The sequence below is a fragment of the Saccostrea echinata genome, unplaced genomic scaffold, assembly GCF_033153115.1.
Source record: "Saccostrea echinata isolate AGI-Se365-2 ecotype Australia unplaced genomic scaffold, CSIRO_AGI_Sech_v1 ptg000033l, whole genome shotgun sequence".
Classification (NCBI taxonomy): Eukaryota; Metazoa; Mollusca; class Bivalvia; order Ostreida; family Ostreidae; genus Saccostrea; species Saccostrea echinata.
The window spans coordinates 24,434,743-24,506,831 of record NW_026889782.1 but is presented as its reverse complement, the minus strand read 5'-3'; the positions used below and the strand labels follow the sequence as shown (position 1 = coordinate 24,506,831).

Genomic DNA, 72,089 nt, shown 5'->3' with positions numbered 1-72,089 from the left:
GAGCATTACGAAATCGCTCGTTATTTATTGTTCATTTTATTTACAACTCTCCAAAATTCTCCTGAATTTGCCGATGTATATACGGTTAGCAAATGAATATGATTTGGAACGGATTATTATTTAATTAATGCACAGTGTCAGCTAAATTCTTTGAGCTTCATAATAAAGATAAACGTGTGATTGAATTGGGGTAAACACACGCTAATTATAGACGCTATTGTTTGTAGGTCACAGGTAACCGCCTTCAAATTGACTGCATGGCCAATGTTTTTACAACAATTAACACGAATGCAAGATAAGTGTGAAAATGTCGTTTTTGAAAATTTACCGTCCGGATAAACGAGTCATTTTTCAATGAACTATTATGTTTTGTAGTAGAAATTGACCGTCCGGATACGGAACGCGAATTTCCGGATTAAAGAGACAAAATAACGTGGAAAAAATCGGTTCCCAAAAAATATCGTCCGGATGGTGAAGCGTCCGGATAAATGGCGTCCGGATAAACGCGGCGCCACTGTATAAAATTTTATTAAAGAAAGAGGGGATGAATATTTTATTTGAAGGTTAAAATAAAATCTTTTATTTTCTATGAAGAAAAGGAGAATCATTCATCTTATAAATTGTAAATATAAATAGTTTTCAAAAAATTTCAGTATCAGATACTTTAAATTTAAATTGTATCTGAAGATTAAAATAAATATATTATGTATGAAAAAAAAGGAGAATGATTCTTGTTAATGAAATGCTTAGACATGTATAAATTCTTTTCTGGGGGAAATTTCAGTTAACAGATGCTTATGGCTTGCGTCCCTTTCTCTATGCCTCCTGTTTGCGCTAGTTGAATAGCTCGCTATATCATGCAGCGTCTTGGCTTCCAAAGCAGACCTCCCGTGGGGAGGCAGCCAAACCGCAGACGTCGTGATCATGACCCGGAGGCAGGGATAGAAGAAGTGTTGGAGGAGATGGAGGAGCGCCGCTACGAGTTAAGACCCAGAGACAAGTAAATGGTATGTAGTGATTAACATTTATGCTAACAGATTTCACAAAACCGTTTCAAATTTGTAACTTTATGACGATGGTTAATTTTTGTTTATACTCTTACATGCGGGAGTATAAAAACATAAAATGTAGCACTGATTTTATTGCCATTAATAAGATGGTAAATGTATTTATTTTTTTTTATTTGACAGCCCCTTTGATCAGCTGAGTAATCGCGATCGGTCAGGAAGACCCAATAGCTGTACGTTGATTTCCAAGTCGACTGTGACCCAGAAAGGACACCCGTCGCATAATTACTAAATTGTGATTTTTAATTTTTTTTCCAATGTGTATTGTTTAATCGGAACATTACGGACAAAATTTTCATGCCATTATAATTATGTAATTTAGACATTTTAAAACAGAAAAATAAATACAATATGAATCTTTTCTTTCATTTATTGGGAGTTAAAAATAAGATGACAGGATTGTAAATAGACCAAAGAGAACTTGAATGTATTTAAATTTCTTATACTTGTAAATCTACCAACATTTGATTACCTGTTATCAGCTTCGGACCACTGAGTCGTAAAGGTTATTATCAGTGTCAAATTATACCCAGTTGATGATCTATGTACTTTAAACTATCACAGATACGTGATACAGAACCATATTTTATTGCTTTCTTTTATAAATCACAGGACAAAATCTGATAAAGGAGTAAAAAAAAAACAGCGGAATGATCCTCGGTGCGTCTTTCCTCATAATAATGTAATTTAATTTCTTAGGAGTGAAGGGATCCGTAACAGCCCTTTTTATTACTTTTCAGTATCTTCATTTTTATGTAAACCCCTGTATTGACGTCATCCCATTTCCCCCTTCCATTGTGTCTGTTTCCTATGAGGAGACTGTAGCATAAAGTCGGTTAGAGTCGCGGAGATACCCCATTATTATCCCCATTCATATTTGAAATCGCTGTTGCAGAACATAGGTCATGGTCTAAGATTAACAAAAAACCCATTGTTTACCCCCGGTGTATATATGAGAGCCTTGTTGCATTAAGTCGGTCAAGGTCATCGTTTACTACATATACACTGAATGATAAAATCGGTCAAGGTCATTCTAACAAAAGACCCATTGTTCATTCTAACAAAAGACCCATTGTTTACCTCCGGTGTATAGTCACTAATATACTTTTAGTAAATTGGGCGGATCTTATTATATAACTATAAAGTGTGTTGTAGAACACCATATATACCACTACTCCTAGGCATCTCGTCCCTCATACAACGATGACGTAATAGAAGTAAATAATCTCCTGCGGACTGATATTAATAAGCTCAAGGGAATCAACTTCTGGTCGCACCAATGTTTTCGGCGGACCTGTCCCATTTGGGGAAAGAGTTAAATATCGACGCTAGATCAGACGCACATGAAAAAATATATGCACTGTATTAGGATTGATGTCCTTCAACACTCCAGATAAACGTCACTTTCTTCAACTTCTATAAATAATGCAGTCAGTTTGTTAATTATGAACTTAGTATGCTGCATCTATGCTGAAAATTCCAATTTTCTTGTTTAGGAATTATTTTAGGCATTCTCACTATCTTGGCATATTCATGCAGATTGAACATAAACTTGCATATCATATTTATCAATAGATGATATACCGATAGTATGGACATGATAACCATATAATTCATGTCAAAAAGATGATGGTACGGTATATCAATGTTCACAAGCAATGTATTCAAATTGAGGTCGTCACTCGTGAATTTTATAACATTTGTTTGTGTGCTTTTATCCACTCGCTGAGCAGTGTGCTTTCAATTCGCATGCAGAGTAGTGTGTTTGACACAGAGTAGTGTTTCCCTGTTTTTTTTTTTTTATTCTCTCAGAACTGTGTGTTCACAGAGACGGCCAGACTCGAAGGACCCGCATGGGACATCAAACAACACAGAGACAGAACAAAATCTATTACTGCAGAGGTCATTGACTACACAAGACTGGCTCAAGAAATAGTGAAAACCCAATAAGCAAGTTAACTTCTGTGTCACTTTTTAGTATTTTTACTCCCCTGTTGCAGAACTATTAACACACTGGTCAGACATTTACTACTGTGTATACATGATAAACTTTTTACAAAGGTCATCAGTCCACTGCTGTGTGAAATGTTGCTCAATATACTTCAATGTGTAGTTATGAACAATACATTACAATAAATATTGGTGAAATCTAATTTAAATACATGTTAAGTAAGCCTCTTATGCCTATGACATGTACCCAACATTAAGGCATCAGCAGTGATTCCATGTAGTTTGTTTATTATGTTCTTGCGCTTAGTGCTAGGTGCACAAAGAAATTCTCCAAAAGAGTTTCAAAAGATCCTTCAAATTCAAGCGGACACCATTGAAATTACCAGACATGATTAATCGATCAGATCAGTAATCGATCACTAATCGATTGTAATCGAACACTAATCGATTGATTACTTATAGTCATCGATCAGACTCCTCAGGAAGTTTGATCGATTAGTGATCGATTACTTTTTTGATCGATAAATCTTTAAATACTATGTAGTTTAGTTATGACCAAACATAAGGAACACAAGATTTACAGTTGTTGACTTGTATTATCTTGTATTCATATTTGATTTAAAAAATACATTTTACTCATATCTATTGATAATATCATTGTTGTCTTACAATGCAAAAAAAAAATTAAATGAATATGCATTTAACATATCCATATGGGTTTAACATCAGCTATACTGTGCAGATTTCTGTTTGCTACCAATGTAACATGACATTTAATTACTATATTCCAAAGCATTAAAATTACAAATTGCAAAAATAAAGATAAGACAAGGATCACACCAAAAAGCTGAATATCAAAAACCACCAATAAAATATGCAGCATGTGCATAAACAATGTGTACAATGCAAGAAGTGTTTGCTTAAATCAAATGGAAGGGAATAATAACTGTAAAATATTCTTCTTTTTAAGAAAATTTTCACAGGTTTCTTTGTTTTCCTTATGTGTCCCTGGCTGATGTAAATGGAATCGGTACTTCCACCTATTAGAACAGAAAAGTGCAGTAATACTGGTATTAAACATTTTCAAATGTCAGATATATACCGGTAGTACAAAGAAAATATCGTGCATTCAGAGAAGAAAAAATCATTCAGTTCCTTTAATTTTATTTTATATGCATGTAATTAAAAAATAGTTTAAAAATTAGTTTGTACCTCTTCTTTTCATAACCTTTTCCTTGATAAGTCTCACCAGGTCTGCTTTCTTGTCTTTACTTGAGTATTTAACCCCATGCTCCTTCAGAACAGTTTTTAAGATCTCCACTGCAATAAATGTGAGTTCTTTGTTAATCTTACATGCATTTTTCTGGGAGTTGGGGGGATGGGGGGGGGGTGTTAATCATGCTAAAAATTAAATCTGAGTTAGTTAATAAAAAGTTTAATTAATTTCTGTGTATCATAGTATTACTGATCATATAGATCTGAATGCAATAAGCAAATAAAGACTTATAATGACTGTAAAGCAGATTAATTTCAGGAAAACTGTGATAGGCCTAATCATTATAGAATTACACGTACATGTATACCTGTCATTTTTTAAGGAGGGCCAGACTTTTTCTCCTCAATTCTCCTCTTCTTAATTTCTCTTTTCTTTGATTCCTCTTCTTCATCATTTTTTTGCAAAAATAAATGATAAAGACATGCTCAAATAATGAAGTTGTTATGAAAAAAAAACACACATCGGGTTTGGATTTCATAAAATCCAAAAACGCAAGTATGTCGAAGACAGAAGTCATGCGAAGATATTTTGGCAGGATTTTTCAATGGCTTATCATCAAACATAGGTAATCAAAGATTACGAAGCTCACCTCGACGAATGTTATCTACATGTAAGGCAAATTTCACATCATATTTTTTTTCTAGTTAGGGTACATCCCAAGATCAATATCCATGCAAGTTTGATTTAATTATAGACCTGCTCAAAAAACTTTTGACCTGTTTAGTAATCAAGAAAATTTTGGTCAGTTCCAACATCCAAAGCAAGTCTGGAAGTTTTCATCCTTAGATGCACCATCGATGCAAGTTTAATCATAACAGGCCATAATATTATATAGCTACTCCAAAAAATTACCCTGGTCACTCTTCTGGAAAATGTACATCAGATTCAGAATCCAAGGCAAGTCTGGAAGTGTCCATCCCTAGATACATCATCCATGCTAATTTGGTTAAAATATGGCTAAAATTCACTCATGTGGAAAATCTAGGTCAGATCCAGCATTCGAAGCAGGTTGGTTAGTGTACATCCCTAGATGCATCATCCATGAAAGTTTGGTCCAGGTAGGGCTTATAGTTACTTGGGAATGAGACTACTCCTAAATCTAAACCTGGTCTCACATGTGGAAAATCTAGATCAGATTCAGCATCTGAACAAGTGTGGTAGTGTCCATCCCTGGATGCATCATCCATGCAAGTTTGGTCCGGGTAGGGTTTATAGTAACTTGGGAATGGACCTGCTCCTAAAACTTTAACCTGGTCACTCATCTGGAAAATCTAGGTCAGATCCAGCATCCGAAGCAAGTTTGGTCAAGGTAGGGCTTATAGTTACTTGGGGATGGACCTGCTCCTAAAACTTCAACCTGGTCACTCATCTGGAAAATCTAGGTCAGATCCAGCATCCGAAGTAAGTGTGGCCATGTCCATCCCTAGATGCATCATCCATGCAAGTTTGGTCAAGGTAGGGCTTATAGTTACTTGGGAATGGACCTGCTCCTAAAACTTTAACCTGGTCACTCATCTGGAAAATCTAGGTCAGATCCAGCATCCGAAGTAAGTGTGGTAGTGTCCATCCCTAGATGCATCATCCATGCAAGTTTGGTCAAGGTAGGGCTTATAGTTACTTGGGAATGGACCTGCTCCTAAATCTTTAACCTGGTCACTCATCTGGAAAATCTAGGTTAGATCCAGCATCCGAAGCAAGTTTAGTAGTGTCCATCCCTAGATGCATCATCCATGCAAGTTTGGTCAAGGTAGGGCTTATAGTTACTTGGGAATGGACCTGCTCCTAAAACTTTAACCTGGTCACTCATCTGGAAAATCTAGGTCAGATCCAGCATCCGAAGTAAGTGTGGTAGTGTCCATCCCTAGATGCATCATCCATGCAAGTTTGGTCAAGGTAGGGCTTATAGTTACTTGGGAATGGACCTGCTCCTAAAACTTTAACCTGGTCACTCATCTGGAAAATCTAGGTCAGATCCAGCATCCGAAGTAAGTGTGGCCATGTCCATCCCTAGATGCATCATCCATACAAGTTTGGTCAAGGTAGGGCTTATAGTTACTTGGGAATGGACCTGCTCCTAAAACTTTAACCTGGTCACTCATCCGGAAAATCTAGGTCAGATCCAGCATCCGAAGCAAGTGTGGTAGTGTCCATCCCTAGATGCATCATCAATGCAAGTTTGATCCAGGTAGGGCTTATAGTTACTAAGGAATGGACCTGCTCCTAAAACTTTAACCTGGTCACTCATCTGGAAAATCTAGGTCAGATCCAGCATCCGAAGCAAGTTTGGTAGTGTCCATCCCTAGATGCATCATCCATGCAAGTTTGGTCCAGGTAGGGCTTATAGTTACTTGGGAATGGGACTTGCTCCTAAAACTTTAACCTGGGACGCCGACGCTAACGTCGACGCCGGGGGTATAGCATAAGCTCATCTCGACTTCGTCGAGGTGAGCTAAAAATGAAATGGTGAGTTATTTTTCATGTTGTTACTTATATTAATATCACACGTATTATCATTTAAATATTCTTGAGAAAAAAATCATCCTATTCCAAAAATGTGCTATAACAGCTCAGAGTTTTAACTACATAATTTTCAGTTCAGCAGCTGAATGTTTAAATAGAATATTAGACAATCTAATTATATATGCTATATGTATAATTACCTTCAAGAAGTTGTTGTCTGCATGTTGGATCAATGATGTATCTCCCCTGGCTTTCTTCAAGTTTTAACTTCTTTACAAATTCTTTAGATGATACCCATTTAAAGATATTGGTGTTCTGCTAAGTCTCTGGAACAATTTCTAAAGAATCAGAGGCAGTAAGCATATATGAGCTGCCCAATATTTTTAAAACATTTTTATACCAGTGCTATCGTTAAGATGGTTTATTTTTCATATAACGAGATGTCCAGTTTGATGTAAATAGCAATAAAATTTTCAACATTTGATTTGTAGTTGAGTTATCACTATGTGAAGTTGTGTGATTTTTTTTTAATTGAGAAATTTCCATCAAATTCTCACATTCCAAACAAGATTTAGATACGGCCGCACGCGAACAACACAGTAAAAATTTAATAGATTGTTTAAAATGACACAATAAATTATATCCCAAGATATCATTCTGTTGTTTGCATGCGGCCACCATGAAAAATATATAAAACGATGTTTTTCGAGGCGCGATTTTCATCGCTTCCGGTTTCGGTTTTTATATTCAAATCACAGCAGCAGACGTAAACAAAGTTGAGTTGGATGAGTCAAAAACAGACAATGTGACAGTAGATTTATCGAAGTTCTAACCATTTAGCAGGTAGGGATGAATTGATAATTTGGATATTACTCAAAAAATATTTTTCAAAATCACATGCTTGTTTCTTTCTTTTTACATTAATAAATTATTTTCTTCTTTCAGATATAAAGAAAATCTTATGCAAATGTATATACACTGTACAAGTAAACCCCCCTCCTTCCATAATTAAAGACAAAATGTGCATACATAATATATATAGTAATTTAATTTTGATATTTAAATTTTAATTGTAGAATGCCTGGAGATGTTCCAAAACAATATCCTTGTATATCTTGTGGGAAAAGAACCAAAGCTGATCAAAGACGTTTCATAAAGCCTGGATCTTCTGAATCGTACAAACTATACCTTCAACATTTGGGACTTTCTGTTAATTGTGAAAACTACTTGTATGTATATGTTACATGCCTGAACCGTTATACGAAATTCTACAAGTCCATAAAGAAAACTTCAAAAGAAACAGAGCAAGATTATGAACCACCGGCAAAGTCTCTGAAATCAGATGCCAAAAGTCCGAACATTATTCCATTGCCCATAGTTTCATCAGGAGAAAGTCACTCATCCTGTGTCATATGTAAGAAGAGGACATCAAGGCTCCTCACCCTGTCTGCAGAGAGACGGCATCATATATTCATTTTATCAGGACACATTCTGCTGTCGGGTGCACGGTGCTGCCGATCCCACTTAGCACCATTTTTTTCTCTGAAAGATGATGCTATCAGATGTCTGGAGACCTCGTCTTCTGGCTCCAGGTCGGTACATGACACCACCTACTTCAACAAAACAGACATTTTTTCTTTGATTTCGACAATAAGAGCAGCAGCAATTAGAAATAAGAAAAACAGATTAGACTTTGACAGCAGCAATGGCCTTTCTGACGCAGATTATGTGAATTTAACAGGAATTTCCAGAGCAGATTTGACGATGTAGTGTCGCATGTGCAGTCGATTAGAGCTACGAAGAATCGCAGCATCAGAGCCTGTATTGCTCTTCTACTGGTGAAACTAAGGACTGGTCTTTCCCATCGAATGCACTGCACGAAAAGTCACCTTTTATAATATTGAATAGTTTACAAAATGTTAACAAAAGATGAACCTTTATCTTTGATCACCTTTTTCACATCAAAAGGTTGACTTTCACCTTTAAAGTTTGGTAAGGTGAACAAAATTTCATCTTTTTTAATCTTCTGTAATATTAAAAGTTGATCATTCACCTTTTTCTCTAAAAAGTTGACTACATATCATCTTTCCATCTTTTACAAATTGTTAAATTTCATCTTTTTTTTTATCTTTTGAAATATTAAAGTTGATCATTCGCCTTTTATCACTGAAAAGTTAAATATTTATCATCTTTCATCTTTAATAATTATTTTACTTTCCATATCAAAATATCATAAAAAGACTTCTTTTTTTTTTAATTGAATATATAAAAAATAAAAAGATTTGTTGTAATTTTTTTGTCAGACAAATTTATATATAGATATCAAGGTATACTACAAGATATTTACATCAAATAATCATTTAAACATATGACTTAATGGACACAAAAGCACTTTAAACTCTACAACTCACTTTTCCATAAGACAAAACACTGAGAAATAAATATGTACCGGTATCTGAATTAAAAAACTAGGATTCTACATTTACAATTGTCTACACCATGTATCTTTCTCTTGGACAAACAATTATGACATCTTTTCCCCTGATGCAATCTGTAGCATATACAAATTTACTTTTAATTCTTTGCACAGGTATAAACATTGATGAACGCTCCTGCTCATATTGTGATTTATACCAGACTTCAACTGGTTTACCATAGAAATACCGTATTGAATCCTCAAGACGCGTAAACCAAGTAACTTGAGCTAAAAAATGACTTTTTACATTGCCACCCATAATGATGGAATGCTCTAAGAACCTGATAATCTGTCCTGGGTGAGGAGTAAGGTCTTCATATGTATGTACAAGTTCACCATCATCTCCACACCAAAAAGCCAAAACATATGAGGACCGAACACTGCGACTATGCTTTGAGCCTAAAACTGATCCATTTAAATACACTTCATTTCCTACCTTCACAGATGTACATATTTTAAATTGATTACAACCATACAAAAATGAATACATATTTTGGAGTCTATCCACCTCTATTTCAGTCAATGTTATAAATCTGAATTTTTTTTACAAAAACACCATCATTATTACTCCAGTCAACTGAAAAAACAGATGTTTGAATTGATGCTTTTTCTATAACACCAATATTTCCAAATGACTTTGACTGCTGGTATAATGTTCCACGGATATTCTCAGTTTGAAAATTGGACAATTCATTGTACAATAAAGACAAATTTTTAATCAAAAAACATATGTTTGTTTTTCTCTAGGCCAACTTTCTTTCAAATATTTCCTCATAATTTGAACTTCAATTTGCTTCCTGTTTGTTGGATAAGATCCTAGAATGCCATTCTCTCTTTCAAAACTGAACAACCAAAATGAGTAAATTGGGCCAAAGTCAAACAAACAGTCCAATAAATGACCATGCAAATGCATGTTTGGTGTAACAAACTCATCACCATAAAGCTGCTCAAACTTTTTACAAAAATCAACTAATAAAAAATCTGCTACTTTAACATTTCCTAAAGAAATATTTCTGGAGCACAGTCTTCTGCAAGCCAATACAAATTTCTTCCAGCATTCTAAATGACTGTTTGGTATAACATCTTTTAAAGCATATATTGAAAACAATAATGTCCAGTTCTTCCACTGGTCAGCATTAAACGATCCATATGAGGATGAAAATGTCTGTGGTAACTTCCCCACATCAGAGGGACAAGTAAAAATTTCAATCTTTTGCTGAATTTCTAAAAAATCAATTTCACTCAAAACCATTTTAGTTTTCCAAACATTTAACATATGTTTTGCTGTACCTAGAAATAGATTGTGCATGGGATAATTTATTGTCATTCTTACTGGATCAAAATAATCTAAATCTAAAAGACATGATATTCTGACTCCATGTTTTTTTCCAATGCCTCTCTCTCACCCTTTGAAGAACATTTTGAAAATTTTCCACATATCTTCCTATGACAATCATTAGTTCTAGGAGGCCATAAGCTTCTTTCAAATCCTCCAAACTTTTTTTTCACCTAACACACCTGGGAATTGCTTTTCACATTTATTGCAATCTAAATTTGCCATATGACCATAAAATCCACATAATTTCCTGCTTGCAGGAACATCACATCCTACACACAGGAGAGCTAATTGAAATTTCTTTAACTGATTTTTAGATTTTCTGGATATGAGGAAAAAGCCATTATGCCAAGCCTCATTCAGTTCGTCAATTAGTGGCTGAAGAAATGTATTTGTAGGTGGCTCTTTCTTCATGTCAGGAATAATACCTATTAAGATTATGTTTTCTCTTTTAAACCTATCTTCTCTGGGTAAATTCAAAATTGAAATATAAATAGCCCCAACTGAGTAATTTGTATGCTTAAATGGTTGGAACCAGTCAACATTTAACATCAGACCATAATTACCCTCCTCTATGAAAAAAATCAAATTTTGAACCATTAAACTCTTTCCATATATTTCCATCATATATATCATACATCATACCATTTTCAGTATGTCTAGCTCTCCACATTTCACACTTATCCTCAAAATCCTCACGCATTACAAAAACTTGTAAGGAGGACTTAATCGTTTTGTAACAGTACATTTTAAATGGTACAAAATTTGGAGAACCAGTTTCTCCAATATCTCTAAGCAATGGTTCTCTACATGCTCTACGCATATATGCAAGGTTGTGATTAGGGAAGCAGATATGGTTACATAGTTTTGATTGCTTTTTACCCTCAATAATGCAAAAACAATTTTCATAATCATACAAAGTAAAACATTTTCGACACACAACATATCGTAAAAATTTGGACCATTTGTCATCTAAAATCTTTGTCATCCTGTACATGTTTTGTGGAAAAACACTTGCTAAAGTTCTAAGTGCAGAAGAATATCTACTTAAAAATAGAAAAATAGTTGACAACAGTTTTAACAATGTTTCAACAGCTGAATCTGATATGTAATATACTGATTGCCAAAGCACCAAAATAGTACATATAAACCGTGTCAATAAATCCATGGATTTTTCATCAGAGAGATGTATCCCTGTGTCTTTTTCCTCATCTGACTGCAGAGAACAGTCAGACAGATCTGATTCATAATCACTGCTTTCTGAAGCTTCATCAACCATAAAAAGGTCAGCATCAAAAAATGTTTCAACATCCTCCTCACTAATATTCGGAAATGTTTTTCTAGGTCTATATTTTTGTTTTGAAACATATTTTTCATAGTTGATAGCCTCATCTTCACTAGAAAAGAGCAAATTTTCATTGTTTTCTTGACTATTGTTGTGAATTTCTTCATGTACGGAAGGAGAGACACTGGTGCACTGTGAAACATGTCGCCGAAAATGCCTGTCTGAAAGTTCCAATTTACACTCTTTGCAGACCTTACAAGGACGCTTTGCTGCAGAAGCCATAATCAATTATCTCACTTAAATAATCAGTAAAATATACACTTAAAATACTTTCAACCATTGTTTCTTTAAAAAAAAACCACTAGTAATGTCAGTTTGAAAGCGACATACTTTCAATAAATAATTTTAAGAAAAAATTATACAAAGGCTAAAAAAAAGAAAGCTGTGTCACCTTTGCTTAAAGAAGTGTTAAATACATTTAACAAGACTTTCTCTGTTAGACATAATGAATCTTAACATTACAAAATGCCAAGAAGACAAAAATTTTTGCTGGTCTAATTGTTAAAGATTGTCTCTGCAAAAGCACTTCATCTGCATTCCAGGGTGTTATACTGTTCTGTAAGACAAAATTAAAATGAGAATTTATTTATTTACTCATGAATTGAAACAAAATATTCTTAACCATGACAAATTGAGAATATTTCAGTCAAAGTATTTTAAGGGATGAAGGACACATGGTCACATGACTCTGTTTAAATACATCACAGTCTCCGTTTATATAAGTGCAAAACGTGTAAAATATCAGTTCTTGTATTAATTTTTGACAATTTGTTTTACTTTAATTTCTATATTATATAAAAATAATAAAAAGTTTTAACATTCTTGTATACATTAACAAATTGCAGAATATGTTGTTCCACTCGTCTGTTTCCCTACACTGCACATCCAGCAAGTCGATGACGTCATACACGACCTGTTAGAGAAGTTATATCATTATACTCGATAAATACACTGGCAGTATTATTGTGTAAAAACAGGTCATAATCAGAATATGATGAGATATATTGAGAAACGGGGAACACAAAAATTGTTTTTGCATGGCTGATGACAGGAATCTTTATGGGTACATGTATATTTAGCTTACTTGTGAGGTCATAGTTGGTTTTTCCCGTACTCGATAAATGTAAACATGACATGTTTTTGTCACGCTTATGCATTGTTTAACGGTGTCCTGTGCAATATTGAGGTCAGCTTCACCATTCGAATTTTTACAGTTAAACAATAAAATGAAGAACTTGCATTTCAACGTAAATTTACAAATATTGAATGATAAAATTTTTTTGCAAATTAAGTTTTTTTGCTGTTGAATTTGCATTCAAAAGGATGTAATTTTCCCCACCCAGATGCAGTGTAAAGAAGAAACTTGCTTTTTCGAATTTTAAACTCTATTCATACTCTGAAATATTTTAAAGGAGACATGTCCACTGAATTATTTTTGACCTATGCTTAAAAAATACCATTATGGACAGAGTAATTGGCCCGGAAACGCCACTTAGACACTGTAGGACATATTATTTGTCAATCAATATCTCTAAAATGAGGTAATTATATAGAAACCTAATGATATATGTGGGACAAACTAATTTAGAATTATACAAAATATAAAAGAAATTGAATGACAAGTATTTTTTTCAGCTCAAGGTCCTTCTTCCCCTTGATACTGGAGTTAGGATTCTACTTCAAGTTCATAAATGGATATCAAATAATAGAGGTAAATTAAAGAAATTCTTGGAGCATTTTTGGTTAAATACTGTTGGTCACCTCTCCAAAACTGCCTAGCTAGAGGATTATTTCAACTGAAAACACCTCTCCACAGCAAACTGGCAAGAGGATCACGTTGTTTTACAAAGTAGTCATTATTGAGTTTTCACATTATAAAAAGTAATTTCTTAACAAATAAAAAATCTTTTCTTGGTCACCTCTCCATATCTGCCTGGCAAGAGGATCATTTCAACTGAAAACACCTCTCCATGGCAAATTAGCATGAGGATTCCATCTTTGTATGTAAATCCCTACGTTTAAGACGTTTTTATTTATATATCATAGATACTTATTAAAAGTAACTTCTTAACAAATAAAAAATCTTTCCTTGGTCACCTCTCCATATCTGCCCGGCAAAAGGATCATTTCAACTGAAAACACCCCTCCATGGCAAATTAGCATGAGGATTCCATCTTTGTATGTAAATCCCTACGTTTAAGACGTTTTTATTTATATATCATAGATACTTCTTTTTAATTTAAAAAAAAAATATTATTATACCATTCATGACTTTCACTTTGCTCTATGGCAGCTATTCTTTTTTTTAACATGGTGTATTCCTTGAAGCGGACATAGAGAGGATCCGATGTGAATGTTATCAAGTTTTTGTTTTTCAAAGTAATTCCTGCAGTAGATGTTGTTCCTGATGGTGTTGGTGATGGTGGTTCAGATAGGAATATAATGTAGTGTTGTCAGGACATGATGATGCAGTGCAAAGACATATGTGATTTTTTGTACTTGGATTTTTCAACTGTTTTCTTTTTTCTCTCTTTTCATCACGTTTCCTATGGCGGTATTTCTTTCTTGCTTCAATTCCGTGATTGCCAATTACTCTATAATAACAAACTGTTATATGCTTATGTGCTTCATAAAAGTCAATACTTACATGTATGTCTGTATAATCTGAATATTTCCTTCTAAAATCATTTAATACTTTCTTCAATTGAAATGTATATGTACAGCTGAAATTCACAAAGACTATGACTCACTTCTGTCCCTTAATACAATTTTTCTGTCATCATTTATATGTGTAGAAGGAAAACATATATACTTTATGACTGGACCAGGAATTTAGCCCAGGACCCCTGTATAACTAGTCAGATGCTGCATTTACTGAGCTAGCCTACCTAGACCTATATCCAGGGTCATGATATTCCAACAAATAGACAAGCAATAATAGAAGTACGCACTGACCCTACTCTGTCTTTATAATCGATCATATACATCTTTCTGTTATTGCCTTGCTAAAGGAATATTTCTACGGCCTTGAAATTGCCAAGCTTCAAAATGGATGCATGCACACACGTATATACAAAAGCAATTAGCCCTTTCACGATAACTGCGGTACTACTCTTTTGCAGGGCAAAATAACTACATTTGGCGAAGTTTTTGATGACAGATAATTAAATGACGTATAATGAACAATTACTTTTTCGTCATATTTCACCAAAAATATATCATTTTGCCCTGCAAAAGAGGAGTACCGCAGTTATCATGAAACAGTCTATACAAATTCAAACTGATTATTAATATTTTGATCCAGGCTAACAATGTTTTAGAATTTAAGTCTAGAAAAAAAAAACATTTTCAAAAATTACACTCTACTTTTTTTTTTTGATGCTTAATCAAAATCTTAAATTACCCTTGTTCCCTGACAAACAAATTTTACTCTCTCCTCCACTTGCAAAGCACATGGGTGATGTGATGCCCTGGGATGGGGTTTCAGGAGTTCCTGCAAGATGCATAGATGCCTAATTAAATTTCCGGTTTATATTGCCGCGCGGGATTTCCAATCGTTTCAATATTTTGCCATCAGCAAGATAAAAATCAATCAATATACATCAGTATGAGTCAATTTTTCGATTCCGATAGCATTGAATTTAGTGATGATGGATCTAAAAGTGGAAACGAACATTCTGAAAACCCACCTACCTCAAAGCAAGGACAGGAGTATGTCTCAAAATCAAAAAGGCGCCGATTTTCATGTCTGCCACCAATCTTTGAATCTTCAGAGGAGGAAAGTGATGCAGGAGAGTGTCAGGTAATTTGAACGTCTTCACATTATAAATGTTTTTAAAAATATACAGCTGTAGTACATTTACTTTGCTTACAAATATATGATTCACTAGAAACTTCTGTATTTTGTTTTTACGATGAATCATGGCACTGATGATGATGCTCTTCCAACATCAAAGACTGTTGTTATACTTGTAGAGGATTCTCGAGTTGAATATCAGCTAAATAGTTTCGAAATTTTAAATGTTCAAAACAAATGCTAAGAAGGAATCAATTTTTAACTTATTACACTAATAATTAAATTTACCTTCGAACCGTTTCACCTTTTTCAAACCTAACTTCACCTTTTGTTTTCCAAAATGCGAAAACAACGTGCAATGCAGACTTTCGGAACATGCAGTGCGATGGGTTCCGAAAATTGTTGATTTAATCTACTTTCATTTTTAGGACGCTGTAGCTACGGTAACAACTCCGCCACAAGGCAGATCTGCTAATTTTGATGAAAGCCCTCGAAATCACTCAAGTGCATCAACATCAGGAGGGACGGTTCGGGGAGGAAAGGGAAAGACCGACACTCCTGTGCATGGAGAGAGTAAATGCAAGTAGATCAATGTGATCCGAAATTTCTCTAACCCGCACTTATATATTTATAACGTGCGGAGTGCGCACATGTTACAATCATAAAAGGGTCAGAAGAACTTCTGCACTTTAAGAAATGTTCAGAAGATATGCAGAATTTACTTAAGATTTATGTTAAAAGCTATTTTACCTGATATTTCTATATCACTTTGATTAATAGGAATTCATATAAGATTAAAATACTTCCAGAAAAAAAATTCAATATTGGCTTCATCTAGCCAATATTGCTTCATTTAAGGATTTTTTTAAAGGGATAGCTGCAGTAAAAATATTTTATAATATTTTTTTTAAACATAAAGTTTCTAATGAAGTCTGTAATAAAAATTAATACATTTAATCCTTGAGTCTAGAAATTGATTGCGGATTTCTCAGAAAGAAAAGACATAGTCAATACAAATTAAAAGTTAAACTTATATAAAAAATTAACACCATACCTGTATTATTACGTATGGGGTCAATTTTCTTTTTACATAGGAAAAATAGGTATTGTCAGGGGCCTATGTAAATAGATGATATTTTTGCTCACAATAAAGTACTGACAAGGTTTTTTGACATTTTTTTCACAATGTATCAGAGTACAACTCATCAAGTTACATTCGGATTTAATATTCGAACCATCGAACAAAGAAAATTTAACAGAATTTGATGTAAGGTACATGTAGAGAAGTGTAATATTTCATCATCCATGATGGGTTGATAAATTTTTTTAAATTATTTATTTTAGCATTAAGAAGTGTCCTTGACACACTTCTCAAGCAGCAAAATGAAATACTCGAGAGGATCAAAGTCCTGGAGCAGAAAGAGCAAGAAAGAGAGGGTTCTAGGGAGGAAAAAATTCATGTTCCCCCAAGTGTACGGGTAAATGATTTAATTTCATGGCCATACATGCCTCAATATTTAAGACATTTATTTTTATTTAGAAAGTCCTCTTCATGTTTTTATAAAATGTGTACACATGTTTCTAGCTATTACCAAGTATATTATCTGCTATGTTTTTCTTTCCCTTAAATTGTACTGTCAGAATGCTGTAAGAGATGGATACAGTGATGGCTTAAAGAGAGGTTTCACATGGAATTTTGAGAAGAAAAGGTTAGTTTCTCATGTCACTTACCAGTACTCTTATTGAATTCTCAATAAAATAAATATATGTATCTGTCACCTTCATCTTTTATATATACGGTCACATTTCTTAATGACGTGGTTTAATTAGCTTAAATTTGAATAAAACTTGTCCCAGAAAAGAGGAAAGACACAAACAGCCCAAAATTATTTTATGTTACCTATTTTTAAGATTTTAATTAAAATCTTTATTAATAAACTTTATGTGTACATCAAGTAACCGTTATTTGTTAATGGTATTAGGTTATTGAGCAATTAAAGAAAGAATAGTCATTAGTTAAATGTTTTGCATTTATCATGAAAACTATTTATGATATGGATTTTATACAAAATAGACCACAGGATGATGAAAACCAGGAGATCCACTTTCGTCAAAGGCTGGAATGCCAGTGTAGAAGAGAAGATAATTCAATGTAAGTTTAAATGGAAGAAAGATTTAAACATGTATTTTGCTGACATATATGTAGCTGTGTTTATTATCATATTTCCATGTTTTGATTTATTCCTAGATGTAATAAGTAATAAATATTTTCTTTTATTAAGGTGGTCTGCGAAGATATTTCCTGTCCAAAAAACAGAAAGATGTTTTAACAAAGAAGAACAAGCTCCAAGATCAAAAGCAGAAGAGAGTCCTGTATGAAAGGAAGAAGGAGGTAATAATACCTGTTATACAGGAGTACCTTTAAAAAAAGATCTAATGATTTGATCAGCACATATTCTTTTTAATTTTTTTAATAGACGATAAACATTCAAAATTACTGGTAATGCAGATAAGTGTATTGTGTATACATCTGTGTGTGTCTCTTAATTATTACTGTATGTATGAGCTGTTATCTTGCTAACTTGTACTTAATATTAATTATCTTATCTTTTTCAGAAAGCAAAGCGCAGGACTCGGGCCCTAGAACATCTTAAAAACAGAGGGTGGCAAACGGAACAGAGGAGGGCCCAAATACAAAAAATCCTCAAAGTTGATTTCACATCCAGTGATGAGGAGTGTGAGGAGGGGTTTGTCACTCATCCCCCATCTTGGCAGAGTGACACCTATGCCAAGGTTAAGAGTACCTTGGATAAGGTTTATCTTGAGACCTGCTCCTTGAAGAGCAAACGCTTACTTTAAAAGCGACGTATTGGAGCTAGTCACGTTAAGGAGCCCCCTACTATTCCAGAAGAATGTTTGTGGATGCTAAAAAAAGATTAAATTAGAAAATAAGAAAAACATATCATCATTTGGTTTATTTCTTTTGGCATTTTTGTTAATGAAAAATTCCATCCTAATACGTGACTACCTCCACTACTCTTTTACATTATTCTGCTGTTGAAGAAACCTTACATGTCTGCATACATATCATTCATTTCCTCAATGTACATTTTTTAAAATGGAAATTCACTATAATGTAAAATAATTTTCCTAATTTTTTTCCATTTATTTTCCTCCTTTTGAATAATTTTTCACAAAATCTTTATTCATTTGTTAATTTGGTTTAATTAACAAGATCTTTATTTGTTAGTTTAATTACAGATGAATATGTATAATGTTTTTTTTTTTAATAAGGCACTATCAGAATATATATGTGAGAAATCTAGAAAATACAAGCACGTGTGCCGAGATCTGATTGGCTAAGGTTGTTAGTATTTATAACTTTCTTGATAGTTATAGAAAGAAGATGAAATTCAGAGTATGTATAGATAATACAAGTTCCTACATTATTCAATCATCAGAAATAAATACGAGGACATCCATGCACGCGTGTGGATTTTTGATTGATTGATATTCATGTTACTGTAACTTTCTACATTTTCAGTGAAATTCTTTGAAATCTAATTTTTATTATGGCATTCTATGAGTTGATGTACATGTATATGGTAATTTCTAAAATCATACGCATGCACATGTACTTAAATCTGATTTGCTTATGCTCATTGTGCTTTATATGTTCGTTGTTATTTCCCCAAAATACTTTGGAAAACAAGCATTCTGAGAGTATTGCATTAGCAATACTAGTCCCCTACCGGCAAGTGTAATCTGGTTCCCGTAAAAATTGAAAATGCCATAATTCAGACAAAAATTAATGAAACGGGACGAAATGCAAACTATCTATAAGTAATCAAGGTAAAGCCACATACCAAAATTCAGCTCTATATCTACAAGCGTTTAGAAGAAAATTGCGGAAAACCCGTAAAAATTGAAAAGACCGTAATTCCGTCAAAAATCAATGAAGCGGAACGAAATGCAAACTTGATCTGTAACTCATCAAGATACACTCACATACCAAAAATCAGCTCAATATCTGCAAGCGTTTAGGAAAAAAGTGCGGAAAACCAAGTGGGACAGACTGACAGAGGGACAGACAGACAGACGGACGGACAGACTCAGAGGAAACCTATAGTCCCCTCCGGTTTCACCGGTAGGGGACTAATAAGTAGTAAAGTCTAGAATACAACAATTTTGCTTAATTTAATTAAGCTTATAGTGAATGGGGCCCCAAAGGGAGTAGGGGGAGTATTTGGGGAACATCTGTAATGGTGTCCGTTACAATTAGAACTATGTATACACATGTAGTTAAAATTTGCTTGATTTTTTTTATGCAGTAAATGTAACTCAATAATATGCCTTCTCTAACAGTGTCATTGAATTTAGAGATCTGATTTTAGTAAAGATGGTAAAACCTCATTAGGACAAAGGCATCAACATACAAGTTTTATATATTCCTTTAAGTCCAGCGCTTGATAGTTATGCCTTATTTTTATTTTTGTTTTTTTATATGTTTTTTGTTTATTTGTACGAAAAATGAAAGATTGTTATTTCATACTACATGTGTATTTGTATGATCCTTTCAAACTGATGGATTGCAGTTCTTTACTTATACATGTACCATTAAACTGCTGAAAAAGGTGGCCAAGTGTTTTTGTTTTTGGTTTTTGGGGTTTTTTTTTTTTTGCACATGTGAAAGGATATTAAAGAGCATTGTTTCCTTACTCTGAACACCATGTTAAAGTGGAGATTTAAGGGTTAAAAAGGTTTTGTTGGCCTTAAAAATGCTGCATAAAAGTTGAAATTAAATGCAGAAATTTGTGAAAAAGTTGAAAATTTGTATAATCAAAAGATCTGCAAAAGTTGCAAAAGATAAACTTTATGTTCGAAAAGGTCCAAAAAGAAGATGTATCAAAATCTGAAAGGTATATAAAAGTAGATATTTTTAATGACAAAGTTACAAAAAGGGTCAAATTTTGTAACATGAAAAGGTGCAAAAATACAGCATTTTTCTCAAAAAGATGGAAAAAATATAATATTTTGATGCAAAAAAGGTGTATAAAATGGGCCATTTGGATATCTTTTTTGTATCCAAAAGCTGTTCAAAATTTGATCTTTTGTACCTTTCATAAAAAAATTAAAGGAGTATGAAAGGTGTCAAAAGGTGATTGAAATGTGGCCTTTTGTTTATCTTTTGGATATACAAAAGGTGGTTTCTCGTGCAGTGATGCTATCAACACTCTTCAACATTGAAAAATGTGGTGTCAGACGGGCAATAACAACAGCCAGGAGAGAACTTTCTGAGACTTTTACTCCAAAATATGTGGGATTTGACCATATCTCAAGGGAAGAGATTATCCAGGAGCACACAACACCACTTGCTAAGGAGCTGTTTGGCAGTGACTTACACAATCCAGCTACTTTAGTCGTGGATGGAACCTACATTTTTATCCAGAAAAGTAGCAACTTCAGGTTCCAGCGCATACTAAAACTTCAATAAATATTACATAAATATTACATAAAATTGATTGAATGTTTGAACTTTTTGAATTTTGGTCTAGATGTGGCATTGACATGCAAATAATTCCTTCAACTTTTCTAATTATCTGGTAGAATAAGACTTACAATGCATTTTGAGCATGAATCCATCAATGCTATTTATTTTAATCTGGTTTAATTCACATTATGTTAATTATAATTTTAAAAATAATAAAATGGGAATGAAATAAACGTTGGAACTCACATTGAAATATATTGTACAAGTGTCAGATCAGATAGATTTTACTGTATTTATGTTCTGTTAAAGAGTTTATCGATCAATTATCGATCAAAAACTACTTCCTGAGGAGTTCGATCGATTACTGATCGTTGACCATAAGTAATCAATCAATTAGTGATCGATTACTGATCTGATCGATTAATCATGTCTGGAAATTAGAATTCCTTCAAATAAAGAAAACATCAAACTCGTTGTGATAGAGATTCCAAATGCTATCGAGATGGCCTTTGTTAGGGTAATTGATGCATTATCTGATAAAATTTTACATAGGGGCATTCTCTACTGCACTTCCATTAAGGATGCTTTCAACTTGTATTCCTACATTATGCCATTCCAATTTTTTTCTGTTTAGCGTCCTTAAAAATCTTCTTCTCAAGAACAGCAAAACCATGATTGGACATATTTATACGGAAGCATCCTCCGGTAGTGTATATTTAAGTTTGTTCAATTTATATTGAAGCATCCTCAGGTAGTCGTTTTTCAAGTTTGTTCAAATCATGACCCCCGAGAGTAGGGTGGTGTCACATTTTTGTATTTAATTTTTCAATACTTAATGACTTCTACTTTTTCTTAGCCAAAGTGTTCAGATGAGCGATGTGACCCATGGGCCTCTTGCTTCTTTTCCAAATGATCAAAAAATAGGGCTCACTGAGGGTGTGACTGGTCAACAGGGGACAACGTTAATCTTCCACTATTTGTAATTAAAGACATCGATTCTGCTGTAATCTTCTCCTGAATCTTTATAAAAAATACTACTCATGGACAAAGAAATGATTGACAACTATGATAAATATTTTATTCGATGTTGTTGAAACAAAATTCAAATCAGTTAACATGATTTCATAAATATCTTATTCCTTTCTTCAGAGGAAGATAACGAGTAGGTAATGATACAAGATTTAGAAATCTGCGTGAAACAGATAACGGACGAAATTCAAAAAGGCTTGGTCCAAATAAAGAATGTTGTGGGGAGATTGATGAATTGAAGGGTAAACTTCAATCTTGCAACAACGAGATATCAGCTATTAAAAAAGGGGACGCAGAACTGAAAGCAAAAATACGAGTTCTGCAACAGGAAAATCTCGACGGTACAAATCTCGACAGTGCCCTTAACAAAACCCTCAGAAGGATGCAATTCTCATTAAATCCCTAACCCTTAAATTAAATTAAATTGGTAGACATCCATGTAAACCAACATGATGAGGATTTTGACGAATAGAAATGTGATTTCCCCAGCCGTTGCACTACGCCCAAACTGTCAACCTCAAGAAGGCAAAAAATTCTACTGGAAATGGAACAAAGACGCTGAGGCCTGACTTTTCAATCAATGTTTTGCAAAACCATTTCTCCCAAAGTAAACAAGCAAAAATAGACATTTTTCAAAAAAGGGCTACATGAGAACATGTGGGCAGACAAAACTACTTGGCGGGTAAGAGTGTTCAATAAAATCGACACCGTGTAAATCAAACACCTTAGTTACTATGTCGATTTTATGTTTTCTGCTGTTTCAATATATCAAACACATGTTGATATTATTTAGTACAAAGTTTAATAACATACGTACAAGATATGTATATATGTGTATTTGTATTCACTTCATTTCTAAAACAACATTGATCAATCATGATTTTATCAGATGTCTATAAAGGTTTTGATCACTAATCACAAGTTTTGTATTTTCAGCAACAATTTTTTAAGGTTGATACCATTCTATTATTGATAAGAATATTTAAAACTTCACAAATTCTTGCAGGTTCCTTTTCGACAATTGCACATGAGAACTCATTAAAATGTACACTTTATTTATTTTTTCTTAATAAAAATCAATATTATTCGGTAAATCAGTATCATTTAGTGTTATCCTTTTCTCAATTACAATATTGCACGGAAAATTTATCTTAGAATATGGAAAAATAAGTTTTATTACATATTATATTTCTTTTCCTTACTTTTTAATTATGTTAATTAATAAGCAACTACAATTTCTTATATCCTGTACAATAAGAAGAATTCTTGAATTACAGTTAAGTATTTACGGATTTGGATAAAGATTATGGTTAAGTGTTGCGCCTCAGTTGTGGGATAATTAAGAAAAATGCTTAGGTTCCAAGTGTGGAATTGTCATATGACATGATAATCTTACTTATATTATGACCTACTGATGTGAAAATACACTTTATATTTTAACTCGAAATTTTTTTGTTTTTGAAAGCAGCAAATGTATTACCTGGTATCTTTCGTTCTAAGCAAATTGTTTAATAAAACTCGTAAGCTTCTTGAATATTTTTCAGATTACGTTGAATGACCTCATGAAGACATTCAATTTCTTGTGCACTCCATCGACTGTAAAAACCTTTGTGTTTTCCTCTTCTCTCTGTATAGTGCACTACTTCTCGTTCAGAGGAGAAATTGATTTGTACATCTACAAAATGATCATTAAGTTCATCTGTGAGCTCTGTTGCTTCTTAATCAGTAGAAATTATTTCCTCTTCTTCTTGGATATTACAGGGTTCCGAAAAGGCTGCAGGTATACCTTCATGTAGTCTGTACCCTTTAAATGTAACAACGGAGGATAGTGTATGCTCGGTTAAATTTTTTTCCTCTTTAAAAGCTGTTGATAACTTTTGCATTGGGTCTGTATGGATGTATGTAGAGAGTGGAATTTTCTGAAATTGACGAACCAATAATTCTGCAATAAACCCATGCAGGAAACGCAAGTTGCAATTTGTATCAGGAAAGGTCGATTTAAGTTACTGTCTACCAAACGTAATGCAATTTCCGGAATCCATGGAAACACTAAGCAACCTAGCTCGTCTTTAAAAGCGTTAAACTTAGAAGAATGAACTAGATCGTATTCTTCCGTGTAGTTTATGATCTCTAGTGTCATAACGAAATAATCTTCATGTAGTAATTCAACTTCTTCGATAATCTTTAATACGAAGTTAGAGTTCCACGCCAACCGCTTATTATGAGATTTGTTTCTTGTTCGGCAATCTGGGGGAGGGGGGGGGAATAAGTTTCAGACCCTGTACACCTAAACGCAAAACAGTCGGTACATCTCTGCCCATCTCTTCCATCAAAGCTAAGCCTCTTTTAAATGTATAAGGTTCTTTAAAGACGTCTTTAACTAAATATGTACATAAAGTTTGCACAGTTATTCTACCAGATAATGTGGTACAGTTATTCTACCAGATAATGTGGTCCATCGAGGACATGTCTTTTCTTTTAATGAAGCCAGAAATTACCTGTCTGCTTTTAAAGTGGTTTTAGGATCCTCCTGAATATCGTGCAAAAGAAGTATCAATGATCGCATTCCAAGCTGCAGGTCTGTTGCATGAAGGAAATCAGAAAAATTGAAAAAAAAAAACGTTTTATCCGCATTACATTACATGGCCCATGTCATATGTAATGATGCCAAATAGAGGAGGTGTTGATGTCTCATCCAAGCACAGGTAGTGCAATCATCGAAGCACAAGAATCTATTTTCCCATGTCAAACTTCTATTTGGACTTGGTAGTCCTGGTCCCAAATTCACTGAATATGATCAAGACTTAAATGCATTTAACCGTCCCCTCCACAATTTTTCATTTGCACATTCTAGCTGAAACACTCTCCATGCTGAAAAAAAAAAACGCTTTACCACCATTGTCTCTAAAATACAGTCCATTTCCTCCGACAGAAAATATCCAATTGATCTGATTATTTCCACAAATGATTTAGGTTTATCCAATGTTAGTCGAACTGGTATAAGAAAAGGGTACTGTAAAATTAATTTTGTTAATTGATCTTCATTAGACAGATGCCAGAGATATAACAGATAAGTAATTTCCCTCACATACCGTACATTTTCTACTCGAGATTTTACTGTTCCTACCTGTTCCAGCCTGTATCTTACACTGGACCATGATGTGGATGGCATAGTTCTTGGCTTGTCCTCCCTCATAGCTATGCAGTTTCAAGTCCGATAGTTGAATGTTCTTCCTTAAAGTTTATGGCCACTGAAGCCAGTGATTTCCATTGTGAAGAAGCATCTAGATCTGGATAGGTTTTTTGTGGTCTCAACAGGGAGTTCACCGACTTAATGGAAAGAGGTATTCTTTCCAGGTGCCTGTTCATTAGACAGTCCGCCTATTTACCGCCATTTTACAGTCTAATTTGGATAGCAGACATGGATGTGAAGCAACTTCTAAGACAGATACTGTTGGAAGATTTATCTGTGCGCTTATTGCAACTCTGTGGAGATACACATCACATTAAGCCACAGACTAATCTACACACTGTGTCAGGAGCCATTGTCAATTGTGGAATGTTCCACTAGTCCACCATGGAGCGCTAGCCACAGACTAACCTACACACTGTGTCAGGAGCCATTGTCAATTGTGGAATGTTCCACCATGGAGCGCTAGCCACAGACTAACCTACACACTGTGTCAGGAGCCATTGTCAATTGTGGAATGTTCCACTAGTCCACCATGGAGCGCTTCAACAGGGAGACCGATAAGTATATGTCTGACTGCAGATATAACATCAACATCCTGCGCAGACTGAGCTGTTGACTAGAATATGTGTTCGCTCCTAGTAACTTATTGTCGGAGATTGATTCAATTTCCATTATCCGATCCTCAGAGTTACAGAAATTGTTACAAGAACATTATCTACTTGTACCCTTTGACATGAAGAATGATGCTCTTTGTGTTGCCCTGAGGAAAGAAGGTAACTTCTTGATAAAGGATCTATCAGAAGGAGTTGAGCCTTACCTTTAAGGCTTACCAATGCGAATTTGCAATAGAGAAATTCTGTGAGGTCACTCATTCTCAGTCTTGACAACTTCCATAAATTTGGGACCACACACAGAGAGAGAGAGAGAGAGGGAGAGTCACGTGACTGAGCTAGAATAAGGTCGTGTTTCGACTTTACTCCTTCTTTTTGACAATGTTTGGCCTTTCTGAAGGCCCTGTCTGTCGCTTAATACAGTGAGTTACAGACACAAATTGTTTACCTGGCAGTATATACATGTTTTTGTGCATTTTAATTCTTTGGATTTATGTTAAGTTAGCATTTAGTGTATTTACTACACGTTGTGTTGTACCTGTATTGTTTTACCTGTGTTTTGCGTCCTGTAGACTCCTGAACGTTTATATTATCGTGTAAATTATTTCAACATGAAAGGTGTAACAAACCAGTGTTTAATAAAAGATACACAAACAAAAATAAATTCCAAAATTACAGAATATGTTTCATTGCAAGCTGTGCAGGCTTTTGTCGGTTGAAATATTTATGTTTGTCCAGCTGGACCGGAGCCTATGGCATGTATACCCGTGCGACGAATCAAGCAGACAACAGCTAGGTATTACAAGGCATTGCTCTGAACAATCAGAAATTCAACGTCTATGGAATAAAACGTTAAGTTAGCTAAAAGAAATGCCGTACCTGCTGGGGTGATCAGCACTTCACATACAAGTGCAAAAAAAGGGTTCCAAATGCAAGGTTTATCCACAAGCTGGGAATGAAGATTGTCCCAAATACATGTATCCTAAACAACATCCTCATTCAGTTTCAATATTTTGTAGAAATGATAACGTTTTGTCAAACTTCTTCTCCGTTCTTTTAAAGTGTTTGGAGAAAATTTTCAGTCGACAGAACATGCATTCCAATGTGCTAAAGCGATACAATCTGGTGATTAGCTGGCAGCCGATAAAATAAGAGAATCTGAAACAAGGTTGGACGCTAAACATATTGGAAACCTTATTACTCTAATAGACGCCTGGGCCTCAGACAAAGAAAAGACACAGGAAGAAATTATATGTTGTAAAGAGGGTCAGGTGGAGGAATTCAGAAGCGTCCTTGAATCATCTAAAATTCTACGACCTTGTAGAAGCTACATACGACGACTTTTAGGGAACTGGCTTGAATCTCTCTCAAACTATGCACACCAAAGCCAATGCGTAGCCCGGCAAAAATACACTAAGATCATGGCTGGCTATAGGAATACACATAAAAACAAACAGCGGTCTGGTTCAACGCCTGCATCTACCTCCAACATGCGTCAAAACGACACTGATGCGTTGTTAGATGCAGCTAAAGAATAAGGCATTAACCCAGTAACTGGTGGTAAATTCGTTAAAGATCTCTTCGACCTCGAAGGGAAATTCTATTATAATGTTTGTTTGTTTATTGTTTAACGTCCCTCTCGAGAATTTTTAATTCATGTGGAGACGCCACCACTCGCCGGTGGAGAGCTGAAAATTTTGACTTAAACTCGGCATTCAGGACCATTGAGCAGTGAGGGATCTTTTTCGTGCCAGCACTTACTGCGACACGGGACCTCAGTTTATCCGGTCTCATCCAAAGGACAGGTGTCTACGCCCCACAGTGGGATTCGAACCCGCGACGTAAGGATCAACTCCTTACCCCGAGACTCTAGAGCAAACGCTCTAACCACTGCGCCACGCGGGCGGCTCTATGATCATTTCCTTAGTGTACTAAATACAAGTCCAATTATATCTGTGAAAACTATTTGCTGAAAAGAACATTTAAACCTTTAGAAAAGATCGTAGATACCAGTAAAAGCTCATATATTAACATAACAAATATTAAATGTCTACTTTATGCGACACAAAGAAAAAACCATCTCTTGATAAGCTAAAGTGTAAAACGTTATATAACGCTTTCATTACTCAAAATTTTATTTAATTGCACTCTGAAAATACATGGACTAAACTTTTGAATGTTAATTTTGAAAAACACAGTGCAAATTTATGCATCAAAAATTACAAAAGTTAAAGATAAGACAGGATCATCGGATTATCCTTTTGGTCAGAATCTCATCTACTCATCTTAAGGAATACATTTTTATTTCTGGCTTTTATTAAAAGATCATCCTAAGCCACTAAGATTAATTAGCAGCTGGAATCTGATCACTAACTTATTCTGCCTTCACTGACCGATCCAAAACATCCCTAGGTAGTTAAATAGGATCAGTGATATATGACCAGTAGTTTGCTTTAACACAGGTGTTGCAATACACCAGTAACTGGAGACTGGACATAAGTATAAAAGGGTGAACTTTTGTGAACTTTATCCTGTTGTTTGATTTGTGATCACTAACTTATTCTGCCTTTCACTGACCGATCCAAAACATCCCTAGGTAGTTAAATAGGATCAGTGATATATGACCAGTAGTTTGCTTTAACACAGGTGTGGCAATACACCAGTAACTGGAGACTGGACATAAGTATAAAAGTGTAACGTGTGTCCAGCCGAGCGGTCTAAATATTCAAGTGGACACGTACCCGGTTACACCCGGAATTTCTGCAGTGCAATAACCTAAATAAATGATCTGTATCTGGTCCACTAGGACACAAACTTAATCAATATATTTACGATGATTATTTAAACAATTTACTCAATCAATATATTTACTATGATTCGCATAACTAATCTTAAAGAAATCAAGGGACAATTTGACTCTGGACCACCTGTCCTACACTAAACCAATGTCCCCGGACAACTGGCCCAACCAAGGGCCCTGGTTACGAACAAGAGGTCTCTAGTCAACTGGCGTCTCCAGCTCACTTTGGCACTAGAGTACAGACTTATTCAGCCTTTATTTCCAATGCTAAAGCTACGGTGGTCGACCAGTTGATGCAACCTATACTATAAGGCTTATTCAGCCCTGTAGTAACCTTTATTGCGATTCTGCTAATTCAACGTCCTCACTTATTTCTTTACCCTTACCTGGTAACTACTCTGCAGCTACAGCGAACAAACTCGCAAACAGACTCCAAGGAGACTTCAAATAGACTGACTGAAGCTGCCAACACCCGCTATATATATAGTATTGGACTAGTCTATTTCATGGTAGGGGAGACAGGTTATTCCATGTCCAAAAAAAACCTTAACTACCCTATTAACATAGATTGGTACAACCCTGATTCATCACATCACCCACCCCTTTAAGTCATACGTCCCGTATGAAAACAACAACAATTTAAAGTATTAAATATTTATGATGTTTTGCTTCTTTAAATGAACAGAATATCTTTCTGAATGTCAAAATGATTTTTTTTTTTTTACAGCAATTTCTTCTTTTCAATCTTCTTGATTCGTCTTCCCTCTTCGACCCATTTGGTGATTATTTTTACGCTTTCCGTGAAATACACTGGATCAGTCTGACACTCTTTGTGTTCACATGGTTGTTTCTCAGGTGCTGGATTAGAAGGTCTGTTATCTATTAAGGGTGCAACCCTAGCGGGAGCGAAAACTGGTAAAGGTCGAGTGGGTTTCCGGTAGAGTCTACCTTCTTCTCTCTTTGATTCATCACTACACGGGAGTTCCTTCCCACTCTTCTCTTTACTGACTTCATCCTCACTCTCACTTTCACTTATATCCCCTAGAAGCACCGCTCGAAGATCTCCAGGATCCTGTGTGACCCACGATTCAGCATCCGAGACGCAACTTTCACTGGGGCCTTCCTTTTGAAGTACTGAATCTACCTCACCGCAAGTTTCTTCACCAATGTCATGTTGTCTCTTGAGATGCCTTCTCAAATTTTTGGAGGTGGTGGAATTGAAATCACAAAAATTGCAGAACAACAGTTCCTTACTGCATTCGCCAATGTGCTTTGACAATTCTTCATCTTTCATGAAACGGTAAGGACAGAATGGGCACTTCCTGCCTTTGTTGACAGTTATCTTTGTCTTTGGCATTGTAATCTATGAAAGACAAAATATAAACAAAACGTTAAACTATCTGTTTAAAATATCAAAACTCGACACTAACTATATATATTTCTAACACATTATTTAATCTCTGACATAGTCTGACATCCATTTTGGTGGACGTCTTCTCCTTCTTGTGGGATCTGGCGACCACATATCATTTTGATCGTCTGACTCTATCATTGTTGATGACCAAGTATCCCCCACCTGATCACCTGTATCCCCTATGTCATCTTTTTCATCAGAGACTTTATTCTCATCTTCTAGACGTCTCTGATCACCTAGTTTATCAACTTCACTGGAACTTGATTCTCCCCTCAGTAACTGGGGATGTCTTATTCTAATTCTATCTACGTGGACAACTTGCTCTCTACCTTTTGGCCCACAGTTAACCTTGTAGGTCAGATCAGAGCATTTTCCTAAGATTGTATATGGACCATGCCAATATGAGGTCAATTTCGCTGACCTACCTATTTTGCGAACCGGAAAGTACACAAGAACACTATCACCAGGGTCAAATTTTTCATAGCTAAGCTTCCGGTCATGATATGTCTTTTGTCGACACATAGCTTGCTTAGTATTTTCTCGTACTACCCTGTGAGCTTCTTCTAAGCGTTCCTGTAATTCCCAAACCCACTGGTTTCTAGGAGTAACTTTTACCTCTCCTGGCAATTCGTACATGAGATCTAGGGGTGTAGATGTCTCTCTACCTAACATTAAAAAGTTGGGTGTATAGCCTGTAGTTTCGTGAACTGCAGAAGGATAGGCCTGCATAACATATGGGAGAGATTCATCCCAGTTAGTCTGGTGCTCGTTCACATATGCACTAAGCATGGTTGCAAGGGTTTTATTAAAACGTTCAACCATCCCATCACTTTGTGGGTGATAGGGAGTTGTTCTAGTCTTTTCAATATGAAGTAAGGCACAGAGCTCTTGAAACAAAAGACTTTCATATTGCCTGCCCTGGTCCGAATGAAGTATTCTAGGCACTCCGAATTTAGCAAAGACCTCCTCTACCAATATACGAGCAACCGTTTGTGCTTCCATGTTGGGCATGGCAAAACTCTCGGTCCACTTGGTAAAGTAGTCAGCAACTACCAAAATATATCGGTTACCTCTCTCCGTCTTTGGCAATTCTCCTAGAATATCCGTGGCCACTCTCTCCATAGGGATTCCAGATTCCACTACCTTCATGGGAGCTTTCTTTGTAATATTCGGACTTTTTCTCTTTGAACATTTTTCACATCCTGCAACGTATGCTCTTACATCCTTTCGGCTACCTGGCCAATAGTACTTACTTCGCACTCTTTCGAGTGTCTTCTTGTGACCCAGGTGTCCAGCCCCTTTAAAGTCATGACAGAAATATAGTACCTTGCGCCTCTCGCTCCATGGTATTATAGCTTGTAAGATAGGACTTCCCTTTCCAGTAATCCACTTTCTGCACAGCAACCCATCTTTTACCAATAACAAATCCCATTGTCCTACAATATCTCGAACATAAATACTTTTCCCTGCTAGTTCTTCGGATTTTGGTTTTGTCCCATCTTTTAACCATTTGACAATCAGTGCAACATCTTCATCGTTTTCTTGAATACTTTTAAGGGACAAATCGCCTGACAATTTGGCATCATCCTCATTGTTCTTAATTGCATGTAGGGACCTTGATTCCTCTTCTTGATCCCAAGCAGTAAAGAAACCACATTGTTTGCAAGGTATTCTACTAAGGGCGTCAGCATTTTGATGTTGCGCTCCTGGGCGGTGTTCAATCAACATATCATATGTACTCAATACTTCTAGCCATCTTGCTAGTTGGCCCTCTGGGTTCTTGAATCTCAATAACCACTTTAGTGAACTATGGTCCGTTCTAATACGAAATTTTCGTCCCTGAAGGAAATGTCTGAAAACTTTAACAAAATGAACAACTGCAAGTAGCTCCTTCCTAGTGACGCAGTAGCTTCGTTCACTCTTGGACAAGGTACGACTGGCATAGGCAATAACTTTCTCATGACCCTCTTGTTCCTGAGAAAGTATAGCCCCAATAGCATCTCTGCTAGCATCTGTGTCCAGTATAAACTCTTTAGTGAAGTCGGGGTGTCCTAATACTGGGGTAGTTATAAGCTTTTGTTTCAACAGATCAAAAGCAATCTGGCAATCATCATTCCAGACAAATGGTCTCCCTTTTTCAGTCAACTTATGTAGACACTTGGCAATCGTTGCAAAGTCCTTTATAAACTTCCTATAGTATCCACACAGTCCAAGGAAAAACCTGACCTCGGTTGCATTTGTTGGTACTGGCCAGTGTTTCACACTTTCTATCTTTTCAGGATCTGTCATTATACCTTCTTCAGAAATAATGTGGCCTAAGAATTTCACAGATCTGTGGAACAAATGGCATTTCTTGGCCTTTAATCGCAACCCAGCTGATTGAAGTCTGTCAAACACTCTCTCTAAATTAGCCATCATTTCATTGAATGTTTTACCCATGATGATTATATCATCAAGGTAAACCAGGCAAACCTCCCATTGTAATCCTGCCAATACCATTTCCATTAATCTTTCGAACGTGGCAGGTGCACAACAAAGCCCGAAAGGCATCACTCGAAACTGAAACAAACCCCTTCGTGTGGCGAAAGCCGTTTTATGTTTGTCCTTGGGATCAAGTTCCACCTGCCAATATCCGGAAAACATATCTAAGGTGGAAAACCAGCTGTATCCAGACAATTGTTCTAAGGATTCATCAATCCTGGGCAAAGGATATGCGTCCTTAACTGTGCAAGCATTAAGACGCCTGTAATCTACACAAAATCGATAGGAATTATCCTTCTTTTTCACCAGTACAATAGGTGATGCCCAGGGACTTGTCGAAGGTTCTATAATATTGCAGTCTAGCATCTCATCAATATTTCTTTCTATTTCTTTTGCCAAGTGTGCAGGAGAACGGCGAACAGGTTGTTTTATAGGTCTCGCGTCTCCAGTGTCAATCTTGTGTTTGACTATATTAGTTTTTCCAAGATCATTATTACTCTTGGCAAACAATGATTTGTACTTCCAAAGAAAAGATTTTACTTCCTTAGCTTGTTTCTTTGTTAGATGCATCACCGAGTCATTATACAAGTTTTCTATGTCAGGCCGCTCTGCTGGTTCACTGGCATAATTTGAAGTAACTTGTTCCGTTTCCTGAAATTGCCCAATCTCTGTGTTCTTGTACACCACCTTTGGTTCAGACTCCACGTTCAACAACCTCACTGGCACAATATTATTCTTCATTGGTTGAACACAAGTTCTAGCAGTCAATGGCCTATTAGTATCTTCTTTTTCTTTAGGTTCTACAATGCCCTGTGTTTGTAGTTGCTCCTCGTCAAGAGTACAAATTTTCCCTGGTATAATAAGTTCACTCCGGGGTGGTATACTGACCGTTTCTTCTGCTGCAACTCTAAAGCATCCAAATTTACCTTCATACATCATAGGAATACTTTCGTCCTCAAATAACAAAACATGTCGTTTCGCATCTATGACCATATCAAAACGTTTGATCATGTCTAATCCAAGAATACCCTCTACCTGAAGATTAGCTACCAAAGCTAATGTCTTTATGGGATGTCTTCCAATTGCCATCTCAATATTGACTTTACCTTCCAACTTTAATTCATCACCATCTGCAGTGTAAACTTTCATTCCAGGTTCTTGGATTTCAAATGCCCAATGGTCTTTCACTTTGTCGAATAAAGTTGTTGACAGCATCGTAACCGTAGCCCCTGTGTCTACTAACATTTTCACCCTAACACCATTTATCATTACATAAATGAACATTCCAGCTTCGTTTGAGCAAGAGCCAAGCTTGCCAGTTAACTGTCCATTTGAACCCTTATCACTATATTTCCTTCCGGTATCGCTTCCCCCTGAAGTCTTCTTGCTACCGGAAGTGTCTCTCTTATTTTTCTCTGGACAATTTCTCTTATAATGTCCCTTTTTATGACAACCATAACATTCTATCATATCCATGCTTTTTCTGGATAGAGATGACTCTTTGTAAGACTTTTTGTCCAAATGGCCTCTGCCTTGTCTGAGCTCTTTAATTTCCTTATTTATGGCTGCCATATTCTTTTCCATTGATGACATCCAATTTTTCATTTCCATTTTGAAAGTCCCGTCATTAGTAGTTACCTCTTCCCTCAACTGGTGTTGATAACCTTTGTACCCCCTCTTGTCTTCTGCCCTTAGATATGCCTCTAGTTCTACCGCATGTTTAATGGCATCATTTAAATCCTTAGGACGCGCCTGCTTAATCCTTATTCGCATGTCCGAGTCAGGCAAGCCATCTAAAAATTGTTCCATGGCCAAGGTTTCCCTTACCTCAGATGGGGCTTTTGGATAGGCCAAATTTGCCAATCTTCTGACAGCCTGTCCTAACTCAGGTATGGTCTCTGTTGTTCTCTTACGCCTCTCCCTTAGCTGAACTCTGTATAACTCGGTTTGATTGGGTGGCGCAAAGCGTTCTTCAAGGGCCTGTACAAGGTAATGATAATCAGTGTTGTCTCCTGGCAAGTTTCCAAGGACTGCTTGAGCCTGACCCCGAAGAGATGCTGCGAGAAATAAGCCTTTCTCCTCTTCTGTCCACTCATTAAGTTTGCTGACTGTGTTAAAATGAGTCTTATAATCCAACCACGATCCACTGCCATCGTAGGTTGCGGCTTTTACTTCCCTTCTACTCATTTTCTTAGTTGCATTACCTGATACAACTGGTCTTCGGTGACGCCTGTCTGTGATATTACCAATATCTACTCTATCTGCTATAGCATTTCTGTTGGTTTCATCATTTCTAGATTCCATTTCCTCATGAAACCTTACCCTTGGATGACAGCTAGTACTCGGTCTATTTGACTCAACATCCGGAGAATGATCGGCCAAAGAACTCCTGGGAATAACTGACGATGGACCACTGGAAATACCAGAGTCATATCTACCCCGGGCCTCATATCCTCGAGGCCTTGGTGTTGAGTGTATAAGACTCTCATGCTGCCGAATACTTGACTCTAGTTCTCTTATTTCTTCCTTGAGAACTGTCAGTTCCCGATCTAGCTGATCAGTTGACATTATATACAACAAGATAATATTACTCAAATTTTATTATTGTATCAATGATGAACACATACAAAAAAAAAGAAAATTTCCTTACACTGCAAAAATCCCACCGCTGCCACCAAAATTTCTGTAACGTGTGTCCAGCCGAGCGGTCTAAATATTCAAGTGGACACGTACCCGGTTACACCCGGAATTTCTGCAGTGCAATAACCTAAATAAATGATCTGTATCTGGTCCACTAGGACACAAACTTAATCAATATATTTACGATGATTATTTAAACAATTTACTCAATCAATATATTTACTATGATTCGCATAACTAATCTTAAAGAAATCAAGGGACAATTTGACTCTGGACCACCTGTCCTACACTAAACCAATGTCCCCGGACAACTGGCCCAACCAAGGGCCCTGGTTACGAACAAGAGGTCTCTAGTCAACTGGCGTCTCCAGCTCACTTTGGCACTAGAGTACAGACTTATTCAGCCTTTATTTCCAATGCTAAAGCTACGGTGGTCGACCAGTTGATGCAACCTATACTATAAGGCTTATTCAGCCCTGTAGTAACCTTTATTGCGATTCTGCTAATTCAACGTCCTCACTTATTTCTTTACCCTTACCTGGTAACTACTCTGCAGCTACAGCGAACAAACTCGCAAACAGACTCCAAGGAGACTTCAAATAGACTGACTGAAGCTGCCAACACCCGCTATATATATAGTATTGGACTAGTCTATTTCATGGTAGGGGAGACAGGTTATTCCATGTCCAAAAAAAAACCTTAACTACCCTATTAACATAGATTGGTACAACCCTGATTCATCACAAAAGGGTAAACTTTTGTGAACTTTATCCTGTTGTTTGATTTGTGACTTTGTCGCCCGCGTGGCGCAGTGGTTAGAGTGTTCGCTCTAGAGTCGCGGCGTAAGGAGTTGATCCTTACGTCGCGAGTTCGAATCCCACTGTGGGGCGTGGAGACCGGTCCTTCGGATGAGACCGTATAAACCGAGGTCTCGTGTCGCAGTAGGTGCTGGCACGAAAAAGATCCCTCACTGCCCAATGGCCGTAAGTGCCGAGTATAGGACAAAATTTGCAGCTCTCCACCGGCAAGTGGTGGCGTCTCCATATGAGTGAAAAATTCTCGAGAGGGACGTTAAACAACACACAATCAATCAATCAATGATTTGTGACTTTATGTAACAAAATTAAAAATCTCTTTGAAATTGTATAATCTTGTCTTTATTCTAGCCTTGCTCTGTTACACATGAAATCTAAGGAAAAATATATTTAATATGAGAGATTTCTATGAATTGTCTTTTTTTTGACAGACACCTATGTTATACAATTATTACATTATTTAGTATTATTTTTACTACAGAAGGGGCGATGTCCTCCTTTAGTACTGCCATAGGGTGTTGTGTATGAGTAGTATGACCGACACCTGAGGGGGGTATACAATGGGGGTATTGTGTAAGCGAACAATGGAGGGGACAATAGAGACCCAGATGACCTTGTCCGACTTATGGTTGAGTGCCCTTGAACAATGGTGTACCCTTGACCTAGAAAGGGTAGAGTACAACTGAACAATGGGGTATAGAAAAAAGGGAACAATGGAGAGTGGGGAAAACCCAGTGACGTCAATAAAATGAACAATGGGGTTGTATCTAATGTCAACAAGGGAATTTCCATGGACGACTGTAAATAGTAAGTCATTGTAATGGTAAATGAAAGGAGATAATGGGGCGTGAGGATTCAAGAGAAAAAAAAAGAGACAAATACATTGGAATTCTTTTGTTTAACTCCGGACTGATTTTCCTGTTGTGACCATGACCTACTTATTCATTTCTCAACAAAAGGAGATGAGAAAAAGAAATGATGATCATACTTTCGTCGAGAACACATCTGAGCACAAGTATTTTCGTAACACAATGTCAACGATAAAATACGAAATTAAGATTGCAGGAGAATACACGGGTTTTGAGACTTTCTTGAGAAGGGGAGCGGCTGTCAAAAAACTCGTCGATGGTTATATTGCAATTAACATGAATTCTACCTCCTGTGACTACTGTAAGAAACATTACGTTTTGAGAAGCAAACTCGTACACGAGAAACACTGTCTCGTCAGACTGGCTATGGAAGCTAAAACGGATGTCAGGAAGATGACGACATTCTGTCTGCGTGCAAACGACATCGAAGACGATTCGTTTAAGGAGGAAATCTTAAGTATCCCAGAAGTTCTGAAAATAACCATGGCTGATCGTATTCCCTTCGATGATATGGAACAAGCTTACTACGAATCACTTTGGGAAGATTACTATTATGGCAGAATGGAATTTTTGTGGCCGGACGGAGTTTGGCGGAAAGAAGAACCTATGTGAATTCAAGCTGTAGGGACAGTCATAACAAAAACATTTTTTAATAGGTTAAATCATGTCATCATTTTGTTCATTATATTTCAAACACTTGTCAATAAATGTCATTTGAAAACGTTACGAATGTTTTGTTTTATATTCTTAAAAAAGGATAGGGGCATCTGTACATGGAATCGTGTGTTGTTACAAGGAACAACTATGATGACATTCTTGTCAGAGGTCTTTGCAAAGTACTTGAGGAGAAAAAAAATAAACACTCCAATCTCCTCCGAATTTGTCGTGAAAATCCATGGAGACTTGACTGTCAAACAATTCACTTGGTGACAAATGGCATCTACATCAGTAAGAGTTAAGATGTTTTCCAGACACGTGACAAACACTCGTGATGAATATTTTGAAGTCCCCAGTCAGTTTCCGACTGTACAAATTCCTTTACAAACTGTTCTTATATCAGACACGTTTTTTCATCACGTGACCAAAAAAAAAAAAAGAAAAGACAAAAACAAAATGAAATATAATACAGATTTTATTCCTTCACGGTCTATGGTAACTAACATTTTCTCTTAAAAAATATCAATGACATTGAAAAAAAAATGTCCGAGAAATGATATGTATACTTTTTTTTAAGTGTTCATAAATATATTAACAGTCTTTCACAGTTTTTGTACAGTTCTCACGGTTTTTTCACCACTTAAAGAATTCATCGGGATTACAGGCTTCACATTGTAACATTCCCAATTGATTATGATCATCGTCCCGTTCATGACAAGGGATGACCTGCTCCAGCTCTGGTAAGATCTTTTCGATGTCGCCTATATGTTTTTTCAAGTTTTGGTATTCCAGTGGTCTAAGACAGAGCCCCTTTTTAGTAGGGACGAGACCGGATTCACAGGAGGGTTTCCAATACTGTCGAACGTCGATGCAGGGATTGTCCTTCTTGACTGTGACGTAGACATTAAATCCAAGGTGCCATTTTCCATCGACATTTTCTTTTAAAGTTGCTTCAATCAGATCCAAGGTGTCGATCAGTGTTTTAAATGAGAGCAGTTTCAAACTGATGCCCTTTTTGGTGGGTTTCAGAAATGGCTGATGAATTTCCCATTCCCTCAAATCAACTCTGAGTTCTTCTTTCCACGTTTGGACTTTGACATAACGTCCATTTTCCAGTGCCACGGAAAAGCGAGGAGTAGACATGTTTTTCGTTTGGTGATCAAAATTAAAAATGAGAAAATGTCGATGGTGAGATTTTTATACTGGAAGTGAGAGCTACGTCATGGAAAATTCCTCGACGTCAATGGACATTTATTTGATAACAATGAAAGAAGAATGAGGGTAATGAGGCGGGGAAATGGAAAAATACAGAGAATACCAAAGAATACAACGGAAAACCCATGACGTCATACACATTGTCATTGAGACACAGAAATGGAAAAGTACAGAGTTATTGAATAACGAATAATAAAATGGAAAAAACCATGACGTCAAACTCCTTTGTCATTAAGAAACACACGGATAATGAAAATGACAAAAATAGACATGACCTCGATTTTCTTTAGAAAGATTACAATAGGAGAGAAACAATAAAGAAACGCACGAATAAGTTGTAGACGTATAAGTTCTTTTTTCGAATCGTCATTTCACGTCTGCTACTCGACTGATCAAGATGACTTCCACGTTAGATGGAATTCCCAACCTGATAGAAACGGACTCTGCTGCCAATTTTGCTTGGGGCAACACGTCCTCTTTAGAATGTGAACCCTCTGACTCTTGGGAGGCAGATAGCAATGCTAATTTTGCCTGGGGTTATCCAGATTCCTCCTCATCCAAGAAGAAATCAGATGAGTACGTCACGGTACAAATGCCAGTGAAAAACATCCCTCCACCACCTCTACCTAAAAAGGAGGTTTCTGTCTGGAAGTACCCAGAATACGTCAACTTTTCCGAGCGTTATGCCAGTTTTGGGGATTGGCCAAAATATCTGAAGGGACCCAACAAAAAAGACCTGGCACGTTCTGGATTCATCTACACCAAGATCGGAGACAGAGTCACTTGTTTCTCCTGTGGCATGACCCTGAAAAACTGGGAACCTCTGGACGATGCTTACAAAGAACACCTTCGCTGGTCCAAGAACTGTTCCTACGCCCGGATGGTAACAGATGGAAAATACGATGACTGGAGAAAGAGAACTTACAATGTTCGTCAGTAAATAAAATGTGAAGGACTCTTGTTAAAATGTGCTCCTTTGACAGCTTACATTGAACATTTATTATCATGGACTTTTGCCTGCCGAGAATCCGAAACAACAGATCTAGGACACGTATAGCACGTGGTCCGAGTCGTATGGACATAGATTGAACGTAGTAGTGAGGCAAGCATATGTACATGTATAAAAGTGTGTGACATTCATGTTTTTGTCCTATTTGAAATCACGTGCTTTATGACGTTCCAATAAAAATAAAGAACTTTTTATTTCTTTGTTTCTTTATCTCTGAGAGAAGGTATAAAAAGGTCTGTTATAAGGGAAGTCATGTCATCCATACCTCAGTCGTCAACAGCTTACATTGAACATTTATTATCATGGACTCTTGCCTGCCGAGAATCCGAAACAACAGATCTAGGACACGTATAGCACGTGGTCCGAGTCGTATGGACATAGATTGAACGTAGTAGTGAGGCAAGCATATGTACATGTATAAAAGTGTGTGACATTCATGTTTTTGTCCTATTTGAAATCACGTGCTTTATGACGTTCCAATAAAAATAAAGAACTTTTTATTTCTTTGTTTCTTTATCTCTGAGAGAAGGTATAAAAAGGTCTGTTATAAGGGAAGTCATGTCATCCATACCTCAGTCGTCAACAAGAAGTGACTCATGGAAAAGTACTTAAAAAAAATCTGGTACGATCCTCGTCATGCCGGGTCCTTTGCGGGACCCTCCAAATTATATCAAGTGGTGAAACGAGAGGGTAAATACGACATAGGCATGAAAAAAATAAATTCCTACAAAACCAAGATGCCTATTCGCTTCAAGAGGAGAAGAGTCATCGTCCAGGGCATAGATTATCAGTGGGAAGCCGATCTCGCTGACGTCCAGAATCTGTCAGAGTACAACAACGGCATTAAATTCCTTCTGGTGATCGTGGACGTCTTTTCTCGCATGCTTTGGGTCAGACCTTTAAAAGATAGAAAAGCTAAAACCGTTATCGATGCATTCAAAGACGTATTCAGAGGACCGAGACACCCCAAAGCCATCCGCACCGACAAAGGTTCGGAATTTTATAACCGTTACCTCCAACAGTATCTGAAAGAGCAAGGAATAAAAATATTTTATGCTCTCAACGAAACCAAAGCCAACTTTGCCGAAAGATACATTCAGACCTTAAAGAAACGATTATATCGTTACTTTACCCACGTTCAGAAATACGAGTACCTCGACATCTTACAAGACGTAGTCCGATCCATCAACCACACTCCCAATAGGTCGCTCAATGGACGCACGCCGGCTTCGGTCAACAAAGAGAATGAAGAAGTGAGACTCGACGCTTACCTAGCTCGACGCCGAAAAGACACTGCAACACCGAGGGTTAAGAAATCCTTTTCGTCAAAGAAGCGCAAAGCCTATACATTTAAAGTGGGTGATCAAGTTCGAATTACGCATCTGAGACGAGCGTTTCAGCGCGATTACGATCAGACGTACACGGAAGAAATTTTCGTCGTCAGAGAGCGTTTTATGTCCCAGGGTCTCCCCATTTACAAGTTAAAAGACATGATGGACGATCCGATTCAGGGTACGTTTTATGCCAGTGAGCTCCAGAAAGTGTCTAAAGACGAACAGACCGTCTGGAGGATCGAGAAGGTCCTACAGAAACGCAAAGTTCGCGGCCAAGAAGAGGTTCTGGTGCGATGGTTGGGATGGCCCAAGAAATTTGACAGCTGGATTCCACGATCCGATATAAAAGAGACGTAACGCGTTCAAATACCTTCATTCATCGGAAAGATGTCGATGCGTATGGTCCTCAAGTCTACGGACAGTCCCTCCGTCTACGGTGATAATCAACCGTGCGACTTCAGAGTACGTCTACTCCGTCCCTTACCCTTAACGGGGGACTGGACGGTAGAATTGACGGAATTTCGCAACCTCAACGTTAAACCGACCTCCGACCAAGAAATCTTTGTCTACTGTTCTGTCTGCGACGAAAGCATCGTGGGTGAACGTCAAAAACCCCTCCTGAGTCGTATCGTTCTGGAAAACGACAAGAACGTCATCTTTATTCGACCTTATCGCGTGTCATTACGCAACAATGATTTGAGGGACATACACGTGTATATAAGGGACAAAAACGACTGCGACGTTTCATTCTTAGCCGGAGAATCGACGGTGACGCTCGTCTTTCGACGTCTCTGATCAATCATGTCTGGACCCACGTACATTTAAAACCCCGCTCTGTGGGAACAATTTCATCACACGGAGGGGGGTGAAAACTTTATTCCGTCAATACGACGAAACGCTCAGCGAGGAGGAGGTATCTTAAACCGACGAAAAGCTTGCATGATTCCCTTGAAATCTCGCAATCCCGTCCCAAATCACACCATCCATCAGGTGACTCCCGTGGCTGCCGAGCAGGAGAGAGCCCTATCCGATTTGAAAGAAACCATCCGTAACGACGAGCCTCACATGCCTCTCAAGAAAACAATAAAAAGAAAGAAAACGAAGAAACACATCGACTTCCAAAGGGAGAGGACGTGTTCAGAAACCAAAGAAAAAAGGTCGTAAACCAGCCAAACCCACAAAGAAAAAGAAGTCGACAAAACCGACGAAAAAAACGACCGCCCAGAAAAAATTCCGTCTTCCTAAAAAACCCATCTTTTAATCATGGCATTCTTGAGCGAGATCAACACGTCGGTGGCAGAACCCTCCGAACTGTCTCTCTTTAGCGATCCTCCGAACCAGGTGGCGGTACAAAAAATCTATTTCTCCGAAATACTACCCATTTCGTCCTTTGACGGCGAAACCGCTCCTCTCGAATTCGCCATTCCGGGAGGGGGAAACGAATACCTCGATTTGAGGAGGAGGAGTCTGTACTTGAAAGCCAAAATCACCAAAGCTGACGGTACGGCCCTAACGTCCTCTGAAAAAACGGGTATCGTCAACTTACCACTACAGTCCCTATTCTCTCAGATCGACGTCTACATGAATGGGAAATGCATCTCGCAGAACGCCAATAATTATCCTTGGAAAGCTTACCTCAAAGTCCTCTTGTCTAATTGGCCCGCTGCCACCAGCTCTCAGTTGCAGACCCAGCTGTACTACCCAGACAAGGAAGCCCTTGACGATCCAGATGCCGCCGGTGGACGAAACCAGGGTCTTCGATCGCGCTACGTCTTTACGCAGCTGTCTAAAACTTTCGATCTGGAGAGTCCCCTGTACGTCGCCTGTTTCTACCTCGACAAGTACCTGATCAACGGCGTCGACCTGCAACTGAGACTATTTCGTTCCAGAAACGAATTTGTATCGATGAGTAAGGAAGCCTCTCCGAATTACAAAGTGACCATCCTCGATGCCGTCTTTAAGGCATGTAAAATCCGATTAGACAGCGCCGTCTTGCTGAACCACGCCACTGCCATCACCAAATCACCGGCCCGGTACAACTACCTGAAAACCGACGTCAAGATTATGACCATCTCGGACAAGACCAGTGAAGTTTACTGGGACGACGTGTGGAACGGAAGAAGACCTTCCAAGATGTACGTCGCCTTTGTGAAACAATCGGCCGCCAATGAAGTTACGAGGGCAATCCGTTCAACTTCCAACACCTTAGTCTGTCCGAAATCGTCGTGACCGTCAACGGACAACCCACTCCCGTCCGCCCCCTGAAAATGGACTTTGAAACAAATCGAAATTACGTCTCCGCTCTCTGTAACCTGTATCAAGCGTCCGAAAAATGGTACAAGGATGACGGCCTGATCATCGACCGTGACCAGTTTTCCAAGGGCTACGCTATTTACGCCTTTGACCTCGACCCCAACGACCTGGGTGAGGGGTATATAAACCTGGTTCATCAGGGAAACGTCGGAGTATACGCTCGATTCGCTACACCCACTACGGAGACCGTCAGTACTCTTGCTTTTAGTGAATACCCGGGTCTCCTCCTCGTCGATCAAGCCAGAGAGATACGACTACTGTAGAAAAAAAATGGACACGATTCAGTTACTAACCTCACTTTCGTGGAGTGTTTGCGTCTGATACACTTCCCTCACGAGTCCGCCAGTTTCCTTCTGCTTTCGTGTGTAACACGGACACCATCGATAAGAAAGGGGCGCATTGGGTCGCTTACTGGTTCGATAACGTCAACGAATGCGAATTTTATGACAGTTTCGGAAGATTGCCGGAAGAGTACGACAGCCGCCTGAGAGACTTTATCGATCGCAATGCCCTTCTCTGTCTTTACAACAACGTGCAAGTACAGTCGGACTCTGCCACCAGCTGCAGACTTCACGTCTTGTTTTACCTCTATTGCCGCCCCAAAGGAATCGCCATGTCCAGTGTCATCCGTGCGACTTCGGAGACTGTCGTTCAGGACGTCGTTTTAAAGGGGAAACGCATTGTTTGACATTTATGTTCATGATGTACATTTTTTTTGGTATTTTTGTACATATCGCATTACCATGACATGTATGATTGTTCATTTTTTAAGATATGTATGCATTGGGGAAAAAAACTGGAATTCCGGAAACCTGGGATTCCGGAAATCTAAGGATTCCGGAAACCGGGTTTTTCGCGCGCGGCGGCGGCGGCCCGGAATCCCCTTTTTTCATAGAGAATTTATCATTCTCTGTATGTCCATGATGATTGTTTTTCATTTGTCATCTTTTGTATCTATATTTATGTGTAACCAATAAAAACGTAGACCCTATTTTTTTTTCTTATTTTTAATTCGAGGATTGATCTGGTAGGAGATTAGTGTTCTAGAGACCGTCGAAGAGTCGATCACGATGAAATTTAAAACTCCCACTTCTTTTGCCGTCATCGGTGGTACCATGTCTGGAAAGACACATCTGGTATGGAACATGCTAAAACACGGTTCCGAGCTATTCGACGTGACCCCCAGCAAGGTCGTTTACTGTTACCTGGAAGACCAACCCGTCGTAAACGACATGCTGTCGACCCTTCCTCACTTCTCCACCTATCGAGGTCTTCCCAATCGTGAGGAAATTCAAGAGTGGTGTGTGGATTCACCCCACACCGTCATCGTTCTAGACGATATGATACATTTGGTGACGAAAAGTCCCGACGCTTTACACCTCTTTCAGACCATGGTGTCTCATTCCAACATGACGGCCTTTCTCTTGTCTCAGAATCTCTACCCTCCCGGCGTGTACGCCAAGAGCATTCTGTTAAATTGTCAACACGTCGTCCTGTTTAAGAACGTGAGAGACAATCGTCAGATCATCACTTTCGGGAGTCAGGTGTTCACCGGTCGTTCCAAATTTTGGATGGACGCGTATGCCAAAGCCGTGCGTCACCCCTAAGGTTACATTCTGGTCGATTTGACTAATCATTGCCCCGAAGACAGACGTCTGCGCACCAACATCTTGCCGACAGAAGGGGACACCGTCGTTTACCTTCCTAAATAAATAAGACCAACGACGGTCATGTCACCGAGAACCAGTCGTCACGAAGCCTTCCTTAAATTCCTATACAAAGCAGACCCCGTTCAGAGGAAGCAGCTCGTAAACATGGCTACCGATGAACAGATAAATGCCTTCAGGGAAATTGCTCTGAACCTGTACGCGGGGCACCCCCCAATTTCCGGTTACTACAAGACAAAACTAAAGGTTCACAAGACTCTCCTTCAGTCCCTCAGTGACCGTGCAGTGGAAAACATCCGCACCCGCAAATTACTACGGAAACAGTCCCAGGCCATACCCTTGATTCTTAAACCCTATTTCAATGATGGCAGAGGAATACCTCCTCGTGAAGAAGACGATGTTCGACCGGATGAAACAGAATGAACAGAAAGAGACGCAAGACCGGGGTGTTAACACCGTAGAAGAGAAAGTTCCCCCGCATACCATAGAAGAGACCGTGCCCCCGCCCCCCGCAGGAAACCTTGAGACTCAAGACGGATCCGGTTTAAAGTATTCGGGGACGGGAAAGAGAAAGAGGAATTCCCCTCCGGGCTCACGCCCTCCAAAAAAAAGAAGGACGACGTGGATCAAGTTTTAAATATTCTTTTTATTGAATGACAATGCATCGATGTATATTTGACAAGTGTTACATTTTCTTTGACATTTAAAGCAAATCATTATGTACAAAATAAAATCAATGTCAATAAAATGATATCAAATGAATCAAAGAATTGTCTGTTTTTATCAATATCCGTATGGCAGTGTGGTCAGGTCCGGCTGGACGACCCGTTTGGTATATACGGCAGAATATTCCTTCAGTTCTTCCTGCGAATACAGTTCACTGTGAATTTTTTCTCGACGGATCTGGCTAGGGTTGTAGGTGTGGTAAACGCCGAGGTGAGCGTCGTCTCTATTAAACATGGCATCCTTCATACTTTCTAAATTAAGGATCTGCGAATTGGCATAATTTAAAGAAAATCCTTTGACTTTACATACGCGTTTACCTCTGTGGGTTTGATAAGCAATCACACACGAATTCCGTGATCCAGTCTCCCTCCTCAAGTTCGTTAGTGAGTTCGCCTAAATAGTCCCCGACGGGGGGTTCCCATTCCCCTTCGTGCGTTATGTAAATCACGGAATCGGTGTCCCAGTAGAGCACGCGGGATTGTAATTGATCCAGTAGCTCGTAGAGTTTTAATCGTGCCCAGCAGGTGGTGAAGGACGCTAAGAAAACGTTAGTGTGACCCGGTGCACACATTTCCTCCGAGGTGCATTTAGTGGAAAGCATCAGATTCTCGTCGTCCACGATATTAAAGTCGACGATGTGGACGGTGGGGTTAGTCATCTGACCGAAGAGTACATGAACCTGGCTGTCATGAATAAATTGAGTCTTGGTCAGATTCATGTGTTGACCGAATTTCCCCCAGAAACTGTTCAGCAACAGTTTTGCTGAACTCCCCGCATTGACTTCGATTTTGTTCGGGTCTAGGCGAATGCCTTCCCTTTCTTCGTACATTTCAATGTAACGCTCGAGATCGGCCTCGGTCTTGACCCATGCCGGTCGCCGACTGGCCTCTTGTTTTATTTTAAGGAACATGTTAATGTATGACGCAAAAAGGCCTCCCGTCTTCGTGCTTGAGTCATATTGCGTCGTTTCATTCCAATGATATATCTCGTAGATGTTTAAGATTTGGTATCCTTTCTCGACGGCTTTCAAGAGTTCTGGTGTACAATACGTCCCCGTCAGAGCCCTCTGTGTATCGTTACAGACACAGGGTGTCTGTTGTTGACGTTCGACGCATGTTCGGCAGAGGGGAAAGGTTAATTTACCTCCTGTGCGATAACCTAAGACCGGATGAAAGAGACCACGTGGTGGAAGTACTTTGACTTTGGCCAATCCGAAATACGTCGTCAGGTCAGCGAAATCGCGAGTGACGATGTCTGGGTGTCCGACGGGGTAACGACACGTCTTGTTGACAAAGGGATACAGCGATGTAAAGTCGACGTATTTGATTTTTGTGTCCCTCGTCGCTCGCTTGTAGAGCACACATCCGTTGGTACGTCCACCCATCAGACTGTCCCGAGGGTCGAGACGATCCACCACTTCCAAACTATCGACGAACGACTTGGCATCGTCATCTGCGACTAAGAGGGCGTCAAATTCGTGTTCCCAGATGGTAACGACTTTGAGCCCCTCATCTCGGAGACGACGCTCCTTGTGTTCCGTCAGAGCAAACAATTCGGAAGCTGTTTGGTCGGAGTTCGGAATCAGCATGGCGTCTCGGTCCTTGTAACAGACGGGACAGCCGTGGTACAGACGATCGTGAAACTCGTAAGCCACGCCACGAGGGTGTTCTGCATTGGGCGGAACGTATCCGTCTACGGAATGGCGGGTACCGGATACTCGGTATTCCCCACGCCCCGTCAGGGCATGTTGAATGTCTAACACGCGTCCCGAGGCTTGAGCTCGATGTCTCAGTAACTCCAGCCAACAGATGGACTTGCGACTATAATTAATGCGGGACGGATATCCCTTCGGTGGGGGTCGAGCAATGGGAGACTTGACGAACTCTTCTTTCGTGATCTCGACATTACGTTGCTTAAGATCGTTCCACGGTATCCACCGATCCTCGTAATTCACGGTCGCTTCCCCGTCCAGTTTCTTAACGTCAAGCCATCGCTCTTGATCGTCCTCTCTGACCAGGACCTTCCAGTCTTCGGATAAAAACTTCGTCTTAAATACGTCCATGCAATGAGAGGCAATGGTACTGGAATTGAAAGCGTCAACGGTATGACCTTCGTCTCTGCCGGTGGCTTCCAGCAGGAGGTTTTTGAACTTGAGACATGCACGTCGGAGAATGTCGACGTCGCTCCGACAGTACTTGAGGATTTCTTTTTGAAAATCAAAGACTTCTCCACTGGCGACTTTAGGCTCGTACCATTTGAAGAACTCTTTTCTACTCTCGACGGACATGGCATTGGGACCGTACGTCTCGGCAGGTGGGTAAGGTCCCACGTAATTCCGGTTGGCCCGACATGTAAAAAAATGAGGGAAGTATCCCTTGGCCAAAGATTCTAGCTGAAAGGCTTTGGGAAGTCTGACTAAGGCCATGGGTAGGAAGTTAAACGAATCGATGACTCTGATTTGAAGACCGCTGAGGTTAAACATTTGAATTTTACTTCCCCTGTAGATGATGAAGGAGGGGCGGATGGACTGTGACAATAAGTACTGTAAGAGGAACTGACCGTCGTACGAGAGATTATGGAACAGGACAGTAAATCCTTTGTGATGTTTGCGAAAGATCCAACTTCCGAGATCGTGTAAATTCCGGAAGACCTGTTCCCGACGTCCACATTGACCGGGACAGGGGGGTGAGACGTACTGTTTGGTCTTCTTGTCCTTCTTGCCACAGGTCGAACATCGATCTCCGCAAATGTCGCACGCGCTATCGGGTGTGAGATCGTCGTTCTCGCATTTTTCACAGGCGGTCTGACACTCCGCCAAGACCACGGTGTGTTTAAATTTGCCACAGTGCGATTTATGACAGTGCTGACAGACCCGACAAGAGGGACACAGGTCTCGTTCTGATCGACATTCGGAACAGTCTACGCGACGTAAAGGTGCGTATCCCCATTCACACTGGACGATCTCGTCTTTTAGCGAGGCCTCGATGTCGGCAAAAATGAATCGACGACTGGTCTGGGTTTCTTTGGAGTTGTGACTCCTAGCGTAACACAGATGTTCGGGATCTACGTATTGCCTGCAAGACTTGCACGTGTAATACCCACAGCGATGATCTTCGGGTTTTAACTCGTGACGTAAGAAGGTCTTATCGCAGGTCGGATATTTGTATCGGAGGTCACAAGGTATGACGCCCCCTTCGAGCAGATTCTTATGTCGAACGAAACAGGACCCAGAGCGACAGGTCTGGTGACGGTCTGGACAAGTTCTCCTCTGTTGCACGCGACAATTGTCAGAAAAACAGACGTTGCAATGATTTCGACATTGATGTCCATACGGTTTCTCGTACGGTTTTAAGCACGAACTGCAGAATCGTGATCGGCAAAAGAAACCTGCCAGCGACGTGAGGGGGTGAAAGTGTTCGGTATTTTTTTCTAAATAAATGCAAGAACTAACACAACACCATACTATCGAATTTGAATTAAATTACTGGATTTTTTGTCATACTTTTACACACCAAATCATTTTTTAACATTTTTTTTTTTCAAAATTAAAAATAAAAATCCATTTGTAAGAACTATTACATTGTGGATTTGAAATCAAAAAATATGCAATGAAGTTGACTTTTTTATTATTATTATTATTATTATTGAAATAAACTAAAACTCTATTTATCGACATCTGTTTTACAACTAAGACATTACGGATAACGTCGTGCATTTTACTACATTTTTTTTTAAATAAATAAATGTAAGAACTAACACAACACCATATTATCGAATTTGAATTTAAAAAAAAAATGAATTTTTGTCATAGTATTACACACCCAATCATTTCTTTAGCATATTTTCTCCGAAATTATCAATATAAAATCCATTTTGTACAAAACTATTGCATTGTGGATAAAAGTAATACACTATATACAAATGTTAGTTAAAAATGAATTTAAGAACTAATACCACTTCCTACTATCAAATTTTAAATTAAATTACTAAATTTTCATCATGCTTTACATAACAAAACACTTGCTTAAAATAATTTTTTCAAAATTACAAATCAAAATGTGTTTAAATTAAAAACGACACGTCATATCATGTAACATTTTAACCAAAACGGCCCACCATAGTGTCAACTTTTTGTCTTATTAAATTTTATTTGAAACGACACACCATATTATCGACACTGTATACACTATTTTGGCTTTTTACATAAAGGCAATAAACCGTGTTATCAAGTTTTTATAAACAAACGAATTTTAAAACGAAATGGCATGCCATACTACTATCATTGTAAAATAGTAATGAATTTTACACCAAACTGTGAACCGTACACCATGCGTTTTGTAAACACCGTTTCTTATTTTAAAAACATTTATTCCTTCGATCTCTGATGAAGATTAAATTATGAAATCTGGTAATGGTGATGTTAAGTGACTTCAGTAAGGTTGTCCCCTTTCATTGTAAAGCGTAATATATATGCAAATCACCCCGTGTCGAATTTTTACACAAGGCGAATCCAAAATTGATTCACGCACACACACACACACACACACAAATACAGCACATTAAATGTAGGGTTTATGTTTGTGAATTCCGTTTTAAAGGACAAAATCGTATTTGTTATTTTTAGCAATATTCAGTATTTGTTACCGATAACATTGATCTAGGCTAAGCATCATTATTCTGGACTTATCAACTATAACTCGTGAACGTAAAAAAGTAACAGTGACTTTATTTAAGTTACCTCCCTTACCCTTATACGCATTCATATATTTCTATATTCAGGTCTTTTCTGTTTGTTATGATTTGTTTTTTTTTGTTTTTTGTTTTTTGTTTCTTTCTTTTTTTTTTTTTTTTTGTTTGTTTTTTTTTTTTTTAGGGGTTTCTTTGATTTTTTTTGATTTTTTTTTTTATTTAACCATACGAGACGCATAAATTACCAGCGCATAATAGCTTATTCAGATTCGGATTTTATTTATACTGTAGAGTTATAAACAAAAAAATATCTTACAATTCAATGTAAATCGATTTAACCCCCCCCCCCTTAAATAAAAATATCATTACCTTATTGAGTGTGTATTTCCACTGCTTGATTTTTGTTCGTGGTTTTTTTTTTTCATGTTCTGACATACTGACATAGTCGTTAAACATTAAGTGACAAAATCCACACTGAAACATTTCGATTTTCGAGGAATCTCCAATAAATCACGTCCGTTTTCTTTGGAAGTTTCACTATGTACTATATATTAGATACGTCTGTTTGTCCTTTTTCAACATTCAGGTACACCCTCATTGGCTGTTTCCATGTCAACGTAAAAAAAACATTCTTTCAGTAGAAAAACTCTTTTGTGAAGACTGGGTTTTCCCCATTTTACTAAATGCATTATATGAAATGCGTGCTCAAAAAAAAAAAAAAAAAAAAAAAATTTTTCCTTAAAATCTTCATAACGTTGATCACCTTTTTTTTTTTTTTTACATTTACTCATGATTTTTTTTTTTAATCCTACTCAGTCATTCTTACCCTGATTATATTTTATTTTACAATACACATCATTATTCGAGTCTTTTCTTTCCATTTCTTAGGAATAAATATGACCTATATTTTCTGTCAATGATTTTTCAGTTTTGTTGAGTAAACCACCTTCTTCAATATATTATTCCACCCTCCATTCTTTTTATCACTTTGTACGTCTGAGTTTACAGAGTATTTCGGGTACTTGTTACTACCACAGAATGTAGATCATATTTCATTTCAAAGCCGCTTTCACAAAGATTCTTATTTTTTTTTCCTTGTGATATTCCTGTACTTTAAATCCTTTTTACCCATCTGTATTTTTTTGTCTCGTTTAAAGCCCACTATCATCGTTAAATGCACTGAAGGTTTTCAGTTATATAATGTACTTTATTTCTCGTAGTTCATTTTCCCCAAAACTCTTACGACTGAGAATAACATTTACGTACGAGATTAGACAAATAGTAACGACTTTCAAATTTATAGAATGACTGTAAATTCTTAGTCTTCAGACGTTTTGTGGAAAAAAGGACTACTGAGAAAAGTTTATGCCTTCCGAAAAAGAAGAAGTCGATGTATATCGAGAATAACCTTTATCAATGTACTGAGTATGCAAAACAAAAATTCAAAAAGTGGACCGCTTGTCTCCCTGTAAAAAAAAACATATATAGTTGTATTTTAAAACCCCAATTTAAAACCCCGATTTTTTTTTTTTTTTTTTTTTTTTTTTTTTTTTTTTTTTTATATAGGAAATGTGAACTTTAAATTTAAAGTAAACATGTGATATTGATTTAAACATTTTTTAAATTTTAAAAAGGAATCATTTTTTCAAAAATACGTATTTTTTTTGTTACTTACATTTTTACAAACTGTTCTTCTTATTCTTTGACCTAAGGCTGTATCCCGGGCCTCCCGCCGCCACCGGGAGCTTGGTCTTCGTCTGCTTGGTGACGGCGGGGAGGGGGGTCTCGTCCATTTCGAATACCGCACACCTCACATCAGTGGGTGGCGGTCTTTGTCCCAGCCGCAATCGACTCAGCTCCATCCCGGGTCCCTCTCTCCTCTTAACCGGGAGGCGGCATGTCAACCCTAACTTCCTTTTCAATATTCGCATAAGGAATCCCACCAAATTCATACACACCATGATAAAAGAAGTTATGGCTAAGCCATAGGCTGCGTCCACTGAAAATTTGTAAAATATATAATAATCACAGTTTTTGATACCTTATGCAATATTAATCAATATTTATGATCATTTATCTGGGGAAAAATGTAACCAAAAAAAAACTTTAAAAAAAAGAAGAAGAAGAAAATCCTTGTATTAATTTCTTTTATACATATGATTTCAGGATTTGGAAATATTCCTTTGAATCAGAAATTAATGAGTTCAATTTACAAATAAATAAATTCATATACAAATACTCACTTTAAGATGGCATTTCTCACATACAGCATGCAATGAAAACAATTTAAAAAAAAAAAAAAAAAAAAAAGATATTAGTAACAATAATTGAAGAACAGCTGTAAACATGCTTTTTGTTTTATTATAGTTAATTTATATAAACATGCTTCTGTTAAATATTGAGAGGGGGTGTCCTTAGAACGAATGTTTCATTCAATATCTGGTGTGAATAAAGAACATTATTTACTACATTACAGTTTCCTTTTCGTATATTGTTATAGTATCGTCATTATCAATCTCAGTGTCTGTAATCATCTCTACATATTTTAAATCTTGACTGGATTTTTTCCTTTGGTAATATTTTAATATACATAGGCATGCTACAATAAATAGGGGAATGACTAGCAATATGTAGAGATACATGAAACGTCCATGCTTAGTACCCCGGGTGTCCTCTGCTGATCTGTCCCCCCGTTTGACGCTCTCCGTGGGGTCACGGTCCTCAATAGTTCTTGCCTCTGTCGTAATTGTTGTGAAATGTTCAGATGCATGTTCGTGAGTTGAGTGTATGCGGGAAATGTATAATGTTGACTGAGGGGGTAATGATGATATAACAGAAAAGGGTATTATTGTCTTTTTCTGATGATATGTGACGGTGTGGGGGGCGAAAGAAGTGGTGATTGAATACGTGTGTGGGTATGTCGTCAATAAATCCGGGGTAGATGAATGCATTGCTGGGTGGGTCGTCATCTTTTGGTATGTAAATGTCAATGGCGAGGACGAGGGGGTTGATAGGTCGGTTGACGTCACGGTGTTTGAAGACTACACATGAGTTGAAGGGACATAGTAGTCCTGAGAAATGGTGTGTTCACGAATGTCAGTATCTAAAGTTAATAAAACAATACTCTGAAATCATCTCAATTCTTAAAATTAGTTGAGTCACAAAATTTCAACGTAAAACGTAACACATTAAAAAAAAACTTCATGAGTAAAAACATTTTCTTAGTTCAACAAATTAAAATAAAATTAACAAAAGAAAATCAAGTTAAATATTGGGGGGGGGGGGGGTAAAATAACGGAGTGGCAACAAAACAAAACTCAATATATCTGTAGAAGTTCTCCTCTAAATAATGGATATGTTTTACTTTTCAAAAAAAAAAAAAGTTAAATTCATAAACACGGAATATTGCATTTGATTTATCATTTTCAGAATTTCTACAGATCAGTGCACAACACTTATGAACTCACGTTCTTCATTATCCAATACGGTGGATACCGCTGGCGCCGACGAAGTCATTTCTATACAAATACAAAAAAAAAAAATCCATTAATTATTTTTTTCTTTACCTTGACAATGATTAAAAATATTTTACTCTTTTTTTTCATACCCTCACAATTCTGTATGGGCTGACCGCGTTTGAAGACAGTTTTACAGAGCATGGCGCCTAGTGAAATGATGGCAAAGCGCAATTACATAAAATTGACACTTTTATTCTTATAAGATGTAAGGTGGTTAATTACAGAGTTTAAGAGATATTAAAATTATACGGGAGTTATAAACAAAGCATATTAGACGAATATATATTTTTTTTACACTTAAATGATAGAGTACATCTAAATATCTGAAACGATTCATTCAACAAACAAGATGTGTTTGTGAAACACTGATGCCCCCGTATGGCAGCTTATGTCGAAGGTTAAAGTTTCTCAAATGCAAGTCAAAATCCAGGCCAAAAGATTAAAAATGTTGATACCCAAAGAAAGATCTTGTCTCGAGGAAAACACCTGTGAAATTTGAAAGACCTAGATACAACTGTTCAAAAGTTATGGTGAAGGTTAAATTTTTCAAATAAAAGTCAAAAGTCAAGGTCAAGGTCAAAGTGGTTGATATCCAAAGGAAGATTTTGTCACAAGGATTACATATGTGAAGTATGAAAGCCCTAGCACTAACCATTCAAAAGTTATGACCAAGGTTAAAGTTTTTCAAAAGTAGGTCAAACTCCTAGGTCAAGGTCAAAGGGTCAAAGTGGTTGGTATCCAAAGGAAGGTCTTGTCACAAGGATTACATATGTGAAGTATGAAAGCCCTAGCATCAACCATTCAAAAGTTATGGCCAAGGTTAAAGTTTTACAAAAGTAGGTCAAACTCTTAGGTCAAGGTCAAAAGATCAAAGTCGTTGGTATTCAAAGGAAGGTCTTGTCACAAGGATTACATATGTGAAGTATGAAAGCCCTAGCATCAACCATTCAAAAGTTATGGCCAAGGTTAAAGTTTTACAAAAGTAGGTCAAACTCCTAGGTCAAGGTCAAAAGATCAAAGTCGTTGGTATTCAAAGGAAGGTCTTGTCACAAGGATTACATATGTGAAGTATGAAAGCCCTAGCTCCAACCATTCAGAAGTTATGGCCAAGGTTAAAGTTTTTCAAAAGAAGGTCAAACTCCTAGGTCAAGGTCAAAAGGGTCAAAGTGGTTGATATCCAGAGGAAGGTCTTGTCACAAGGAATACACATGTGAAGTTTGAAACCCTAAGCACCAACTGTTCAAAAGTTATGGCCAAGGTTAAAGTTTTTCAAAAGTAGGTCAAAGTCCAAGGTCAGGGTCAAAGTTGTTGGTATCCAAAAGAAGGCCTTGTCACAAAGAATACACATGTGAAGTTTGAAACCCCAAGCTCCAACTGTTCAGAAGTTATGGCCAAGGTTAAAGTCTCATAAAATTTTGCAAAAGTGGGTCAAACTCCAAGGTCAAATATGATGGTACCCAAAGAAAAGTCTTGTCACAAGGAATACACATGTGAAATATGAAAGTCATAGCTCCAACCAATCAAAAGTTATGGGCAAGGTTAAAGTTGACAACAGACAGACAAACAAACAGACAGACAGGACAAAAACAATATACCCCCGCGATCTTTCGATCCGGGGGCATAAAAAACTTTAATAGAAAAAAAGTCCCAAACACTTATTTACCTGTACAGGTAAAAGTCTCGTCCGAGTCCAACATGACGATGAACTTGACCCTGTCATGGCAGAATCTCTTGTAGTTCTCTATTGGACAATTTCCTTTAATCAGGAGTTGTTCTATGGGGGACGTTGACCAGATTTTCTTGATCCAACAGTTAACCTGTACAAATCTACCAGAAAACACACAGGCCTCCTCCCCAGGACACTGGGCAAAATCCAAAGAATATGTGCATTCCTGAGAAAGATCCCACCCATAGACGAAAGAAGTGGTCATCAACCATAAAATAATACGTAATGCCATTTTTTTTTTATCAATGCAAAATCGGAAGAAATAAAATCTTTTTTTTTTTTTTTGATAATTACAACCGCTCATACAAAATTTGGAATGGTAAATGACTGGAATGTATTTTATTTTATTGAAATGGGACATGAAGTACATTCAAACAATGATTACCTACTAACACAGTTAACGTGTCCCCTTAATTGATTCATTATCACCCGTATCAGAAAAATTTTATTTATTGTCTTTATCTATTGTTGTCTGGGGTGTTCCCGCATTTTTCTATTAATTTTGCTCAATCTGTGACTCGCGAGTTATTTCGACTACACGGGGAAGGGTCCTGTATGACACAGTTTTACCATATTAGGTCATCTTTAACAATTTTATATTTTTCCTTTAAAAATGAAGAAAAGAAAAACCGGTTTTTTTTCGCTGTTAAGATACCCTTACCAATCAAAATTCAGTAACAATAATTAACACTGACTCTTCACCATATAAAAAAGAGGAAAAACGCGCTAAACTCCTTCTTTTTGGACCCCCCCCCCCAGTTTCAACATGGAACGGCACTTCATGATTTTTATTTTTTTTTTAGTCGGAAAAAAAAAATTCGAAACTCCTTTTCAGAGATATTTATTTCTTTTTTTAAGGTAATGCATTTGCGATGACATTAAAGATATTATAGAAAAATTAACCACTATCTGTGTGCAGCTTGGAAGGCTGCCATGTCCGTGAGTATTTTTATTCTTTCCTGGAGTTATGATTCTTCGGATGTTATTCTTAAGCATCAGGTATGTCAAATATTAATTTCTGTTTTTTTTTTAATCATAGTATGGATTACTATTCCAATAAGAGAAGGGCGCCAGTCACTAGGTATTTCCCATAATTTTACCTATTTTTACTTCTACTTGAAAAGATTTCCTTTTTTTTCACTTAGTTCATCATAAATAATTCTCATCGAAGGTTTTATGATCGGGTAAAATTAACATACATTAATTCTTTTTTTCATAATCAAGATTAATGATTATATTTAAAAAATCATTTTCTTTTAAAATTGACATTTGTTAATGTTACCATAAAAGATCATCTTTCAATTTGCATTTTTATCTCATTTTTCAGTACACCCACTGAGTAAGTTTATTTTACGGAAAATTTCGAGAGAAAATAATCAATAAAAATGAAATTATACCTACTTTAATTAATATTCAAATTATGTATTCGACGCTTTTTTTTCTGTAAAAATAGAGAACCCCGTAGACGCCGAGTGATGTCAACAGGGTTAGTATTGTTTTCGTCATGATTTTAGGCAATTTTCTCTTCTTCATATTAAAGGCAATAGTGTATACTCTTTCATTTGCAAATTGTGTATCCTTTGCTTTTTTTTATAGCGAGACCCCTCGGCGCCCCGCGGCGGCATTGGGGTTAGTATTTTTTTTCTAAAGGGATTTTGGTCAAACTTCATCTTCTAAATTGTTAGTAAAAATATTTTAACTATTTTCCCCCTTTTATTTTCTTCTGTACAGGCAGGCGCCAAATGCTCCGCTGAGGAATCCGTTAGTATATTTATGCAATAATTAGTCTGAAAATACAAATATATATATTCTTTTTGAATATCATTATTAGACATCGATTTTTATTTATTTTTTTTATTTCTATTTTTTTTTTTTACAGTCAACGTCCCATTCTGGATATCATCACAATAAGTGATGAGTAAGTGATTTATTTTGTTCAAATCATACCTGATTTTTTTTTTTCTCCTTTAAAATGTATTTTATATTCATATTGAACTGTAATTATTACAGTAGCACCAACCCTGAGGTGGAGGAGAGGTACTCCCTTTTGGGGAGTACGTTTGATCTCTTAAATATTACAACTTTTAATATCAGGTAATTGAAAATATCCTCCTTCACAGTAACTTTTTTTTTTAGAGTGAATTGATTTTCATACAATCGTTTTAAGATAATACCTTTAACGGTTTTGACAATTGTTTTAGTCCGGAGGATGAAGACAATGATCAGAAAAAGGAAGAAGAGGACAAAGATCAGAAAAAGGAAGAAGAGAAAGAATAAAACATCGTAAGTTGTTTTTTTTTAATATAATATATGGTCATTACTTCTTATCGTATAGAGAATTCTTCTTTGGATGTAGAGTATTATTTAAAGTTTATTGGAAAACAAATAAGGGAATAAAAAAAAATTCTCTGTGATTTATTAATAAATCTTACAACGATATAATTTTATTTCTTTCAGATAAACGTAGTGTGGATGGAAACTGTCAATGTTTTCTAATTTTGTTAAAAATAAGAAATGTTTTTGAATTGTTTCTGTCATTTTTTGGAGAAGGGACTGCAAGGATAGACAAAAAGAGAAAATTCCTGGTCTGAAAACATCAGAAATAATCATTTAATATGCACATGCATGCTTGGATTTATTTACTACAAGTTCACTATTTGCACGCTTGATTGGATCTGTTGATCTCAATTTTTACCTGTATCTTACAGGTAAATGAACTTTTTCGAGAAGCATTGATTCTTACAGTTGACAGTTTTAACTTTTATGTATTATGTATCGAGGTATGGAATTGTTAAGAAAAAAACAGTGATTTTGTGGGTATTAGGAACTTTCACATTATTTGCAAACGGAAGAGACAATATATTCTTCTTATGTAAAAGTAAACCGCCGCTGATTGAGAGTCAACGCTTCTCGAATGAGTTCATTATTTAAATACCGAACCCTCATTTGACTCTTGTGTTGAATGATGACAGTGGCTACACAGCTGAATGAACAAATTTACTACGATCTCCACTATACAGGTCATATTTAAATCTCCAAGGCGTCCCGTTTTTAAACTTCTCGTATTCATATTGAAATTCTTTATTCATTGTATAACTGGATTCCGTGTCTCTTTGTTACTCGTATCAATACGTATAAAGGAGAAAAAAAAAACCATAAAGGGGTACCAACGAAATCCCTGATGGAAAATCCCCAGTTAGGGATCCGTGAACAACCCTTTGTGAACACTTTCTTTGGTCTTATTGACGTCACTGGGTTTTCCCCACTCTCCATTGTTCCCTTTTTTCTATACCCCATTGTTCAGTTGTACTCTACCCTTTCTAGGTCAAGGGTACACCATTGTTCAAGGGCACTCAACCATAAGTCGGACAAGGTCATCTGGGTCTCTCTTGTCCCCTCCATTGTTCTCTTACACAATACCCCCATTGTATACCCCCCTCAGGTATCGGTCATACTACTTGTATGGACTTTCGTTCGATATGGGGTGAAACCTCTTTACGCAATGTCTGTCCGTTCCCATATGGGCTGTATGCAAGAATGTGATGAACATTCCAAAGAGATAAGAAATTCTCTCCTTGACCGAGGCTGTTAAATCCAGGTTAGCGACCGAATATGTGTGCCGGACAAATCTAGAAGATCTCCCAAGAAATCTCTGGAAGAAGGATTAAAGTACAGTGCTTTAAGATACTTTCCAGCAGTTCAGACTAATGACACATGCAGAAACCCTCGTCTGAACTGGAATGGACTGCATGTTTGGAAAATTATGGTGAGACAGGGGGATACATTGGTGGACGATGCCTTGTGTAAGATCTGTACCCAGGCGACTAGGCTGCAACTGGTGTCTGGAGGGTACATCCACCAGAGCAAATTAAGCGAGTTGCAAAGAAGACCCAATTTCTCTTTTTCCTGGATATCACCTTTATTTCTCTTTTTCCTGGATATCACCTTTAAGTTGAACATCCTACAGCTATTTAGTACTGATACCAGCAAAACTTTACTGTTTTGCTCTCGTGTAGCTCTTCTGCACCAAGGCTGGTATGTGTCACACAAGAAAGTTGACAAACTTGAGAAATCCATGCCAGTCCCACGGTACCGTTTGAAAGAAATCCAAGTTCTCTCCACCAAGTACCAGTGCATTATTGGCCAAAGGAGATTAGGTCGATCCATATTCTATTCCTGTGAGACTTGAAACGGCCTTAACAAGAGAGAGTAGTAAAGAGAAGGAAGTATGCAAACCATTAAAGACCCCATGTGAAAACAGAGGGGGCTGAATGTTTTGATACTGCAGTACTTCGTGCTCTGCCTACAACTGAAGACTATGTAATAGAGAAGAGTGTCTGTTTGCAGAGTATTGCTCAACACCCCCCAAATTTCAAGATGAAGTGGTCTGGTCCTGAACTGGAAATCCGCCACTATGTGAGAGACAGCTTAGTGAAGAATGTCCATTTCACAACTCTATAATGAGTGTTTGCTGGGGAATTCCCAGTCGAAATCTTCCTGCCTTAAAGGCAAAATAGACGAGGTTGTGATGTTCAAATTAACTATGTGTCTTTCTTGATGACATGGCTAGAAATGTATGTTTACCTAGTTTTTTGAGACTTAAAACGGCATTAACAGGATCGAGTTGATAGGAGAAGTCTATCGAAGCGAACGATGTCATTTTAAAGTAGGTTAGTGATTGACATATTAACAAAATAAGACCTTGAAGCGGGGGTGCCTGATTGAGTTAGATACCTTGTAGTAAAAATAAGTAAGGGTGCCCCGTATACGAAGCTGCACTCCTTCGTACTCTGTCTACAGATTTGACTAATTCATTTCAGATCAATGGTAATTAACTTTATTTTTACCATTACCAAGTATTTAACATCCCATGTGTAAATTTTGCTGATTTTTTGTGCCATTTCCTGAGTAAGTCAAACATTGCACCACCGAACAATCGAACTATTATGTATTATGAATTAAGCTCGCACTCGGATACGAACTATCAAAACAAAGGAGATGGGTGAACATGACGAGCGATAAGCCTATAGCGTGACAAACATGAAGATGAAAAATTTCAATTATATCAAAATTTTCATTGATATTTCGACTAACATTAAATTATACTTTATGTAAAATCTCTATAATTTGCAAAAATCCCTCAAAGATTGAAATTATTTGCCTGTGAAATATTAGACACACACTAAAGCGGGCAAAAAGAGTCATTTTCTCATACTATAATACTATTTTTCGATATGAGTGGGTCTTCGCTCCACCTTTTTGAAAGTTAATCCTCAAAGTTTGCATAAAAATATACATTTTTTGGTTATCAAAAATATGGAGCAATGACCCACTATACCTTAAAAATATACTTTTATGACATAACATTCGCATCTTTTCGAGAAATACTTGAAGTCCATTAAGTCAAGGGTCATATCACAAACATGATTTAAATGCCACTATTCATCGGGACTTGTGTAGTCTAGTGGTTAGCGTGCTAGTCTCGAAAGAACATAATACGCAGGATTATTATTGCTAGGGTTCGAACCCACGAATACCACATTAATTTTTTTAATAAAAGAATAAATTTTGCCGAGAAAATTTTCCTCAGAAAAGTTTTGTTTATCATAATTTCATAAATTTCAATAATGAGAACTTTACTCTAAATACTAAATTCACAAACTGAACATGATTTTTATATATCTGAAGCTATAGTCTTTCTGCACGCTGTGTTCGCCCATCTCCTTTTCGAAGTGATTCGTTATCAGCGACCTCACTGTGTATAAACACGTTGAATACCATGGTACATATTTAATTTAAAAGAAGTGGATTTCTTTTCTTTTTTTTTAAATTAAACGGCAAATGTCTTTTGTAAAATGACCCAGATACGTTAGTTTGTAGTGCGTTGGTGTCGAATATGAAATGTATGAGTTAACATTGCTAAGTCGTCTTGTGTAAAAGCTAACTCGTACGATAAATATATCCTCCGGCAAAATGTAAACAATGGGTGGCATTTACTTAATGAGGGGGTGAGAGTATTGAAAGTAATTAAAGCTATATATGGCATATCTGAGCAAAAGTATAAAAACACGAGATTAAGTAAAGATAAACATGAAATATATGTTATTTGCGTTCAAATTAAAATTATCACCGATTTTAAACTTGACCAACCTCATGTTTCCTTAGTTGAATTGACTTGTAAATGCGGAGTCGGTAAATAAATCGGTAATTGTTTAGAATTTCTAACATCTTTGAAAGATTATTGATTTAAATTGTGTTATTTACAGGAAAATCCTATCTTTATGTTAAGTAATAAAACAAATAGGAAGATCTTTTTTAATTTTAGTTGGTCTTGAAAATTCATAAACTTATAGAATTGGGAGCCAGTCAATGCGCCCCTTAACAAAACCGTCCTGATCAAAGCGCCCCCTGATTTTGGTCAAGGCGCCCCACAACCTATTTTTAATGGGAAAAGACGAAATATTTTTTCATAGGAAACCTTTTTTAGCTCACCTCGACGAAGTCGAGATGAGCTTATGCTATACCCCCGGCGTTGGCGTCGGCGTCCCGGTTAAAGTTTTAGGAGCAAGTCCCATTCGCAAGTTACTATAAGCCCTACCTGGACCAAACTTGCATGGATGATGCATCTAGAATGGACACTGCCACACTTGCTTCGGATGCTGGATCTGACCTAGATTTTCCAGATGAGTGACCAGGTTAAATTTTTTGGAGCAGGTCCATTCCCAAGTAACTATACGCCCCACCTGAACCAAACTTGTATGGATGATGCATCTGGGGATGGACACTACCACACTTGCTTCGGATGCTGGATCTGACCTAGATTTTCCAGATGAGTGACCAGGTTAAAGTTTTTGGAGCAGATCCATTCCCAAGTAACTATAAGCCCTACCTGGACCAAACTTGCATGGATGATGCATCTAGGGATGGACACTACCACACTTGCTTCGGATGCTGGATCTGACCTAGATTTTCCAGATGAGTGACCAGGTTAAAGTTTTTGGAGCAGGTCCATTCCCAAGTAACTATACGCCCTACCTGGACCAAACTTGCATGGATGATGCATCTAGGGATGAACACTACACACTTGCTTCGGATGCTGGATCTGACCTAGATTTTCCAGATGAGTGACCAGGTTAAAGTTTTTGGAGCAGATCCATTCCCAAGTAACTATAAGCCCTACCTGGACCAAACTTGCATGGATGATGCATCTAGGGATGGACACTACCACACTTGCTTCGGATGCTGGATCTGACCTAGATTTTCCAGATGAGTGACCAGGTTAAAGTTTTTGGAGCAGGTCCATTCCCAAGTAACTATAGGCCCTACCTGAACCAAATTTGCATGGATGATGCATCTAGGGATGGACACTACCACACTTGCTTCGGATGCTGAATCTGACCTAGATTTTCCAGATGAGTGACCAGGTTAAAGTTTTTGGAGCAGATCCATTCCCAAGTAACTATACGCCCAACCTGAACCAAACTTGCATGGATGATGCATCTAGGGATGGACACTACCACACTTGCTTCGGATGCTGGATCTGACCTAGATTTTTCCAGATGAGTGACCAGATTAAAGTTTTAGGAGCAGGTCCATTCCCAAGTAACTATAACCCTACCTGGACCAAACTTGCATGGATGATGCATCTAGGGATGGACACTACCACACTTGCTTCAGATGCTGAATCTGACCTAGATTTTCCAGATGAGTGACCAGGTTAAAGTTTTTGGAGCAGGTCCATTCCCAAGTAACTATAGGCCCTACCTGAACCAAACTTGCATGGATGATGCATCTAGGGATGGACACTACCACACTTGCTTCGGATGCTGAATCTGACCTAGATTTTCCAGATGAGTGACCAGGTTAAAGTTTTTGGAGCAGATCCTTTCCCAAGTAACTATAACCCCTTCCTGAACCAAACTTGCATGGATGATGCATATAGGGATGGACACTACCACACTTGCTTCGGATGCTGGATCTGACCTAGATTTTCCAGATGAGTGACCAGGTTAAAGTTTTTGGAGCAGGTCCATTCCCAAGTAACTATACGCCCTACCTGGACCAAACTTGCATGGATGATGCATCTAGGGATGAACACTACACACTTGCTTCGGATGCTGAATCTGACCTAGATTTTCCAGATGAGTGACCAGGTTAAAGTTTTTTGAGCAGGTCTATTTCCAAGTAATTATAAGTCCTTCTTAAACCAAACTTGTATAGATATTGATCTTGGGATGTACACTAACTAGAAAAAATATGATGTGAGATTTGCCTTACTTATAGATAACCTTCGTCGAGGTGAGCTTCGTAATCTTTGATTACCTATGTTTTCATTATTTATTGATCAATAATTTTTTCGTTACTTATATCAATAATTTTTTTCATTATTTATCAATAATATATTCAAATATGTAGCAGGAATGAATTTTGTTATATGCATTTATGCCTTGTATTTTAAATGTAATGTCGTTATTTATGTTTTCATGCAGATATTGGTATACTGCCTTATCCCCTACATCATTTTGTTTATATTTACAAACCTTCTCAGATAATAGCCGTGTTGCTTCCATCAAATCTTACGGGTAAATGTTTATGTTTGATGATCTAAATTCTCATTGGCTATCAATACGGAAGTTAACCTTTTGGGTGTTACTAATTTCAGTCAAAGTTCATACCCTTGGGGTGTATTCACTAGATTTCAAGTTAAAGATTCTATTGTTTCCAGAGAGTATAAAAACCCGTGTAACTGTTAGACACGTGGGGAATCTTGGAAAGCATTAACTTGCTGTAAGTTCTCTCACTTTAATAAAGGTTTATTAGGTATTTAACAGGTTGCACCCTTAGAAATTATGTTAAGATATAAGGCATTTTGACTAAATTGTCGTCGTCTATTGCTCCTGTTAAATTTATTAGGCCATAATTCTAAAAGCTAGGAGATAGGTTTTAAGGTATTCTTAAATAAATAAGGGGTTTTTCTAAATTATCCTAGGCCTTTTCCCCCGGCTAGGTTGAGCTAGCGTTTCCGTACGCTAGGTTGGGGGGGTGATTTTTATACGGTTGTTTGGATTTTTTTTTGACAAGGCAGGAATTTACAGTTATTTTTTATACTATATTTTTTTGTTTGTCTATACTAAGGTTAATAAATTTTGTTGTCTGTTGGAACTGGTGTTTTCATTACGACTGACATGAGGTGTTGAATTAAGGTACAAATAAGCTCGGAAATAAGACCAAGCAGAATCTCAAATCAAAATAAGAACCTGGGAAATAATAAACATGAAATTATAGGAGAGTGTACAAAAAATATTCTAGAACCACTAATGAAAATGGTGTTCTAAAGTTTACTCCTATTACAGAAAAATGGTGCCGTGACCAGGATTTGAGCACACTGTATTTGGCTTTTCGAACTCGTACATGTACATAAAGAGCTATTACAGGGTTATTAGTAAAACCATTTGTGTATTTCACGCCCACGCACATTCAGTGTCAGCTGTTTTGTTATAATCTGTTTCAACAAACTACTCGTTTTCGCAGTTAAAATGTATCATTTTCCGTATTCAAACGGTTTAGCAAAACCCGAAGATTTTTGTAGAGAACCCGAGGGTCAATCTAAACAGTATTTTGCTGATTCAGACATGTTATGGAAAAGTCCACGTGTTTCTAGTCGTACAGGTAAAAGTGCTGATTCGTATCAAGATCATGCAGCATGCGCTTCTCAAGCTGGCGAGAGTTACATCGCACCTGTTCACACAATGCATCAAACAATAGACGAAACTCGGTCAATGTCATTAAAAGATAGCCATAGTCCATTCGCAGGTGACCTTGTCAATGAAAGTTGTTTGTTACAATATGACTTAGATTCCCCTGAACCAAAACCAACTTGCGCTACAATTAAAACAAAGAGTGGTTTGAGTGTACCCGATACAGAAAAGTTTAGAGAAGATGTTAGAAAAGAACTTAGAGAAATGTTTCCTGAACTTTCGGAATTTTCGGAACATGACAATGAAAATTTACAACAACAAGATCAATCAATTTCAGAAACAGAATTTCGGAACTTTGGTGTTGGAAATGCAAATGAAACTCCAGTTACAAGTGGAATTCAGAAACAAAAGCCAAATATTTTTACCAACACTCCACTCATTTCGGACAGTCAAAATACTTTGCCAAAAATCCCTGCACGGGTGCACTTTGACTCAGATCACTCTAGAGACATACCACGCACATATACCCCGCAGAGTTTAAGAGATACCTTGGTTAACGAAAGGTTTTAACAACCTGGTGATCAAGGACACTCTGTTACATCTCTGCCCACACAGAGGTCCCTACATTAATCACATTTACATGGGGGTTCCCAAGTAAGGGGTGAAATAAATCAGGAAAACGTATTGCCGCAGCGTGCGCGCCAGTTCAACACGTATGAAACGCAATCAAGGGGAGTAACTCCTACGCGCTTACATATGCAAACAATGCCCCAAGAGTTATCTGATCATTGTAATTTTTCTAAATCATCCAGACTTGCAAGAAAAGAAAAAGAACCACAAACTTATGACGGTACATCAGATCTAGAAATTTATTTACAACATTTTGAATGGGTTTCAATGTACAATGGCTGGACCAGTGCTGAAAAAGCACAGCAGCTAGCTATTAGTTTAAAAAGGTATGCTCAACAAGTGTTTAGAGATTTAGACCCTGGAAATATCAGAGAATTTGATGACATTAAGCGTGTTCTCATGCAAAGGTTTAATCCTCCGGGACGCGAAGCTGCATATAGATGTCAATTTAAAAATCGCAAACGCGTAGACACTGAAACAATACCAGAATTTGGTTATGCATTAAAACACCTTGCTGCAAAAGCCTACCCTCAGTTGGATCGAGTTGCTAGGGAAACTTATGTAATTGATCAATTTATTTCAGGTTTGAATAACACAGAAATCAAGAAACATGTTCAGTTTAGACATCCAAGAAGTGTCGATGATGCAATCACTTTGGCTGTTGAGTATGAGGCTTTTGATAGGCCTAAAACAATTCTCAGGAAGCCTAATGCAAGTGATGAGAGACTTCTGGAAAATGTCCATGTAGTTTCTGAAAATAAGAAATCTCCTGAAATTTCTGAAAAAGATTTGGCTACAATTATATCTGAAGAAATGGGAAAAATGATGAATCAAATCACATCTGAAATTAGATCCCTGAAAAATGAAAGAAAATTCAAATGCAAATATTGTCAGAAAATGGATCATCCTCATTGGAAATGTTCATCAAAATTCTATCAACGGAATCAAAATGCTCCTTCTAACTCAGTCAATGCAAATAAAAATTCGGGAAACTAGGTCGGGTTGGATTCGAGGCCGACAATTCAGCCCTTAAAACTGGTGAAATTGACAAATTTACCAATAGGCCAATGATGACATTGAACACCATTAAACCAAGTTGCTTGTTTATTGAAGCTAAGATAGGTGATGTTCAAATGAGTTTTCTGGTTGATACTGGTTCTGCAGTTACTATCCTGCAGTGATTCATTTTGAAAATGGTTATCATGGGTCCAAAGGACCCCTTTTACTAACATTAATGAGTGCCATGCCAAAACCAATGCGTCCAAATCCAAGGGTACTCAATGGTACCGTATATTAGATACTGCAGAGGAAATTCTGGTGTAATAGAAAAGAGTTTTGTCCGTAAGTGCAGTTGTTTTATTGAAGCTGTGAGTGGTGTATTCTATAATTACTATCAATATGGAAGTAAGAATAAATGATTTTGTAGCATGTAAATAATATATTGTAACCTGTGCACCTTGGTTCTATTTTTAGATCGTACTTACGATTTCACATATAATTCAGGCCCGTAGGAAGCAGTTTCAGTTGGGGGGGGGGGGGGGTTGCACAGCTGAACATTTTCAGTTGGGGGGGGGGGCACTATCAACTACCAAAATTCCTTGACAAGCAAAAAAAAAAAAAAAAAAAGGTCATCAGACGTTTTTATTGAGGGGGCACAAGCATATAGTAGCTATGTTTTTTATAGTAATCTATATATCGGCAAAATTATTTGGGGGCACGGCCCCCCGTGCCCCCCCCCCGGTTCCTACGGCCATGTAATTTGTATTTTGATATACAGTGGCGCCGCGTTTATCCGGACGCCATTTATCCGGACGCTTCACCATCCGGACGATATTTTTTGGGAACCGACTTTTCCACGTTATTTTGTCCCATTAATCCGGAAATTCGCGTTCCGTATCCGGACGGTCAATTTCTACTACAAACATAATAGTTCATTGAAAAATGACTCGTTTATCCGGACGGTAATATTTCAAGAAACTTCATTTTCACACTTTTCTTGCATTCGTGTTAATTGTTGTAAAAACATTGGCCATGCAGTCAGTTTGAAGGCGGTTACCTGTGACCTACAAACAATAGCGTCTATAATTAGCGTGTGTTTACCCCAATTCAATCAAACGTTTATCTCATTTATGAAGCTCAAAGAATTTAGCTGACACTGTGCATTAATTAAAAAATAATCCGTTCAAAATCATATTGCTAACCGTACATATATCGGTAAATTCAGCAGAATTTTGGAGAGTTGTAAATAAAATGAACAATAAATAATGAGCGATTTCGTAATTATGCTCTTTCTCATGTCGATTGCGTTAGACTAAAATACGATGTTCCATTTCTAAAAAACGTAAATGTATTTGAAACGCTTTCTTTTCCCACAAGACAGTATAGAAAGGTACATAACTGAAGAAATATCTTTATTTAATGTACTACCGTTTACGAACGTCCAATATACGTATAAAACTGGCGTTACGTACAGAAGTTGATTACGTTTTTCAAGGTATTTTTCAATGATCGAAATTCAAACTAAGCGTCTGTAGAAAAAAAAAATTGATAATCATGAAGATGGTTTGCGTTTACGAATGTTTTTAAGGAGGTTGGATCCTGCCATCAAAAGTAATGAGAATTTTTTATTAAGTATATTTTTAGAATTTATACACATAGCTTAATTAAAAATCAAAACAAAAAATGGGGGTCAATGCGCTTCTTTTGGCGCTGCAGAGCATTTAGTTTGACCTTTTTGCACTGTAAATACGTCTTACACATAAATCAATTTTTAAAGTTTTTCCTCCAATATTTTTTATTCAAATAAATTATAGGAACAAACACAGCCTTATTTCATCTCAAATAGACACATTAAAATTTGTGACAACAAAAAAAATTTCAAATTACTCCGCATGTTCAATTATTTGACCTTTTTGCACTCAAAAAATTACATTTTTCTGGCATTAAAATTTAACAAGCAAAAAAATCATTTGAAAGTAATGACATTTTACTGAATTTAAGAAGAATGGTTAAAAGTATCTTATATATTCAGAAAATAAAATAAAAAGTGGGGGTCTGTGATGTTAATTTTTAGATATTACTAAAATAGTGCTAATTTTAAGCTTAAAATAGGGATTTTTTTTTCTTGATTTTCACAATATATTTGCTATATTTATGAAATATGATGATAGAATTCATGACAGTTAATTTGATATATTATGTAGGACCAATATAAAACAGTTCACTGCACAAAATAACTCTGTGTGCAGGCTGCATGTAAAAATGGGAATCCAAACTTAACATACTTCAAATACTTCGAAAGAGAAAAAATGATCATTTTCTTCTGAAAAACCTTCCGCCACAAAATATAGTTCCTCACTTAATGCTTTTGGTATGGAATTTAATCATGGAGTTTTAACTGAATATAGTTTAATTGGCAATGTAGAATCCAAAATTATTGTAAGAATTAAAACTTTATGCAGAATGTTTGAAATATAGGTCAAGATATAAATCTGCTCGAAAGCTCAGGAGCGAACCTCGTTAATACTTTGTTTGAGTTAGTTTGCAGTGTTCAGTTAATTTTATAGTAATCCTGTGTAATGAATATACGGAGAATATAGAGGGTTAGTTTATATTTGAACATTTTATATGATGATGCTGAACAGTTCTGTAATATCATATGAGCTTCAATAATTATAATATATGGCAAAATAAAACAACAGTAGATCAAAATTTGCTCAACCCATGAAGTCGCATGCCAGAGAGAAGGCGAATTAAAAAAGAAGGTCTCGGCATAAAATTGCCCGTCCATTTTTTTTATTGTGTAAATTACATTTTAATATATTTTTTCATTAATCAATTACCGCTTTTAAAACAATTAACAAAAATATAATTTAAAAGTTTTTTTTTTCTTTGCTGTCACATTTGAAACACGAATGTGCATATATACATGCTTAGAGAGTGCTTTTTGAGATGTGATTCAATTATCCGGACGATTCATTTATCCGGACGATTTCGTTGGGGACAGAGGCGTCCGGATAAACGAGGCGCCACTGTATACAATTCTGTCATAAAATGCACAGAAGCAGACCAGTTCTATTGAATGAAGTAAAGAAAGTTTTAAAAAAAAAAAAAAAAAAAAAAGAAGAAGAAAGAAAAATAGCCTGACAGAAGAATGATCAAATACTTATTAGCTTCTACGGAAGAAATTGAAATGATCCAGGTTACAGCTAAAATACAAATTTATAGTATAAGTTTCAGAAACGCTTCAGCAGACAAAATTGAACTTTCTTTTTCTGATAATTGTTTCATTGTTAAATGCAATTTAACAGTGAAGTTTGAAATCTGACCTGTTGTTGACAACCTTATAACTGCTAAAATCGCTCATGAGTATCGCTTAGCACGTGGATATAATGCAATCTGCCAAGGTTTGAAGCAGATTATACCGAAATAATTTAAAATTATACCTTTCATTTTATAAATTAAATGCGTCCATTGGGATGCACATTTATTGAAATAATGCGTCCTGAGCAAAATTTATGCGTAATTTACGCAGGACGCACACCAAAATGAATCACTGTCCTGGATGAAGACATATTTTACATGTTATCTGGGAAGATAAAACCTAAGCAGCTGAAAAGTGTAAATAAAACACTGTTGTGTCGGAAAGGTGAATCTATCCCAATACTAGGAATGTCAAATTTTTCATTTAGTTTATGTGACCCAGACAATGTTTTTGAACAACAAATGCTTGTAGGGAAGTTTGAGGGTGATATTGGTATATTGGGAGTGGATTTCCTAAAGAAATATAAAGGAGTTGTAAACTTCCAAAATGAGACCTTGAAAATAGGTAAACAAAATTTCCCTCTTTCTGAAAACCCTAAAACTTTGTTTAGATGTGCCAGAATAAGACTCAGTGATACCATTAAAATACCTCCTGACACAGAATTTTGTTGTACAGGGTATATTCAAGGGAAACTTGGTACCAAATATGGGTTGGTTGAACCTAAACAAATTGTCAATGTCAATGGTCTGTTAATGGCAAAAACATTAGTTGATCCTAAGAAGGAGAAAATAGTTATCTCCCTTCTCAATCTAACAAACAGGTCAGTTAAAATCAACAGAAATACTTGCATAGCTAATCTAGAACCAGTTGAGAGTGTGCATCAAGTAGAGCCTCATTCTAAAACTCAAACAAAAAGTTCAAAACTTCCCGAACATTTGGCTATTTTACTAGACAAAAGCTCCAATCAATTAAATGGGAAAGAGAAAAAGAAAATTGAGAGTTTGTTGCTTGAGTTTGAAGACATTTTTATGAAACCTGATGGAAAACTGGGTCAAACTGATTTGGTAGAACATAGCATAGATACCGGGTGTGAAAGTCCCATTAAAGTACCTCCTCGGAGATTATCCCCAAAACAGGAGAAAGAAATTGTAGAACAAGAACTTGACTAAATGCTTGAACAAGAAATAATAGAGCCAAGTCATAGTCCATGGTCTGCTCCTGTTTTGGTTACAAAATCAGATGGGTCTACCAGATTTTGCATAGATTTTCGCAAATTAAATTCCATTACGAAGAAGGATGCCTATCCCTTGAACAGAATAGATGATGCGCTTGATGCATTATCAGGTGCACAATGGTTTTCCACATTAGATTTGGCTAGTGGGTATTGGCAATGTCCATTGAAAGAGTCAGATAAGAACAAAACTTCTTATACTACTCACAGGGGATTGTATCATTTCAATGTTATGCCTTTTGGATTCTGCAATGCCCCTGCGACTTTTTCACGCCTTATGAATTTGGTGTTAGGGGGACTCAATTGCACAAGATGCTTATGTTATATGGATGATGTCATAGTTTTTGGCAATGCATTGAGAAA

The 72,089-nt window shown here is 37.1% G+C and overlaps 4 protein-coding genes and 1 pseudogene across 4 annotated transcripts; 4 read left to right on the top strand and 1 right to left on the bottom strand.

Moving 5' to 3' along the window:
- The first annotated feature begins 15,824 nt into the window (after positions 1–15,824).
- Positions 15,825–18,797, top strand: LOC133198303 (uncharacterized; annotated as a pseudogene).
- Positions 18,798–29,551: 10,754 nt separating this feature from the next.
- On the bottom strand, positions 29,552–30,187 carry LOC133198302 (B-cell lymphoma/leukemia 11B-like). Its single transcript, XM_061334413.1, has one exon. It carries the CDS (start codon positions 30,185–30,187, stop codon positions 29,552–29,554), a length of 636 nt encoding a protein of 211 aa, XP_061190397.1.
- Positions 30,188–39,318: 9,131 nt separating this feature from the next.
- Positions 39,319–39,861, top strand: LOC133198301 (death-associated inhibitor of apoptosis 2-like). Its single transcript, XM_061334412.1, has one exon. It carries the CDS (start codon positions 39,319–39,321, stop codon positions 39,859–39,861), a length of 543 nt encoding a protein of 180 aa, XP_061190396.1.
- Positions 39,862–40,526: 665 nt separating this feature from the next.
- On the top strand, positions 40,527–41,621 carry LOC133198300 (uncharacterized). Its single transcript, XM_061334411.1, has one exon. It carries the CDS (start codon positions 40,527–40,529, stop codon positions 41,619–41,621), a length of 1,095 nt encoding a protein of 364 aa, XP_061190395.1.
- Positions 41,622–70,812: 29,191 nt separating this feature from the next.
- LOC133198299 (uncharacterized) lies at positions 70,813–71,664 on the top strand. Its single transcript, XM_061334410.1, has one exon. It carries the CDS (start codon positions 70,813–70,815, stop codon positions 71,662–71,664), a length of 852 nt encoding a protein of 283 aa, XP_061190394.1.
- Positions 71,665–72,089: the final 425 nt, after the last annotated feature.

Bases quoted from the DNA above. Each gene is read 5' to 3' on its own strand.
- LOC133198302 (XM_061334413.1), bottom strand. From the start codon at position 30,187: ATGCCAAAGACAAAGATAACTGTCAACAAAGGCAGGAAGTGCCCATTC.
- LOC133198301 (XM_061334412.1), top strand. From the start codon at position 39,319: ATGACTTCCACGTTAGATGGAATTCCCAACCTGATAGAAACGGACTCT.
- LOC133198300 (XM_061334411.1), top strand. From the start codon at position 40,527: ATGGAAAAGTACTTAAAAAAAATCTGGTACGATCCTCGTCATGCCGGG.
- LOC133198299 (XM_061334410.1), top strand. From the start codon at position 70,813: ATGTTATCTGGGAAGATAAAACCTAAGCAGCTGAAAAGTGTAAATAAA.